This window comes from Patiria miniata, unplaced genomic scaffold, assembly GCF_015706575.1.
Source record: "Patiria miniata isolate m_02_andy unplaced genomic scaffold, ASM1570657v1 HiC_scaffold_18, whole genome shotgun sequence".
NCBI lineage: Eukaryota > Metazoa > Echinodermata > Asteroidea > Valvatida > Asterinidae > Patiria > Patiria miniata.
The window spans coordinates 7,328,207-7,400,295 of record NW_024037056.1 but is presented as its reverse complement, the minus strand read 5'-3'; the positions used below and the strand labels follow the sequence as shown (position 1 = coordinate 7,400,295).

The window sequence follows — 72,089 nt, the reverse complement described above, 5'->3', positions numbered from 1 at the left end:
AAAATTGTTAACTATACAGCGTTGCTGATTTCGTCTTAACGTGGGGGGGGGGGGACCAACAGCATAGAAACAAGTACCAAGTGGTAGAACGCCACGGCGGTCGGGTCATGAAGACGGCTTACGGCACGGGCTGGTCTCGGGCTGGCCGTACCGGTACTTGGAGAGTACAGAAAACAAAAACGAGTGGGGCGTGATCTAATATGCAAACATATGCAAATGAGATGCATTCGCATCAGTGCGCAACCGGTCTTCGAATGCAAAGCTGTAATACTCGACTTACCCTGACATTAGTCAGGCAGCTTAGGCCAGCATTTGGAATGGATGTGGACATTCCGGACAAAAGCGCCTAATTTTTCATACATGCTCCTTATTGCCTTAGCTTTCAATTTTGGATAGGAACCAACTTATCCAATAACAATATGGAGGCCATCTTGGCTTTTAAAGATGGTTTCCATTGAAAACCTATTTTACCCATATCTCATCTTTTAAGCCAATAGGAGTACAGTTTTGGTGTATAAACATACATGTTTAGGGTCAAGGAATGCAACTGTACCATTTGGGATGGTATCAAATGGTTGTCCAGATACAGTATTGTTGCCATCTTATTTTTGTAGATGGCCGCTGGCATTGAAAACTACATGTGTTGCATCTTTAAGCCACTTAACATTGAAATCTTAGTGTCTTAACATTTATTTTCAGGGTCAAAGAACGCAACTGAACCATTCGGGTTAGTGCTAAATGGTTAATTTGTCCACATACATTTCGGTGACCATCTTGGATTTTAAATATGGCCGCCATTGAAAACCTATATCTACCAATATCGTTCTTCTGAGCCACTTAGGATTACAATCTTGGCGTCCAAACATCCATTTTCAGGGTCAAGGAATGCTACTCCACCAATTATGACAGTGTCAAATGGTCAGTTTGTACACTATTGTGGCCATCTTTGATTTTGAAGATGGCCGCCAGATAATAATTGCATTTACTGATATCTCAGCTACTACCCCATATCAAATCACAGTCTAGGTGTCAAAACATACATTTTCAGGGTCAACTCTTTTACAATTCTTTTATTTAGGAGAGACAAAGATGATTTTAGTTATACACACAAAATAGTCAAACTGAAGATAACATTTCTAACAGAATACCGTTGATATATACCGCAGTCACCGAAAATACTGTATGAATTATAAGTAAAACAACATTATGTGAGAATAAATGTCATCACTCACAAAAGTTTACAGTTTAAAATTGCGCGCCCTAATTCCATATTAACTAGTTCACCTCAGGCTTTGGAGGCCACAGGTAACATGGTCCAGACAGGAACCCATTACTGTTTTTGTTCATGTTCGAGTGCCTGATCCTAAAAATGATTTTCCCTATTGCTGAAACATCCCTTATCCGTCAGCAACCTGGATGTTACATCTCAAAGATTCCGTTCGAAGCCTTAGAAGCAAAACATAGCTCAGCACTTAGCCGTCCGGAACACCACTGGCCCCTTGGTCCCTTGTAGCCTTCCTGTCTACTTTAGGGTGACCCTCCATCGTATCCTGTCATTCCCCGTAACAAAATTATAAAGACATTGAACAGCCTCCGATATGGGAGCCAAACCACACACCCAAAATGAATCGTTTTGGCTCCGTGCCATTCTTCAGCAGAGTATGCGTGCCCCGTCTGGGAGAGATCAGCCCATACCATGAAACCTGACCCAGCTTTAAGCAACATGCAGGTTGACCACTGGATGCTTGAAACCCACCAACACAAGTAATTTGCACCTCCTTACTTGCATTTCCTCTTCGGATTTTATTGATAAATGACGAGTGTCGCCTCCTCCAGGGACGGCAAGCTTCGGCACAAAAGGCTGAAGTCAAGAAAAGCTTCCTCAGCCATGTCCACTCCTTCACAACATCCAGGGAAGTGGCAAGACTCCAACACTGGAAGCAACGACAGAGAGCAAACGCCCACCGATTGTCATGGTTAGACTATAACAACGGCGGAAAACCTCCCAAAAGGTGCTACATCGACATGGGTTAAATGGAAAACTATAGGCCACTTAAGAACCAGGACTAGCCGATCACAGACCCGCCTTAATCAAATGGAGCTACAAAAGTGGTTCAGCTGCATGTAGTTGTGGAGAGGCAGAGCTGTATCACATCCTGTAGTGCCAGAGATTTCTACCTGCCTAGGTTCAAAGATGGCATTGACCCACTAAACAGGACGGTATTGGGCCGATACCATCTAATTATGGGTTTGTTGTGGCAGTACCATACAGCCTAAACGGTACAAGACCAGAAGCGGGCTAATGCTTGCTCGATTGCGCCAAAACGGTTCCGTGTTGACGGTACAGACACCACAGAGACGGAATGGTCAAGTGCTTGCCCTATTAAATGGCAAACAGTAATGGTAACACCGTTCAGAGCCTGCTTCGGACAAGTGCTGGTCTTTTTAGGGCAGCAAGACGGCGCGCAGCCTGAACCGGCCATTGCAGGTCCTTACGATAAACCATGATGAAAAGACGGGAAAAGTCCTGAATCGGTCCCTTTATGGGAAACCATAATGGCAAGACGGTACACAACCTGAATGGGACCGGTTCCGGCCCTTTCAAGTCAAACCATAATGGTAAAAAGGTACATAGCCTGAATCGGGCCAGTGTTGGTCCTTTTACGGCAAACCATACGGCCGCCGTATTAAGTATCTGGACAAACTGACCATTTGGCACGATCCCAAATACATGAAGTACTAATCCAAATTGTTTTGTTTCGTTCCAGGACCCTGAAAATATATGGTAAGAATCCAAGATTTAGATCCTAAGTGGCTTAAAAATGCAATACACGTATTCTGAGATTTAGGTTTTAAAAGGCGGTCATGTTTCAAATACAAGATGGCCACAATACTGTATTTGGATAAACTAACCATTTGACACTATCCCATATGGTACAGTTGCATTCCCTGACCCTGAAAATGTATGTTTAGACACCAAAACTTTAATCCTAAGTGGCTTAGAAGATGAGATATTGGTAGATATAGGTTTTTAATGGCCGTCGTCTTTAAAATCCAAGATGGTCGCCATAATGTCATTGGATAAGTTGGTTCCTATCAACAATTGAAAGCTAAGACATTGAGGAACATGTCTGGAAAATTTGGCGCTTTTGTCCGGGATGTCCACATCCATTCATTAAGCTGCCTGACCTTACATGGCCGGGTAAAGTGTCCATCAACCAACAAACCAAGGGCGGATCCATAACACAATTTTGGAGGGGGCCAAACAAAATTTTGGTCCCCAAAAAGTGGGTCAAAAAATGACGGTGTGAGGTTCAGGGCCCGCTTAAGGGCCCCGAATTTGTGTTGGATTCTATATGCTCTGTGGTGTGATATTATGGAATTTCTTACCATTTTAACCATTTTTTTTTTAAAAGATGGTTGCTTGCCTTTATTGTGACGTCCCTTCAAAAAAAAACAAGAACAGGGGTTTTTTCGGGGGCGAGGGGCATGTCCCTCTTTGCCCCCCCCCCCCCCGTATCCGCCCTTGCAACAAACCAACCCACCAGCCACCCACCAACCAACATAAGCAGCTCAAGCCAACGGCGTGTTTCACACCGCCGTGAGCAAAATTGAAAAGCGGATGTTAGTGTTCGCTCGTACTACCCCGCCCTGCAAACATCAGACGCTGGGATACTCTGATGAATTCACGCTCTGATTGGTTGGTTTTGCGTGACCTGTGACCTGCGCGTCATCACAGTAATGACTCTGCAAGGTTTTAAACGGTCGTTAAGACCGAGTCACTACTCTTTTATTCCAGTTTAGAGATTTTTTTTTTTTTTTAAGCGTAATAATGTAGTAAATTCTGTAAAACTTATCTGTGTAGTAAATTTACAATTTCCGTCACTTGATCAGGCTCCGTTTCGAATCACGAACAGTCGGGTTCCATTATACGACGCGGACGCTCATAATTTTGTCTACATGGTCCGCTATGAAACAGTAAATCACATCTGGTATGGAATGCACGTATTTCTATGAGAAGGTTTCGGATAGCATTTGCACACATTGTCTAACTGCGGTCTTGGACAGCTGCAGCCAGATTCTTTATACATAGGTCTTAGGTCACTTCATTCACAGGATTCTGTGAAGCTCATCGATTAGCGTATCCCAGCGTCATGTTTGCAGGGCGGGGGGTACTAACGAAATGTTAGTGGTGGCCCAACGTGACTCATGGGGGCGCAATTACCAAACAAGTAAGTTTACAGTCAATTAACAAGCTGACAGGTATATAGTCCGGTTAATTTAGAATAAAACAGGAGCTGACCTAGAAGAAATTGCAATAAAAAGTATTTTAATGCTATATCACGCTAAGGAATGTCGTCATGGAGTGGAGAAGTGTTCACGTTTTCTCTACAACTTTTTCATCATACGTATACAGTCGTATGGAGAGCGTCATGTTTTCTTTTGAGTCCGTTACTCGTCAGAATATCCGTTCACATCACGTTTGAGACTTTGCGAGACACGACTGATCACAGCACACGACTTTTCTATGCCAACCAATTATTACAATATTTGGTAATTTACTCTTTCGCACAATACTATAGGATATTTTCTTGAAAAAAATATCAGGAAATTTGAGATATTTTTTACTGCCCGAATTATTTATTAGTTAAAATATATCACTTTGTGCTCAACCATTTGTTTCATGGAAAAACTTTACATAAACAGGTCTACTTGATACAAGGGCGGGAAACCAATAAAGTTAAATTTCAGGTGTCTACCGCACTAGGGCCGGAGTCTAATTTTAAAATATTAGGGAAAATATCCGAAATCTGATATTTGTGTAATCCTTTTTTTGATGCGTTAGGGTCATTGGCATAACTTATAAATAAGATATAAATCGTCCAAAAAATGAATGTATACTCGAAAAACTTTTTGAAGGCAAATTAACGGGACTAACATCTTGAAGTGAAATTTTAGCTGAATTCTGAGATGAAGAGAAAAGAAATTAGGCAGCGTGACATGTATTATCTATATAGGTAATAAACGTGCCGCAGATCAAAGTCTTGGGCCGGGGGCAGGGGTGGACCATGCCAATTATGTTTCAATAGTAATAACAAACCGAGGTCTGTTCCATCCTGAAAGAATCATTTCGTCGGGACTCAAGTATGCTTTTTTTGGAGTAATGTATTTCACTCTTGACCAGCGGCGGCGGAACACTTTTCAAACTGCACAAACCTCAGTGTTGAATTTAACACTGATATTATCTTTATCAGACCATGGGTATAACAAGTTTACACCCCTGGTCCTATATAGATACCACCATTGTTGAATTTACACCACAGTTTTTGCAGTGTAGTGCCCTGTATAAAATGAAGACTTGAATCAGTCGTCTGCTGCACTCGCATGAGGTCATGCATCCTAAGCATTAGCATATACAGACATGTAAATCAAAGTAAGTCACTAGACGAATTGTTCGAGGTCCCAAATTTTTATCTTAAAAAAATGATTAAAAAAACACCCTTCCATTCCACAGAAACAATTCGATTTTTCACATTGCTTGAATGGTTTCTATTTCAATTTGTTCAAGGTCTTAACTTAAATTGACCGGACTATTATTAAACATGCGTGGAAAGGCCTTATTTAAAGCTTCAAGCTAAAGAGGTGTACGTACAGTTCACATGCCGACCGGCCTTTTTGAGACGGACAGAACGGTAATAGAGGTGTATTGCCTTGGCTTTTGTCTTTCAGGACTACAAGTCATCACTGTTCATGTGGAACCTATCAGTTCAAGAAACGCAGAAAGTCTTCAAAGCGTGTGGCTGGGCCGAGGCTAAGTGTGAAGTGCGGAGACACGACGACGTCCTGTCTGAAATTCAGTTAAAATGTAAGCCTTTGCAATCAAAATGGATAGCTTTCGAACCACACGTATCCCTTCGAGCTTCAAGCCCAAAAACTTTACGTGGAGTGTCCACGAGAAGAATTTTATCATCACACATGTTTCTAGGTCAATAACCCCCGCATGCCTGGACATGCACAAGATATAGGTCATTCACGTCGTCCGGGATTGTTTACAATCTCTCTGAGCTCTGAGCGGCACAAGGGGTTGACACAAAGAGATCGGTGGCACTTGGGTTGGCCACTAAGATCTCCAATTACTACACAAACTGGTATTAGGCGCCATCTTGGCTTCTGTCTTTCAACACTCCTTACTCTTGAGTGGCTAGGGTCTGGCCAATGGTAGTCTACAGGCTTGTGGTGTTTTTGTGGTGTATAGTAGGGGTGAGGATTACATGGAAGCTTGGCCTAATTGGCTCACTGAAAAAAAAATATGACCATATTTGGAAAATGTGGAGAATTTTATCTGCGGCTCGATGCTCGAAGTGCAATCAACAATTTCCTTTTAATACCAGTACCAGAGAAGTGGACGAAGCCGAAGAGGCTTTAGCAGTATCAACGATATCAAACAAGGACGTTTTAGCCCAGACCTTATCACTCAAAAGGACCTTATTTTTGTCTCGCCTGAACTGTGTTCAGGAGAGAGACTATGCAATCACTTTGTCTATCTGTGTGCGTGTGTATGTGCGTCGTATATATATATGTGTATGTGGTATTTTGGTTAAAATTTCGTAAAATTGGTCTCATTTCTAAACTTGACAACCTTCATACCTTCATAAACGTAATAAACTAGCAAATGTTTCTATAAATCACTTGCTTCGTATACAGTTATGATTATACAGATAACATTTACTAATGTTGATCTGGAATCTTCAAATTTAGGCCCCCCAAATAGCACTGTTAGCAGTTGGAGCCGAATGAAGACCAAGTTTTATTGAAAATCTCGGTAACGGTCGTCAAATTCAAAATAGTACATGACGCAGCAAAAGGTTCGCCCATATGATCCGAGTATACTTGATGCTCAAAATCGTCGTTGAATTCATTTTAAAAACTTTTTAATTAGCAATTAGCAGTTAATTAAACATACATTTAAGTCGGAAAAACTCGGGCGCTATCCGATTGTCTACGCAATAAATTCGGCAAACTTGGGACATTTTCGGAAAAAGGAGAAATTCCTCCCGCTTTGGTGTCACGTGACGTATATTTGTAATACAATGTATTACCGGAGGCTACCTGACCCAAGATTCATCAGGAATAGTCAGAATATTTTGGTCTGGGAACCAGACTAGGCCAAGGTTCGCTCGTACCCCCGCCCTGCAAACAGGACGCTGGGATACTCTGATGAATTCGAGCTCTGATTGGCTGGATTTTGCGTGACTTGTGACCTGCGCGTCAATACGGTCATGACTCTGCAAGGTTTGAAACGGCTGTTAAGACTGATTCATTATACTTTTATTCCAGTTTAGAGATTTGTTTCCGTTGGAAAAGCGTAATAATATAGGAAATTCTGTAAAACTTATCGGAGTTGTAAATTCACAATTCCCGTCACTTTCTCGGGTTCCGTTTCGAATCACGTACGGTCGGATTGCATTATGCGACGCTCCAATTTTTGTCCACATGGTCCACAATGAAACAGCCTCACATCCGGATTTGCCACACACAGCGTGCGGATTTGCCACTTCGTGAAAACGCAAAACGCAGAGGTCAGTGGATTCGCCAAACTTGAAAACGATGCCAAAAGCTCTTCGCGCGATTCTACGCTCATACGCGCACAGTGAATATGTTCAATCGGCGTGGCCGCCTCGGTTTCGATCGACTAATGGTGTTACTTGCTATTACATGTACTTATTTTGTACAAATTGAACACGTTTGAGGATTGTAGTATGATGTGTACAAGTTTAAATGTCAGGATAACAGTTTATTTTAACTGGTATTGAATTTCCTTCAATGTGACCCTGGACAATATAGCTTATTTCTTATATCATTCTCATTGTAAGGGAAGTTTATATAGTAATGGTAAAGGGGTGGATCCGGGATCCAAGTTATGTAACTGTTCACATATCGGTGGCTGTAACTGTATGTATTTAACCCTAAATAAAAAAAAAATGATACAGAAAAGCTACTCTTTAATTTACCAGCACTTCTTCATTGATAAATGCAGGTACTTCTGGAGTTTACAATTAAGGAACATTTAAAAGAGATTTAAGTAAAAGCAGTTACTGCTTGATGTTATGTAGATATTTTTTTTTACATTTTGATAATTGTTATTCTTGAGATTGGCCGCCCTCACACTATCTCCACTATTAAAGCTACAAAATTAATCACGATGAATCGATTACATCTGAGACTTTTAATGCTTCAGAGATTTTAAGAGTCTAAACTCCATCGTTACTTAAAAAAAAAAATCTTCGTTCATACGATATTAAAGAGAAAGTATCTGTTTTGCCTAAATAAAACTAAGTAATAAAACTATTTCCATGTTACTTCCATACAATTTTTAGTCACATGTTTGGTTTCTGGTTTTCAGTTGTCAGCTTGTTAGACATCCACAAATAGATTATGAGTCCATAATTGCACGCTTCAAAATCTTCAGTTTCATTGTAAGGATTTAAAGAAAATCTTACCCCATTGGGCAATCTTTAAGCTGTAAGATAGCAGTCTGAAGATAGTTGCTTTTAAATATATTTGCAATGGACATTATTAAGAAATCACAGAACAGATTAATTTCACACATAAGGGACTCAAGCATTTCAACTTAAAGGGGTTTTTGTGCAAGCAATGAGCCTAAATTAGGACACAAAGAAGGTTTTGTTGGAATCGTGTCTATCGTGCACAGCATCGCCTGCAAAGACAGAGAGATAATGAGAAAGGGAAAAAGAATGGCAATTTGACTGTTTGTTATTATTCACAACATATACATTCATATTTGCTGCAAGCTATGGTTGGTAACAGGTGCTGAAGAGCTTTAGTCACTGTTTATACTCAGACTTGAAATGAAGGACAAGGGAAACAAATCATTGTGTTTATGCCACAGCCACAGAGGAGTGTTTTGTTTCGGATACCAGTGATAGGGCAAACCGGTTAAATTGTCAATTGTAATTGTTTTGTAATATTAATGGGCAACACTAGGCCCGACCAGAAAGGGCAACACCAAAGCCCCAAAGCCACAGCGGCATACATTAACAACGAACATTTTACAGACATTACAAAATGGAGTTCACATGTGACAACGGACATGATGTTATCAAACACATAACACGTGGGCAAAACCAGGCCCGACCAGAAGTGGGCAACACCAGAGGCCCTAAGCCACAGCGGCATATACACGATATACTTGGCAATAAATGAAATACATGTATGAAAATGAGATATAATGCCATTAATGAAAAATCAAACTTGAATAATACAAATTAGCTTCCCACTGATGTCACATTCAGTCAGGAAAACGCAGCCTCGGAAAAATTGAGAGCGCTACGGCAAGTATCACATTTGCCTAACAAAATAGAAAAACAAGGGATTTAACTGGTTTCATTTGCCCCATAATCTGAGGAGTTAAGTTAATGGCTGGCTGTATCCTAAAATTGTCAACATTTAATACTGTAATTAATATACATGTAGTCTCAAGACAATTGCAAGCACTATATTGGAATGAAAAATAATAAGCAAAATGCCACTTTGGAGCCCTTATAACTGGCGGGTATTAAGGGGTGGTGGTGGGAAAAATTTTGCAAGGAAACTTCCTCTGTGTACTGTCTTGGTGACTGGCTGTGACCAAGTGACGATGTGCTTGCGTCAAGCATGCTTAAGCGACCAGAGGCCCCACATACCAAGATTGGCTATAAAATAGATTTATGACGATGATGATGTGATGGCATTCCTGTGCCCCCTGGATGCCTGGTCAGACCCCCCAATAACCAGACATGCTGTCTCCGATGACCCACCCATCAATCATCATATGCAACAGACTCAGATCAAATATCCCCTTCCAGGCCGAGTATAACACCTTTTTATCATGAATTGGTAAAAGGAGTTATCATTTTCAATATAAGTTCCTTCTGAATTTCAAAACTAAATCACATCCAGAGCGATTCAAAACCCAACTGTAAGCAAGCATATTGTGTTATTATAAAGACAAACTTTAGCACAAATCCAAATGTCTAAGGCACAATGAACAAGGCAACTCCTTGTTAAGTGCATGATTTTATGTTGGTGAAAAACAACAACTTTGGCAAAAGTGCTACATGTTAAATTACATTCATAACAAAGGATGAAGGGACATTCAAATATAATAAACCTGTTGTTTTTTTTCTGGACAGAGTGTACTTTTATCAGTCACAATCTGAATCAACACTTTTCCCTGGTTTCTAAAAATGTGCCTTCCTCAGAAACACATGTACCCAGTTTTACAGTTCTGTTCCTGAAGAGATGCAGCATTTTCCACTCCTGCTGAACCAGAACAGCTCTGTAAATAAAACAAACAAATAAACACACCGACAATTAAGAAGTAGGCTACCACAGTAACTTAAACAACTATCATATAGTATTCATTCACTCGAAAGTTAAAATTAAGAAGTAGTGATGGGGACATTGTATCCAATGACATCATGTTCTACGGATCTGTGATGTACATGTACAATTTTTAATATTGTGAAACTTCATTTTTGTATATTTCTATTTGCTATTTAATATGTCTGGTTTTAACCATGATGCTGAAATGACACAACATGTTTTTCTCAAGGACTTACGTTTCACAACAAGGTACGCCAATCAGTCTGATGTTGACACTTCTGAAACTGTAGATGTCAAGCTTACATATCCTATAGCTGCTGTTGGATAAAAAAATGTGGAAACATTTTTATATTAAAATGAACTTATCATGCAGTTATCCAAAAGGGCTAATGCATTAATTGTGGACATTTCCTTTTGCAGGTTTTGGCATCCTATTTTAGCTCTAAGCTAAAAATCCATGGGTGACATAATTGTTCAACTCGTTTCTGGCTGATTATTTCAAGAATTATTTTTTTTCACTCGACGATTCTCTAATTTACACTGTTCAAACGATTAGAAAGGTTAACTTTACTACAAAATCCATTTATGTCTGGAGCATGTTTATGAAGGGCCTTGGCCACGTTGTACTTGTGTCCCCCTAAATAAGCTAAGTACTAATCTTGCCCTGGCCTAGGCTAGGCTAGCCCTGTCAGCAAGGTCAGTACTTGGACAATAATTAGCATTTGTACTTCTTCAAAAGCACTATATAACCATAACTACGGTAGTTCTGGCGCAAGATGATCAAGGGGTGGACTATTTTCCCCACATAAGTAAAGTAGCTTAACCATGGACAAGGGAATGTTGTGTAAACATGACCCATTCATGTCAGCATGCAATTAATCACTATTCATAATATATGCGGAATTCGTGTATTTCCGACATGCGTATTTTTCGTTCATCTGGTCTAGGCAAAGAACGATGGAATGACCAAAACTTGCAAAAAATGATAAGAACCACGTATCAGAATGTCTTTAAAAAAGTCGAATACAACCATAAATATGATTTAGCTCAAACAATATAGCTCGTCTAAACGGTCAAAACTTACCGACTTACCAGGACAGCCCGTCGCATGATGATGAGCCGTGAGAACGAAATAGTTTTGTATACGTGACGACGTGACAACAACAACTCAGCCCTGAGATAAAGGTTATTCGTCACTTACATGTGTGTGCGTCGCGTTTTCACAAAGTGGCGAATCAGGGATTTGCCACTTCGTGAAAACGTATATTCCAGAGAGCAACGGATTCGCCAATTATGTAATTAGCGTAACTAATAAATAAACATTGTCCGGTCTTAAAACTTTGCAGAAATGTTTAGGACACGAATTAAGTCAAAATAGCCAAAAAAAAACGAAATTGAAAAAAAAATGATTTTCGATGGATTCGCCACTTCGTGAAAACGCCGACAAATTTTACACCACTATGACTTTGCGCCTCTTTGTTTTTTTTCTCCTAGTAGGGGGGCCAATGTACAGAATTGGGTTCCCGTGGAAATTTCATGTAAATTTATGGCAACCATTATAAATGTAAACTTATGAGTCCTGAGAACAAGAACATTGATGTTGCCATTTTTTCCATTGACCTTTAGTGACCTTGACCTGAGGTCAAAGTTCATGGGTCATGGTCACCTAAAATGATGTGTGAAGGGTGTGTGAAGATTTTCCAGGCAAGTGAGCACATTTTGTATTTGGTTGAGAGTTTCTCCATCATAAAACATGTTATTATTAATGTATTTATGAGTTTTGCTGAAGAAAACATTAGCAAATGTCACTTTTACCCGAAAAGGACCGGGTTGATTTGACCAGTTGTGGTAAGATCCCACTCGACAAGTAGTAGGTACAGTTGTTCTATGACAGGGATACCTCTGATGGTGGTGTTGAGTTCCTCGTAGAACTGGTCGTTAGCATTTTATTGGAAAGGGATAATGTTGAGAAGCCGTGCTATTGGAAGAGGATAATGTTGAGACGCCGTGCTATGCAATAGAGTGCTTCAGTGGAGATTGAGCCGCTCATTTCTCCATTTCACCCCAGCACATCCTAACCCATTTGACCCCAAATGGATAAGGCTTACTCCTAACCTATTCTGATTGTTTATGGGCAATTCCACGACAACCTTGGTTTACATTTTCAGGCACTTTGATACGAAAAAAGGAGTCTCAAAACTTAATGTATTGTTTTCGTTGAACACTATCACATAGTCAATTTACGAAGTTGTAAGCTTTTATTCGTGGGGTGTTGCGCAACAGTTTAAACCTTTTTACTTTCGTTATATAAAAGAACATATGCATAATTTATTGGAGGTCTTAATTCAAAATCTCCTCAAACTGGACATGCATTGATACAAGTAATGCAAACCGTTTGGACTCCTATGAAATCCAGTGCCTTTTACTGTTTTTAGGCTAAACGTTCACAATCCTCACGCAGCCATGCGCTGCACTACTAGTGAGTTAGTATTTCATATCTATACTACAATTCAAGGAATCTCTGTCTGTCTGTCCGTCTGTCTGTCTGTCTGTCTGTCCGCTGATTATCTCCAGAACCGGGCACCGTATGAAGTTGAAAATCGGCGGGTGCATTGCTCCGGATAGCAGAATGTGCAGTGCCAAGTTTGAAGTAGTTTGGACCAGCGGTTCTCGAAAAAGCTGCAAAATAGCAGTATTTTCTGAGGCAAACGCGCCAGAATATAGCCTAGAACTCCGCGCACTGATGTTCTTTTCAATTGTTATCGTCATGTTAAAGCAAGAGCGCGCGTGCTCAATATGACGCAAACAATGCAAAAAGGACGGGAACGCGCACGTGCATTGTAGGGCGATACCATTGTCCAGTATGGGTGAATAGCACTGCTACCATATGTTTCCGTAAGTGATGACTGCACGGGCACATGCATTCTGCAGTCGATTGAACCACTATTGTAGGCGGTGGATTGAGCAACCTTACTCACGTAGGTGAGTAGCTGCACGGGCGCATTGGTGAATATCAGTGCCGGGGATGGCCTGGCGACACTGTACAAAGTGCGCTCAACCTATGAGTGTGAGTTTAACCTGTGAAAACAACACAATTGAATCGTGTGCGTTGTTTGCATGACATGAGCATTTCGAAATTGCCCCTAAACGAACAGGTGCATTTTTTTGACGGGCCCTGCAAAAATGACGGGCACATTGTAGGGCTATAGCGCTGCACACCATGTCTTCGTACGTACATATACGTGAGTGGCATGCACGGGCACATGCATTTTGTACTCAACTGAGCAACCATCACTGCACTGTATGTGCCGGGGGGGGGGACGAAATTTTGTGAGTTTAACTTGCGAGTGTGCGTTCACACCATTGAATAATGTGCGTTGTTTGCACGAGCTGCAGTTCTCAACTGCCCCTTCCGAACACGCACATTTTCGACTGGCCCTGCACTCTGTCTGTCTGTCTGTCTGTCTGTCCGTCGATTATCTCCAGAACCGGGCACCGTATGGAGTTGAAAATCGGCGGGTGTATTGCTCGGGACAACAGAAAGTGCAGTGTCAAGTTTGAAGTGGTTTGGACCAACGGTTTTAGAAAAAGCTGCAAAAAAGCAGTATTTTCTGAGGCAAACGCGCCAGAATATAGCCTAGAACACCACGCACTGCCGTTCTTTTCAATTGTTTACGTCATGTTTGAGCAAGAGCGCGCCTGCTCAATATGACGCAACAATGCAAAAAGGAGGGGAACATTGTAGGGCGATAGCACTGCACACCATGTATTCGTACGTGAGTGGCATGCACGGGCACGGGCACATGCATTTTGTAGGCAACTGAGCAACCATCCGCACTGCACTGTATGTAGGCGGTCGACTGAGCAACTCTAATACAATATGGTATCGCCCTACAACTACGCCCTACAGTTGTAGGGCGATACCATATTGTCCAGTAGGGGTAAATATCAGTGCCGGGGGTTGACGACATCTTGTGCGTTTAACTTGCGAGTGTGCGTTCACACCATTGAATAATGTGCGTTGTTTGCACGAGCTGCAGTTCTCAACTGCCCCTTCCGAACACGCACATTTTCGACTGGCCCTGCACTAGTCTATATTCTACAATTCCAGGAATCTCTGTCTGTCTGTCTGTCTGTCCGTCTGTCTGTCTGTCTGTCCGCCGATTATCTCCAGAACCGGGCACCGTATGAAGTTGAAAATCGGCGGGTGCATTGCTCGGGACAGCAGAATGTGCAGTGCCGAGTTTGAAGTTGTTTGGACGAGCGGTTGTCTAAAAAGCTGCAAAAAAGCAGTATTTTCTGAGGCAAACGTGGCAGCTTAGAACATAACACCACGCGTACGCACTGCCGTTCTTTTCAATTGTTTACGTCATGTTTGAGCAAGAGCGTGCGTGCTTAATATGACGCAACAATGGAAAATGAACGGGCACGCGCACGTGCATTGTAGGGAATACCATTTTCCAGTATGGGTGAAAAGCACTGCATACCATGTTTCCGTATGTACACGTACGTGGTGGCTGCATGGGCACATTATTTTTGTAGTCGATTGAGCGACCATTGTAGGCGGTCGAAATTCAAACTTGGCACAAACTTTGACGTGAGTGTGCGTTCAACCTGTGAAAACAACACCATTGAATCGCGTGCGTTGTTTGCACGAGCAGTTTTCAAAAACTCTGCAAGAATGCAACCTATACCAACGGTCAAGCAATTTGTCCCTCCCAATCAGGCACATTTTCAACTTGCCCTCCCGAACAAGCACATTTTCGACTGGCCCTGCACTAGTCTACTTTAATTCCGGAAATCTATGTCTGTCTGTCTGACGGGCTATCTGTCTGTCTGTCTGTCCGCCGTTTATCTCCAGAACCGGGCACCGTATGAAGTTTAAAATCGGCGGGTGTATTGCTCGGGACACCAGAATGTGCAGTGCGAAGTTTGAAGTTGTTTGGACTAGCGGTTCTCGAAAAGCTGCAAAAAAGCAGTAGTTTCTGAAGCATAGCGTAGCAGTATATATCTTAGAACATAACACCATGCACTGCCGTTCTTTTCAAATGTTTACGTCATTTAAAGCTAAAGCGCGCAAGCTCAATATGACGCAACAATGGAAAAAAGGACGGGCACATTGTTGGGCGATACCATTGTGCAGTATAGGTGAATAGCACTGCACACTATGTCTCCATACGTACATGTACGTGAGTGGGCATGCACAGGCACATGCATTTTGCTGTCAACTGAGCAACCATCACTGCACTGTATGTAGGCGGTCAACTGAGCAACTGTTACTGTAGGGCGATATCATATTGTCCAGTAGGGGTAAATATCAGTGCCAGGGGATGACAACATGTGTGCATTTAACCTGCGAGTGTGCGTTCAACCTGTGGAAGCACCATTGAATAATGTGCGTTGTTTGCACAAGCTGCAGTTCTCAACTGCCCCTTCCGAACAGGCGCATTTTTGACTGGCCCTACACTAGTCCTTAATATAATTCCAGGAATCTCTGTCTGTCTGTCTGTCCGTCAATTTTCTCCAGAACCGGGCACCATATGAAGTTGAATATCGGCGGGTATATTGCTCGGGACCACAGAATGTGCAGTGCCAAGTTGGAAGTGGTTTGGACCAGGTGTTCTCGAAAAAGCTGCCAAAAAAGAGCATTTTTTGAGCCTCAACGTGGCAGATTATATACCTATAGAACATGCGCAGTCCTTTTTCACTTGTTTACGTCATGTTTGGTGAGCAAAAGCGCGCGTGCTTAATATGACGCAGCAACGGAAAAAAGGACGGGCACATCATGGGAATGTTTTTAATTGTTTACGTCATGTTCGAGCTTTAGCCAGCGTGCTCAATATGACGCAAACAGTGCAAAAAGGACGGGCACATTGTAGGGCGATAGCACTGCACACCATGTCTTCGTACGTACATATACGTGAGTGGCATTCACGGGCACATGCATTTTGTAGTCAACTGAGCAACCATCACTCAACCTCGTGCCCCTTTGGGTACGACCTTGCAGCGCCGTGTTGCTTCCCAACATGCCTTGCGCGATCGTAACCCCTGGAATTGTGTAACTTAAATGTGCCAAAATATGGCACATTATAATTAGGGCTGCAGTTTATCCGTTTTACGAGCCGACGCCATCTTTAAAATGTTAACAGTTGTGATTTTGAAGAATCCATCCTTTCAAACACAACGTTTGGACGTTGTGTTAATTAGCAAAGATTTGTTTTAAATGTACGTACTCCTTTCGTACCTTTACAACCACAGATACAAGGTTTTCTAAGCGAAAAACGCGGCTGACATAATCCATATCGTACAGGCATCGCGACTTTTGAATCATATTTTTTTTCCTACGTGACGTTACGTGCAAAGCTAAGCACGCGAGGGCGAGCGCATTATGGGCGCGCCCGGCGTGCAATCTACGAAATGCCCGCGCTGTACGCTGTGAATAGCCATTCAGCGTCATTTACGTCATCATCACAGCCAGGGGCTAGTGTAAGGAACGAGAACGCGACCCCTGGAGTCGAGGCTGACCATCACTGCACTGTATGTAGGCGGTCGACTGAGGAAGTCTAATACAATATGGTATCGCCCTACAACTACGCCCTACCAAATTTTCTAGTAGGGGTAAATATCAGTGCCAGGGGGTGACGACATTTTGGGCGTTTAACTTGCGAGTGTGCGTTCACACCATTGAATAATGTGCATTGTTTGCGAGAGCTGCAGTTCTCAACTGCCCCTTCCGAACACGCACATTTTCGACTGGCCCTGCACTAGTCTATATTATAATTCCAAGAATTTCTGCCTGTCTGTCGGTATTTCGATTATCTCCAGAACTGGGCGCCGTATGAAGTTGAAAATCGGCGGGTATATTGTTCGGGACAACAGAATGTGCAGTGCCAAGTTTGAAGTGGTTTGGATGAGCGGTTCTCAAAAAAGCTGCAAAAAAAACCAGTATTTTCTGAGGCAAACATGGCAGTATATAGCTTAGAACATGACACCACGCGCTGCCGTTCTTTTCAATTGTTTACGTCATGTAAAGCTAAAGCGCGCGTGCTCAATATGACGCAAACAATGCAAAAGGGACGGGCACGCGATACCATTGTCCAGTAGGGGTGAATATCTGCGCTGTTATTTGCTTTTTCGAGAACCATGCACTCGCCCAAACAACTTCAAATTTGGCACAAACTTTGACGTGAGTATACGTTCAACTTGTGAAAACAACACCATTGGATCGCGTGCGTTGTTTGCAAGAGCAGTTCTCAAAACCTCAGCAAGCATACAACCAATACCAGCGGCAAAGCAATTTGCGCTTCCCCAACATGCACATTTTAGACGGGCACTGCACTAGTAGTCCTAAATTCACAATACACGTACACCGTTCTGAGCCACATCGCCCAGTACGCACGACGCGCGCGCCAATCTCCATATAAGGAGTTGTTAACCACTTGCGAGACTGGAAATAACATAATATACCTGGAGGGGTGTCCCGAAAAACATTAAGTTAAATTGCTGAACAAAATCGTTGAACATTTATAATATTTGACTTGTTTTGACTTTTGGACCGTCGGCTCGGGTAATTATCAGCACTCAAACAATCATGATGTATAAAAAGACCAACCTTATACAGCACACAAAAAATGCAACCCAAAAAGACCCCAAAAAAAAGCCACAAAAAAAAAACACACCTTAAACAAAAAGAATTTCAAAACTACAATATTCATCAACGTTATATTTTGCGTAATAGCGATATGTTTTGGAGTGTTAGTTTATTACGTTTACATGACAAAAAACACAGTCAGCAGCCACCTATGTGGCATGAAGAGACCAGGTACAATTAATAAATACTTAAGGCAGTTTACCCATTCCTGTTGGTCGCCGGTCGTAAAAGTTGATAAAACAACCGGCTGGCTGGTGTACTTTGCCAGTGTCACATGACATTTGGACTCCTATGAAATCCAGTCCCTTTCACCCTTGTATTTGTTGACCGGCATAGTGTTTAAAACAAAGTGTTTAAAACCGGCCAAGCACATACTTATTCCCTTATTAATAAAATTTTCATGTACTTACACAAAATGTCGAGAACATAAAAATATCATTTTTGAAACCATTAAACAATTTAATAGGCATAATTTGTTCATGTTTTTTTTCTTCTACAACCACGAGGAAAGACTCTACTGAACCTAAAAAAAAACAATATCAAAATAACGCCAAAAAAAAAGACTTGAAAGCGAAAAACGCCACAGGGTTTCAAATCTTATTTCCAAGCGTGTACGACCATAAATTCCAAAGTGATGAGGACATGTCCGGGCTGAGTCTTATCCCCATAGCGATCCAACGCCCACTGCCACAGGTCTTGCAGATAATCCTCCAGCGCTGCCGCTGGTATCAACGGTGTTTCTCCAAGACATGTATCCAAAAACACTGTTGAAAAGAGAGAACAAATCCAGGTGATTTACGTATGCGCACGTGTGTGCACAACCTGATTGAATAATCTTTAAATAATGTTTCAACAACTGAAAATCCCCTTGTGTTATATAAGGCATTTCTCTAAAGCTCCAGCTTCTTAAACGCCTCCATACTTTCTCATTTCCGAATTATTTTCCGAATAACATGAGTTTATTCTGTTTCTGTATTATGAAAAAGTTGGTACTGTGTTCATCACGATTTGAAAGCGTGGATAGAAAATGTATATTTCAATTGAATTGAATTGAAGTGAATTGAATAGCCCGTCGCAGAGCTGACATATCGACGAATAAGCGAAAAGCATGTTTCGAGTTATTCGCGTATGAAGTTGAACATTTTTCTGAGCGTTGTATTTTACCATTTATGTTTCGATAATAACCCTTTTGGTGTATATTCGGAATAAAAAAATCTCTAATAGCCGGCTGTTCTTCACACTGTTTCGCTATTCGCCAGTTTGACGGATCGCACGCGCGCGCAATTCGACAAACTGACGAATTATTCGTTGGTACTTTGAACGCATACCTTAAATTAGCTGGTGAATTGCACTCCTTTAATTACATATGTGGTTCGGAAAAGGTACATTTCGATTGTTAAAGCTTACATTTTAACTGAATTTCGGACAGGACCTGTTCGTGCCTCCATACTTCACACTTAGCCTCGGCCCAGCCACGTGCTTTGAAGACTTTCTGCGTTTCTGGGACCGATAGGTCCCAAAAGTGCAGTGATGACTTGTAGTCCTGTATTACAAAAAAGACCATCTCTGTTATGTGAAAAGGGAAGGTAGACATTCTTCGATTAAGCATTTAAAACCCTCATATGGGAACATGCCTTCTGAGCCATGCTATAACTTGGGTCAATTATATTGGTCAAGTGACCCATTTGTTTTTTAAATGTAAACATGGGGAAGTGGAAGGAAACTTTGACCGTTTGTGACCTTTTAAACAGCAGGAAGGTTTTAAGAAAGACCTTCCTACCCCCCCCCCCCCCACCATCCACTTTTCAAAGTTTTCCAAGCTATGCCGGTCCTCTGTGTTAACTAGAAATCGGCACCGCTGTAGTAAGCAGTTGGACTGAGATTTTAGTCTGGTTTTGTGAAAGGATCTCGATCTACGCAAACCAAACAACAAAACGCCCCCTCCCGCCCCGCCAAAAGATCCAATTTTGAAGGACGATGGTTTCATACCTCGACAAAAGCACCCCACTTCTCATGGCTTTTCAAGAAGGAAGTCGCACGGGGTAAAAAGAAGGAGTCGTCGCGGTTCTCGAAACGGATGATGAACAGTGCCTGCCCTCCCGGCTTCAGACACGCCGAGATGCTACGGAGCGCTTGGGTCTCCTCGGGAATCCAGTGGAGAACGAAGAAACGGACAGCTTTGTCGAATCTCTTTCGCCAGTCCGGGATGTCCCCCACGGCTCGGGCGTCCCATTGACTGTATGTTACGTGTGGTGCCGAGTTGGTCTTAACGGCTACTGTTACCATTTTCTCTGAAGCGTCAATACCTAAAGGGAAGGGGAACAGAGTTAAAGGCACCCTAATTGATATGATAGTATAAAGCGGGTGTTTTTTGGCGTAATTTCAAATTGCTGTTAATGCCCAAATGCGAGCTCCTGTGGAACGGTCGTGTTTTTTTTTTGTGCGAAGTTAATCTGGAGGACAGTGTGTTTAAAAGACCGGTAGAATGGTGAGACAGGACACGCCGTATCTAAAACTACAAACTCTATGACTTTGAAACATTGTGAAAAGATAAAGCGCCCTCATTTATAATCTAATCACAAGTGGCCGCGCCACCGGGAGACGGAGGATTTGCCCCTCCCCCCCCAAAAAAAAAAAAAAAAAAACTAACCTGCCCCCCCCTCCCCCCGCCGTGTGTCCACTTGCCAAAAAACTCAAACAACAGAGAAAAAGGAAACAAGTTAAGGTAAAAAAGGAAACAAAACGGGGAGACCTAAAGTCAGTTTAAATACCGAAAACAGATCGGAACTGGCCCTAAAATAGGGTTATTATGAACATAGAAACGTATTATAGTTTTGAACTTTTCCTTGCTCTATGGAGTGGCGTAGCCACCGGGGGGGGGGGCGTGGGCGTGGGGGGCCGGCCGCCCCCATGAAACCTTGTCGCCCCCCCCCCGCACAACATTTTTCCTCCATTCATATAAGCTAAATAATAATAATAATAGACCAATTAAAATTCCTTGAAATCAGTGGCGTAGCCACGGGGGGGGGGGGGGGGGCGTGGGAGGGAGGGGGGGGCGACAAAACTGAGATTTTGAGTTTCTAAACAAAATATCATTGATCTACATGACGCCATGGGCGTCAATCCCGGGGGGACAGGGGGACTAGTCCCCCCCCCCCCCACCCCCACCTTTTTGAAGGGTGGGGAACACAATATCAAATGTCCCACCCCCCCCCCCCCCCAGATTTTTGAACTCGTGTCTCATTTACAAGGCCCTATTATGTACTACAATGTATCTTTTGCTTAGAAAATATTGGTTAAAGTGGTCAGAAATTGCCTCATATAGCACCACAGAGCATTTAAAATCCACAATTTTTCGGGGCCCTTAAGCGGGTCCCGAACCCCACGCCTATAGCTCAGAATTCTGGTAGCTGATTCAATGACTCCAACCTCGAAAACAATGCTCTAAATTGTTTCTTATGCCTTTAGCTGAGAAAACCTCGAAAATTATTTTTAAATTATTATCTTTTGTGCTAAGATAATTATTGGTTAAAGTGGTAAGAAATTGCCTCAGATCACACCACAGAGCATCGAGAATCAATTTTTTTCGGGGCCCTTAAGCGGGCCCCGTACCCCACGCCTATAGCTCAGAATACCGATAGCTGATTCAATGACTCAAACCTCGAAAACGATGTTCAAATAATTATCTTTTGCTAAGAAAATATTAGTTAAGGAAGAAAGTGGTAAGAAATTTGCTTCAGATCATACAACAGAACATCTAGAATCCATTTTTTTTGCGGGGCACTTCAGCGGGCCACGAACCAACACGCCGTAAGGGCTTCGCGCTTCGCGCTCGCATCGAGCCAATATAGTTCATCGCACTATCCACTAAGTAACAACAATGGTGTGACGTTGTTCTTTTCTCATGAAAAAAAAAAAAAATTGAAACTGCACTGAATAATCATGATCCATTGACGATGTTAATAAATAAAAGACTCTTTCATATCTCAATTATCCAGCTGGTGTAACGCATTCGTAAAGCTTTGTGATGTACATGTACATGAACTATACATGTACATGAAGAGTGCATAATACTGTGCATGAACATCCATACCGAAAACACACAGTGTATGTACAGGACATCTATGATTATTATTATTATTATTATTATATTGCTATAGTCTAATCTTCATACTGCAAACTTTTAAAGAGTAATGATAACCCCTCCATGATTTCCATGTAATGTGTCGATAGTCAAGGCAAGTCTTTGTAGCGAGAATAAGCTTTGAAGAGAACGTGTTTCATCCATGGCGGCAGAGTGAGTTCTGATAAGACCAGTCTCGAACACAAGCAGTACATTTACTATATACCGCCACACTGACGACTGTAATACTGAGAGAGGAGAAAATACAATAGCGGCAGCCAAGGCTATTGGAAGGAAATTGCATCCTTAGGGGAAATAAACTGCGGTCGGCATCTTTCACAATTAAAACAAGGCACGCGATTGCTTTCGTTATCTGATCAATAAAAGTGGCTCTGCAATCTACGACGGAATTTCACCGACACATAAAAAAAAATGCTAAATGCCCAATGTCTCGTTCATAGGAAGGCAATAGATTCATCACGCGGGTAATATGGAACCACTGTTATTAATGACTGCAGGCCCCATTGCTGCGATATTTTGGCTCTCCGTAACAGGATGTTGACAAGTAGGCAAGCTGCAATTCTCATAAACAAGTTCAAGTTAATTGGGCAGCGTTCTTTTTGGTCAACGAGTACGCAACAGTGTAATTGCTCTTACTCAAATGAAAATAGATGTTAAAATTTGCCAAGGACACTCGATGTACCATTTAGTATTTGGCAAACGATGAATGTACAGTTTTCTTTCCTTATTGTGGGGAAGCATATACGTCAGTGCTAAAACGAAATATATATCAATTTATCATTTCAAATGTAATTTCTTAACGATTCCAAACAGATTCCGACATATTACGGTAATACAAATCCTTCAGTGCAGCACTTCTTCACAGGTACAATCTTGCCAACCTAACTTTAAAATCATTGAAAGCTTTGGGGCTATGAAAAATCATAGAAAGGTTTGACTGCTATTTTAGTTCTTGTAAACTCGGGAGGAGTGGCAATACTTTTCAATAATATAGGTTTCCCGGCCAATTTCACCAAGTTTCTATTCAATTTCACGCCTGGCTCATTTAATTGAGATTGACATTGAAAGATCACGCAGATTGGGTTTCGGGTTTTTTTTTTACTCACGCTGTATTTCACATTGTATCAAACATGCTTTAAGACTTCCTGCATGTAAAATTCTGAATTATCTCGGCGTAAATCACATCTCACGTCTTCAATCCGTAAATGCACACCTTTCGATCTTAATTAAAGGGTCCGGCAATGACTTTTTCTCAGGAATACATTAAGTGCAGTGTTCTACTACTCTGAAGTGTAATAAAACTGACATCCTCTTTGGTTAATCTTATTGCGATGTGCACTTCTTTAAACCAAAAGGGGCCGGGGGGGAGCGGAATCCGCCCCCCCCTCAACATTTTCTGCGATAGCTTCTAAAAAAATTTTTTTCGCGACCCGAGCTGTTATGACTTTTTAGCCTCGAGCTTTGCGCATCTTTTGATACCAAAAACATAAAAATCGGACCACGGGTTGGCCCGTAGCGAAAAATTTTCCGGCGCTACGCGCCGTGAAAACTGAATTTTCGCATATACGTCGTGTACACCGAGCAGAATTGCCATTCATACATATGAATAATTAATTAGCCATAATTCCAAAACCCTTTGACCTATAGTCATGAAATTTCTTGGGCATGTTTAGGAAGAGTTGCTCTATGCATGTGCTGAGTTTCAAAATTTTACGTCACTCGATGGCTGAGATCTTAGGGGGGGGGCGGAATCCGCCCCCCCCCCGGCTGAGAGATGGTCAAAATAACCCGGCCCCTTTAGGGTTAAACGTTTATTATTTTCCTGCCCAGACTTCTGAGCGCGCATTTGCTGTGATGTGATTTCAGAAAGACACTGTTCAGTTTAGGGTTTTCTTTCAAATTATTCACCGTACGGTACCCAACATTTGCTAATTGAAAACATTATTATTTTGTGAGACAGATTTGCTCATTGGCTCACTGCTATGTACTGACACAGCAAAGAATGGCCAAGGAAAAAAAATGTTTGATAACAAAATGTCCCAAATTGTAGGAACATTTTGTTTTGAAACAACCAAGTCGTATCTGCCAGGAATGACATCTAAGTTTTGCTTATGAATATGGAACTTTGCGTGAACATAACAACGGAACAGGCATCAAAAATACCCTTCATAAAAGAAAAACAAATAATAAACAATAAAAGAAAGTTAAATGTGACACAAAGATGTATTGTTAAGGTGTGTATTGAACAATTTCTTTGCATGGGCCCTTTTAAATATGTGTTCGGTCAGACGTACGCAAGAAAACATTTAAGAAAATATCAAAGACAGGCATGCCCGATGGTACAACCATTGCCGAACATAAATGCCCCGATGTCTTGCACGACGTCAAGAAATCTTCATTTAGAATGACAAACGATGAAAGTTTTTGCCCACAAACGAATAATGAACGACAAGCATTGCAACATTTTTTTAAGCGCACTGACGTTCGCTAATTTGAATGTCTAAACTGTCAAAAAGTTGCAAAGACTTAATTTAAGAATGCTAAAAATTAAGTCTTGAATGCACTAAACGAAAATGAATGCCCCGAAACGAAAACAAACATTCGGAAAAAAAAATCTTAGCTGCCTACAAATGAAATTGAATGCCCCCAAAATTTTAAGGAAACCCCAAGTTAAGCACATCTGTACAAACCACGCGAAATTGAATGGCTGATAATGAAAATGATTATAACAATTCGAAAATTGGCCGGGAAAACCTTTACTTACGAAGTTTAAAACTCTGGCGTGCAAAACTGATGCAAATGTATTTTTTTTGGCGAGGCGGGGGGGGGGGGTAAGTGACGCCACCAGCGTCGAAATAGTCCCTCCGGAAAAAAAAATGTGGCAAAATTGTTTGAAAATGTTTTTAACTTTTTACAAATTTGGAACAAAATAAATCGTGAGCACCCTCCCACCCCGAGCCAAATCCTGAGTGCACCACTGACCTCAGATGCCAGATGTGAGTTGGCAGATTAAGAACACCATAGTTACGTTCATGGCACATTAATAGTGTTCCTAGGCTCGTATGATATCGTCACCGACACCACGAAGTAACACCCATCTACATACCAGTAAAAACTAGCAATCGGAGAAAACGGCATCTAAAGTTGAACGCCTTCTAAAACAACACTTTGCGTCAAAACGACAGAGTATTTTCAGTTGGGTTTCTCGTTGTGGACACTTGATGAATTGAATTTATTAAATCTGCTGTTTTTCACTCGTTTGTGTATTAAATAAACAAGAAATAAGAGAAAAAAAGATGAGTGTTAGTTCGTGAAACCGCAAAAGGTGCGAAACTGTAAATTTTCGTTTTCACGAAGTAACACTCTTCAATGTATTTAACACGAGGAAAGTGCAACTTCAGGTCAGCGCGCGCGCGCTCATACAACTTGTTACAAGAAGAGTGTTACTTCGTGAAAACGTTTTTGCTCACTTATGAGCAGAGTGCGCGCCATGCATTGCAATGGAAAATGGAACTTGAGTGTTACTTCGTGAAAACGAAAATTGTCACTTTTGCGCAAAAGTTGCCATGGATACTTAGCGTAATTATTAAAGTAAAGCTCTTGAAGCTTTGAAACTTCGTGCTATGGTAGGCCTTGATGAATAATGTTTAAAAATCCAAAAAAATGAAAATTGAAAAAATAATATGCCTTAACACGGTAGAGTGTTACATCGTGGTGTCGGTGACGATATGATCGAGAGATAAATCATTTAAACAAAATAAATTGGTCATTTGAATTAAATAAATAGGTCTTTTAAACAAGAAAATACTTTCCCCTGCGCAGAGTGACCTGCTGCCCTTTCGGCCCCAGGTAACCTTTTTTTTTTTTTTTTTTAGGGCAAAAAACGTTCACCTTCTATCTAATCCTCAATCAACCCTTGCCAAATCAGCTGGTTCAATGAACTTTGCAGCCAGGGCTACACCCAGGCCGTGTCAACAAACTTTCGACCAGGCCTCCTGCCAAGTCTCATTGAAACATCAACAAAGACCTGTAACTTGACACAGTCATCTCCCTTCATAACTGCATACCGCAGCCGCCAGTCAATTATCTTTCCAGAGCACTGTCTGGCAACTGTCTGGACACTGTCTGGCACGTGGCTTTTTGTTGTATTGCTATGAATAGGGTCTTGCGTAGTGCGGGAAAGTACCTGCTGCCAAAAGGGCAGCAGTTGACGAGTTGTTGCAAAGTTTTTTTGTAAACGCTACGCAGGGTTACGAGACACTGGTACTAAATCATTTAAATGAGATAATGTTATTAAGTCGTTTCTCCAATGGTTTTTTTTTTTTGTTTGGCTGGTAGCAGTACGCTGCCGTAGATTTGGCATTATTCACAAAAACAATCAACAAGGGAAATCATCAATTAGGCGAACAAGATAATAGGTACATTACTTGTTACGTTGGGATTGAATCAGCGTAAAGGATGGTTCTACGGTCTACTATTGTCTTGAGGTTGAAAGTTGATGATAGGTATGAGGTTTGTGTAGTGTAAGAAATGTTTGAATAGAGAAAAAAAAGAAAGACTAAACCTCGATCCACGGGTCTAATTAAGATCCCAATGAAAACTGTAATGAGAGAGAGAGAGCCAGGCGCGGATCCGGGGGGGGGGACAAACGCCTCAAGGCCTGTCAAAAATGTTATAGTGTTAATAATCGTGGGATTTGAGCAGCGTCCCCATTAAAAGTATGGGTGCAAGCTCCCCCCCCCCCCCTCTCCTCCTATTGATTTTCGGAGGCTTCGTGTCCGGAGAAAAACACATGTCTATATTTCAGAAATTGTTTTCCTTATCCGGAGAAAAACAAATGTCTATATTTCAGAATTGTTTTCCTGATGAACCCCCCCCCCCAAGTGCACACATTCCAGGATCGTGCCGCCCCCGAGAGCACAAAATGTAGCGCACTACTCGGGTATAAAATGAGTCGGTCTTCCCATAGACTGATATCGGTCCCGCAATTTCCTTCGGACTTCGAATGTAGAGACCGGTAGCGGGTAATGGATTATGAATTCTAATGTATGCATACAAACATATGCAGGACTATACTAGGTTTGATTTACGTCACCTGAATACTCAATCGCAACGATATTGTCAGCGCGGAAGCAGCCTATTTCAAAATGGCAATAGGCCGGGAATATGCCATTTCCTAGATGAGATATTTCGATTTTCGCTGAATTCGAAAGTGTCTCGGGCATCTATCAATACAGAGAGGGGCACCATTCTCAGTATTTGAAACCTATGCAGTTGAAATGCTTGAAAGTTGTATACGTGAAACATACTGGCGAATTTGCCTTCTGTTTATGGTAAGAGTCAGTTTGTTGATAAGCCATGAGTTCAACTGTAGTCCATGCGCAAAGATGTATACATTAGTTAAAACAAAATAATAATAATCAACTGCGCACGCGCAGAGTTGATCCAATCAATGACTTTCAATGGGAGCCAGCTACCGGTGTCACGGTCTCACTTCTCCGGTGTGCTAGCTTCTACAGGTGGATTCGGCGGATAATTGAGCACGTTACAGTGCACGTTACATGAGCACGATACATGCTCATGTGTCCAATGTGCTTACTTTTCCTCGGGCTGTGTTCTGAAGTCTACCAAGTTCATAAATAACAAAGTGAGGAACACCCAAGAATGTGTTATTTACTTCCCGTGGGTCAATGTATAAGTCATGCCATGGTCTTGCAAGCATTAATTCTGATTTGTTTTACCAGCGTCACGTGTGTGTGTTCATTGAGGAATAATCAAGAACGAACTCCTTGGTCTGTGTTCCTCGCTCGTTTGCAGTCCATCACATGTCCAATTAGTCTTTATCTGTGCATCCTTCAATCTTTTTTAGTTATTGGGAGTTGTGCGCGCCACGAACATTCTGGATTCGACTGGTACCCTTAACGTATACATACACATATTCTAAGATCTTACGTGCACCAGTACAACCACAAAGAACTCAGCACACAAATAAAATTGACGAAAATTTTCAGTACTGCGCAATTTTGCGCATGCATGTTGAAGCGAAATTTCCCTCTCGGAGAAGCTAGCACGTCGGATAAGCGAGACCGTGACACCGGTCCCCGTAATGCGAGCGGGAACCAGCCTAGTCTTCCCTTGGCCTCCCTCACCGCATGGTTCGTGTGACGTGAAAGTGCATTAGCATTAATATTAATCGTAGTATAAAATGATCATGCATCAATGAGCCTGCCGGAGCTTTGGCCGGGGCATAATGCTGAATCGCACCCGACAGACCTATAATTAGTTTGGAGAATGTAACCAGGCAAAACGTGTGTTCTCCTTGTAAAGTATCTACATTTTGTCACGCGAAACATTTGTCACGTCGGATTTTGAACCCAGTAAGAAACCAAACCGGAATAAATTCAATCGGAATGTAGTAACCAAGCCTGTCATCAGTATGTGGCGTCTTGACTTGGCATCAATTGTTGCTTGCGTATTTGGTAAGTCACAGTTTTCTCACTTCAATCTTTTCCTTCTACATTTGATTAGTTAATTGTCCTTTAATATCCAGATGACGACGTTCACCCTAACCTTAGCTAAATCGCTTAGCGTGTTGTGTTTCGTGATGGCAATTAACGTCGGAACCAAGCAAATTATTTGCATATATAGGAAAGGAAGGCAAGAAGTTATTAGGGCCGGGAAACGAAGTGAGCATACATCCAAAATCAAAAAATTAACAGACCGGCATCTACATGACCCCCGTTTTTTTATTGGTTGTTGTTGTTGTTGTTGTTGTAAGGCTTGCATTTCAATTCGTTTATTACGGGCCGTTAAATCAAAATTAGATTAACCATAATGCCAGTAATAATCACTTCCTGAAGATGGTCAGGGCTACTGACCGGAACGTCGTGTTCATACGTCTGGTTGTTGTCAGAACCATTCTCTTAATTTGAGAAATTACTCCCACATGGTGTTTCCGCAAACCTTTCATTCATTAGTATCTTCAACGTGCAAAGCCTCAAATCTTACTCATAATGCCAGTAAAAAGACTATAACTATGCAAAGTGCAGCCCCAAGACGCTATTTAGTCCAACTTCAATGGTTGTCATTCATTGCAAATGGTTTCAAACGGGTCAAGAGACATAGTTAAAAATTTGTGATTTTTTTACAACTCCCATGGGAGTGAAACTAAATCCTTCCATACTTCATTTGTTCCGTTACGTACTTTACTTTTCAAAATGTACTAATGCTTCAGTATATTTCATGTTATGATTCTTGAGTGGCACGCCAAATTATGTAATGCTAATAATGACTGATTTTGAATGGTGTCATGTTCAGTTGGATAATGTTCAACAGTTGTAAAGGCATTTCACTTACCCTTTTCCCACACAACACAAAATGAGGCGGCGAACCTGATTGATTAAAGTGAACGCACATAGGGCAGAGAAAATTGAACCAAATAATATAAAACAAGTGGGATAGACAAACATCATGAACTTGTTTGAAGAAGCCGAAATACCTGTAAAGCTGGCGCGGTTCTAGAGCCTATATTTTAGGGGGTGGGCTAGCAGGGGTGGATCCAGAAATGTGTGCAATGAGGCGAGCTGAAATGCAGACCTTTTTTTATTTCTCCGGATACTTAGGCCTCCGAAAATCAATAAGGGGGGGGGGGGGGTGGGCTCGTATCATATTTTCAATGGGGAGCGATGATAAAAACAAATTAAGGGGGACACCTTTCGCATGAGACGTCATCTTCTAACTTTTGCTACTGCCACTTTTGTATGGATTTTTTTTTTTGGGGGGGGGGGTTACAAATGAAGGCTCTTATTGCAATTATTACTCAGTGAAGAACAGCCCCTTTAAGTATTTGTTTTATCTTTGAAATATTTGGGGGATTGCTCACTTCGATGATAAAAGCAGGGCATTTGGCACACAGAGTATAATTGGTTTAAGAAGGATATTTGGCTATAGGGCCATCGCAGATTTGTCGTTTAAATGGGCAAATTGAGATTAAACTTCGCAAACTGAGTTGATATATCTGAATTATTTAATAGCACTGCTGAACACTAATATCCGACACCGCGACTGAAAATGACGTTTAATCATAATGCGGCGAGCAGAGGCAATTAATGGTTGTGTCTCTTTTGTAGTGGACAGCGGCACAAAGAAGGACGAATAATGATATTTGAGTTGTTTTCAATGAAAATGTACTGTTGGTGTGATCATTCGTATTATACGGCAATCATAATCAACGGAGAAGCAGATAGAAAGTCTAGGGAATCGGTATCGGCTGAACAGCGTAGAGTGGTAAACAGAGCAGTAACCTCTATTCCGAACCCGTATCTCGCATGGTGGTTAACATAATGTCACTGCGGCCATTAATGTTCGTCTTTTGAAACAGAAAGACTGACAACAAAATGCTAAAACGAAAACGTTTGTTTCGCGCATCAGACGTAACAAACACATATCATCTGGTATAGCTTGCCGTGGAGTGTTGTGAAATATGACCACTGTTTGCACACGCATGGTGCTAAAATGAAGCATAGTTAAATAAAATAATGATAAATTTAAAAAGTGAGGAAATAAAAGTGGCCGACATTATACTTAAATTTTGTTTTTAAAGCTTTCTAAACTGCTAGTCTATTTTTTTTAAAGGAAGGTATCACAGACTGTTAAAACAAACTAAACAAATAAACTTTCTTTGAAGGTGTTATTTTTTCCGGTTAATAATGGGTAAATTGAGTAAATAGTAGAAGCCTTTTTGGGACTTGAGTTTACAGAGTTCGTATCAGGAGCTTGCGACACCATCACGATGGCTTTATCAACTGGCGTTGCTGAGGCCCTGGGTAAATTGTTTAGGTACTTGGGAATTTGCATTACATGGTTGCACTGCCTGCCTGGCTCGATCACTATGCAGTGACAGTCAGTGAGACTTTCAAGTTCAAAGGTTTAGACTGGCCCTCTCTGGGACTAACAAAAATAAAATATGGTTCGGTTGTTGAGTTATTTCTTTGTACTTGACCAGCTTCGACCAGGAGCCATTTTTTGGCAGAGTAAACAAATACTAAGAAATATGGATCCTAATGAAACGTTCTTGCCTCTTAAAAAAGTAGGCCTAGACGTTAACATGTCTATTGAATGTTTTACGTTTGTGGTACCTTTTGAAAGGAGTAAATTAAAATTAAACTGCGCATACTGACTGGATTATATCTGAATTATAACATTGCTAGAAACTAATATCCGACACCGAGACTGAAAATGAAATTCTATGAAAATTCGGCAGGTGGAGGCAATTAATGGTTGTGTCTCTTCTGTTGATGCTCATAAAATATGCAAAACCTGAGCTCGTTTATTTTCATGTCTACATTCAGCGGTACAGAGAAGGATGAATAATGAATCCATTAGCGTTGTTTTCAATGAAAAGGTATTGTTGCTGTGACGCAGAGCGTGCGGCAATGATCATCCACTGAGAAGATGATAGAAAGCCTGACGAATCGGTATCGGCTGAACATCCAGCGCGTGACTGTATACTTTGTGGGAATTGAAATTTTAAGCAGGGTAGCCTCATTGCTAATAAAACTTGAATTCTTAAAAATCAAAAAACAAAAAACAGGCTGATCCATTACTGATAAAAAGAGGCAAATATCTAAACCGTCGACCGACTCCAAACCGATCACTCCCATGGCGATTTGCATCATGTCCCTAACTCGGCTACAATTATCGTCGAGGAGAAAAGTAATTTTAACTTAATAATGGGTAAATTGAGTAAATATAAGACTTTTTGGGGACTTGAGTTACAGAGCTCGTATCAGAGGCTTGCGAAACCATCACGGTGTCTTCATCAACTGGCGTTATTGAGGCCCTGGGTGAATTGTTTAGGTACTTGGGAATTTGCATTACATGTTTGCACTGCCTGCCTGGCTCGATCACCTTGCAGTGGCATCAGTGAGAATTTAAGGTGCAGGGGTTTAGACTGGCCCTCTCTGGGACCCCCCCAAAAAGAAGAAATTATGGTTTGTTTTTTTAGTTAATTTCTTTGTACTTAACCAGCTTCGACCAGTAGACAATGTTGGCATAGTAACCAAAAACAAAGAAATATGGATCCTAATGAAACTTTCTTGCCTCTTAACCCTTCGAGCAGCTTGCCGAAAAAAATTACGCGGTGGAACCACCATGAGAATTGTATCACATCGTGTGTTTCTAGGTTAAAAACCCTGGCATGCCTGTACATGCACAAGATATAGGCCATTCACATGGCTAGGGACTGTTTACAACCTGTCTGGGCTCTGGGTGGCACAAGGGGTTGACACAGAGGGATCGGCGGCACTTCGGGGTTGGCCACTAAGATTTCAAATTGCTGCACAAAGGCAATAGCCGCTATCTTGGCTTCTGTCTTTCAACACTCCTTACTCAGGAGTGGCTTGGGCCTGGACAATGGTAGTCTACAGGCTTCTGGTGTATAGTAGGGGTGAGGATTACATGGAAGCTTGGCCTTATTGGCCCATTGAAGAAATAAAATGACCATATTTGGAAAACACTGAGAGTTTTTTTCAACTGCCGCTGCTCGAAGGGTTAAAAAGGGAGGACTACATGTTAACATGTCTATTAAAGCTTTTACGTTTGTGGTACCTTTTAAAAGGAGTAAAATAAAATTAAACTGCGCATACTGACTTTATTATATCTAAATTATAACATTGCTAAAAACTATTACCCCACACTGAGACTGAAAATGACATCTTATAAAAATGTGGCAGGCGGAGGCAATTGTAATGGTTGTGTCTGTTGTATTGATGCTCGTAAAATATGCAACACTTTAGCTCGTTTATTTCCATTTCTACATTCAGCGGTACAGAGAGGGATGAATAATGATACCATTAGAGTTATTTTCAATGAAAAGGTATTGTTGCTGTGACGCAGAGCGTGCGGCAATGATCATCCACGGAAAAGCTGATAGAAAGCTTGACGAATCCGTATCGACTGAACATTCAGCGCGTGACTGTATACTTTTTGGGGGAATTGAAATGTTAAGCAGAGTAGCCTTCTCGGTAATAAAACTGAAAAAAAAATGGTTAGTCTATTACTGATAACAAAGGCAAATACCTAAACAGTCCACCGACTACAAACTCCGATCGACTTTAGACTTGAAACAATCTTAGACCACCACCCACAGATGGTCCTAGAAAAAAATCGTGATAATGACATTATCAGGTGTCAGGTTACGTCACAATAAAGATGCATTTTGTCCCACAGGCTTTGTACACGTTTTATAGCACAATACTTTGGTACTTGTGTAAATCTGATCAATGTTAGACAATTGGTACACACTTAGACTACCACCCACAGATGGTCTTAGAAGAAATTCGTGATCGTGACGTCATGAGGTGTCAGGCTACGTCACATTAAAGATGCATTTTTCCCCATTGGTTTTGTACACGTTTTTCTTCAAACCATACACTTTTGCACTTCTATATGTCTGATTGACTTTACATTTGTCAGACATTAGTAAGACCAGTAGCTTTTGATGCCCCTTAAAGGTGCATTTTATTCTCTTTAGGCCTATATCTACAGAACTATAATGTTTGATTAGGTTGTAATATGTACATGTACGTATTATAATGTGATGTTATAGATAACATTTATAGTGACGTCACTGATTGTTCATCACGTGCACAGAGTATTTCAAATATCCGAAACAGCTTGTGTTTGTCCACAAACACATTTCTATTTTTTGTCTCCTTTTTCAGACTTTTTCTCCATAGGTTTAACACACGTTTCTTCTACCAGTCCACTTTGCCACTTTTTTTTAAAAATCCGATTGATTTCAGACTTGGTACATACTTAGACCACCACCCACAGATGGTCCTAGACGAAATTTTTGATCCTGACGTCATCAGGTGTCAGGTTACATCACATTAAATATGCATTTTCCCCATATGTTTTGTACACGTTTTAAAACAGCCCAGTTTGGCATCTTCGTAAATCCGATCGACGTTACACTTGGTACACACTGAGACCAACACCCACCGATGGTCCTTGAAGAAATTCGTGATCGTGACGTCATCAGGTGTTACGTTACTTTACATAAATGCGATCGACCTCAGACTTAATACATACTTAGACCACCACCAACAGATGGTCCAAGAATAATTTTGTGATCGTGACGTCATCAGGTGTTGGGTTACGTCACATTAAAGATGTGTTTTTCCCCATATGTTTTGTACACGTTTTAAAACACTCCACTTTGTCACCTTCGTAAATCCGATCGACCTCAGACTTGATACATACTTAGACCACCACCCACAGATGGTCCTAGAAAAAAATTCGTGATCGTGACGTCATCAGGAGTTTGGTTGCATCACATTAAAGATGCATTTTTCCCCTTAGGGTTTGTACACGTTTTAAAACAATCTACTTTGGCACTTATGCGATCGACGTTAGACCTGGTACACGCTTAGACTACCACCCACAGATGGTGCTAGAAGAAATTCGTGATCGTACCAATGCCGAGATGGGTTATAGATGAACATTCATGTGAAGTCATCATCAAATGTCATGTGACGTCCCTTAAAGGGGTATTTTGTTCTTTATAGGCCTATATTTACAGACCTATATGTTCCATTTGGTTATAACTTGACATGTACGTATAATGTGCTGTTATAGATGACATTTTTAGTGACGTCACTGATTGTTCATCACGTGCACAGGGTGTTTCGAATATCCGAAACAGCTTGTGTTTGTCCACAAACACATTTCTAGTTTCTTTTTTTAGCTGTTTCGGTGTACACACCGAAACAGCTCTTGTTTTCGTTAAGATTTTTTTTTCTTTTTAGCTGTTTCGGTGTACACACCGAAACAGCTCTTGTTTTCGTTAAATTTTGTTGGCTTTTCCGCCAAAAAGCGGAAAAGCCTTTCTTTTTGTTCTCATTTTTAGCTGTTCCCAATTTCAATTGGGAACAGCTATTGTTTTCGTTAAAGTTTTTTTTTTTCCTTTTTTTTTTTTTTTTTTTTTTTTTTTGGCTTTTCCGCAAAGTTGCGGAAAAGACTTTGTTTCTCTACGAATGTTCTTTTTTTTTTTTTTTTCTTTTTTTTTCCTCTTGGGACTTCCAACCAAAAGGCCATAGACTTTGTGCACGTTTTTTCTAGCAAACACTTTTGGCATAAAACAAAGTCATATGACATCAAAACTTAACATAGTCACAGAACATATAGCAAAGGTCGTTCGCGAAGATAGACGCAATGATGACGTCATCATGGGTCATGTGACGTCACCTTACAGGTGCATACTTTAGGGCCCTATATCGCAAGAATGGTAAGTCCCATTTGGTTCATACTTGGCATGTCGGTAGACCGGGATGTGTTATAGGTCAAAATTGAGGTGACGTCACTATGACGTCATCGTGTGATTTTATAATAATTTTTGAAGTTTTGGACCTTCAAGCCATATCTTATCAACGGAACATGGTAAATTCAAAATTCTTTTTGCAATGAGTTTGTTAGGTAATATATACTTGGACAAAAAAGTGAAAAGTGCATGACGTCATGATGGCGTCATAAAAAATGCGATTCTTTATTTCACATATAACAGTAAGTCTGATCGTCTTGAAACTTGGTGGGTAGGTAGATACTGTTACTAGTATGCAAAATCTGAAGTGACGTCATGATGACGTCATCACCTGATTTGTTATTAATTTTTAATTCTTTTACTGTTTCTTCTACTTGCAAAATTGTACATGAAATGGGATCATATTAACTTTAAACTAGGCGTATTACAAGGCCCTTAGGTAAAGTTGGTCCTAAACAAGTGATATCATAATGACGTCGTCATTAGTCATGTTACGTCGTATTAAAGATTATAATTAAAATAATTGATATCTGTAGTTTTAGCATGCCAATTCGGTTGAAACTTGGCAAATATACAGTTAAGTGCATATATGTAAATCAAAACTTCATGAACAGTGTACAGGGTTCGTGTACGTACATGTATGTACATGCATTCACTGAAAGGGCCACGTAGCAGTGCAAAACCAGTGGGTGCGTAGTCTTTGGCCAAAGTCGCTAGAAAGCATGGAATTAAAAAGTAATGAGCTTTTCTTTTCTTTTTCCGCTTTTCCCCATAGGTTTTGTACACGTTTTTATTCTACAAGCCACTTTGGCAATTATTTTAAATCCGATCAACTTTAAACTCAGCATAGTTATTAACCATCATATGAGGATGTGTGCCGAAAGTTTTCGTCATGCTGACGTCATCACGTGATTTATTATAGATTTTTGAATATTTAATTTTTCCCATAGACTTTTTAAAAAATGTCAATTTTCAGAGGGCATTTTCTACTCTTTGCCAGTAATTCATTTACACCAATCTTTGTCCAAGCAAAAACCCTTATTCAAACAACATTGTGTAATTTATTTATTTATTTCTGATCTTTTACCAGGGTAGCCCGTTCACAAAATAATGTGGTCTTCCACGGGGCCCTGAGCATATAATTTAAAATTAATAAAACAAAACTAACAATTTAAAGGATTAAAAGTGTATAAAATTATCAAAACAAATAGGAAATAAGATCATATAAAACTATAACCGTTAAATAATAATCATTAAATAAAAGAAACATGAACGGGTTTAACATAAACAATATAAATGTGTATATGAAAACGACGATAGACAAAAGTGCAGATTAAGAAGTTTAATTTAAGAATAAGATCACAAAATAAGTCTACTTGCAAATACAAACGAAAAACAAGTTAAAAAAAAACTATTGTAAATAATAAAAACAGTAAAAATGAGTACATGCATCCCTAACATGCTAAAAACAAAAACAAAACACGCAAGCAAGCCAACAAACAAATAAACAAGCACCCAACCAACCAAACAAACAAACAAACAAACAAACACCCCTAACAACCCAACGTATTAATGATGACGTCATGATGACGTCATCCGGTGCTTATTTATAGGCAATTAAATTGTGACACTTTTAATATTTAAAAATGCATAAGAAATCAACCGTACGCGTCCGCAGCATTCTGTTGCCGGCAAGTGGTAGAGTAGGTTGAGGTCTTTATTTCATTCAGTGTGCGTGAAATCACGTGACCCTTGCTTCCGGTCGAAAAAGGCCAAAACCGGACGTGTCTTATTATTTAAAAGTGGTAATAGATATGAACTTGCTTTTAACGGTGTTAGTCTGTTGGCTGATAGTATTCTTCAAATCATCTATCGATGACGTCATGCAATCTTCGAGCGCCCTCTAGCGACAGGTTGAACATTTTCAAAAATGTATTTTGAATAGATGTCTGTGGGGAAGTTTGTCGGAATCACCTAAATATTGATGTAAATGATGACCTTGACCCACTTAATAGGTGTGCGAAGTTTTAGGTGTATGACGTCATCAGACCGGAAGTTATATTGAAAAGACCTTTTTTCCTTTGAAAATTCCTGAAAAATCAACCATGGCAGTTTTTATATTAGTTTTTACTTTAATTGTCGATTTAAGGGTAGGTCTAAATCATTTCAAAGCTTCGAGGCAATAAGCAAACTCGGACATGCCCTGCACAAGCTTCAAACTTCAGGTTGACAATACTTCTGCTTTAAAACATGCACAGGACGTCCACAATGTACATGTACATGCACGTACGTTGTACATATCGTATGTCAGTCAGCCCGCAGCGCACGTGTTGCTGAGGTCGAATCCTGTCCACAGTGACCGTTTTAGCCGATTTTCGGCTAACTTTGACAGATTTTATGTTCATGCATAGTCAGGGACGTATTATTGATAAAAACAAATCATAATGCGGAAAAGCCCTATGTTCTGTTGCAAACAGACAAAGATCTCTACTTATATGTCTATTGGTTCAACAGACATTCAATATTGGGAACAGCTCTGTGGTTGTTCACAACCACAATTTCTAGTTTTTGTTTCTTCTTCTTTTTGTCGCCTAAATCCCATAGACTTTGTACACGTTTTTTCTCAGTGCCACTTTTGGTATTAATTTTTGTCATACATCATTCAAATTAAGCAAAGTCATTGTCCTTATAGCAGAGAAGAGCCCCGAAGAGTGACGTCATGGTGACGTCATCGACTAATTTATTATAGATTTTTTTTAATAATTAATATTTAAAAATACATACGAAATCAACCGTACGCGTCCGCAGCATTCTGTTACCGGCAAGTGGTAGAGTAGGTTGAGGTCTTTAATTCATTCAGTGTATGTGAAATCACGTGACCCTTGCTTCCGGTCGAAAAAGGCCAAAACCTGAAGTGGCTTATTTTTTAAAAGTGGTAATAGATATGAACTTGCTTTCAACGGTGTTAGCCTCTTGGCTAATAGTATTCTTTAAATCATCTACCATTGACGTCATTTAACTTTCGAGCGCCCTCTAGCAAAAGGTTGAACATTTTCAAAAATGTATTTTGAATAGATGTTTGTTGCGAAGTTTGTCGGAATCGCCTAAATATTGGTGTGTATGATGACCTTGACCCACTTAAGATGTGTGCGAAGTTTTAGGCGAATGACGTCATCAGACTGGAAGTTCCGTTGAAAAGACCTTTTCCTTTTTCAAAAATTGCTGAAAAATCAATCCGTACAAATATAATCTTGAATTTCCCATTTAATGATAGCGTAAACATTTGCCTCAACATTACCAAGTTCCCAGCTTGTCAAATTGTTCACACAGTTGACGCGGCGTCGGCAAAAAACCCTTGCGCAAGTTGCGGCAGAGAGCTTTAAAACATGCACAGGACTTCGATCCACATGTATAGCACGTACACGTGGCTTTGAAACGTCGTACAATGTACATTACGTCCCTTCATTCTCGCCAGAAGAGGGCAGTACATAACTTTAACGGTTGTACGCGTGCACAGGCTAGGCTGTGCAAGGCAGCGTAAAACGAGCGGCACAGCATCTTATTAACACTTTTATGGGATCAAAAGGATAGCGCTTTACAAAACAAAATAACGGCACACCGTATTAAGTGAATGGCCCACCATTCGCCAATCAGTAACTTTAACGATTGTACGGGCGCACAGGCTAAGCTATGCAAGGCCTCGTTATCCTGATCTGAACACTTTTACGGGATCAAAATAAGGACAGCGCGTCACCAAAAAAATATAGCGGCACACCGTAAAAAATGAATGGCGCCCCCATTCGCCAATCAGTAGACTTGTCTCAGTGATTTTTGTTCTGCTTTAGGGGAAGGGCAAACAGACAGATGTCGTTCCTTTCTTAGTATACATGTAGATACCAAATCAGAAGCCATGATGATGTCATTATGGGTCCCAGTGCATCATCTTAAAGGTGTACAGTCTGGAAGTCCTAAATCTATATATGTATAACAAAAACAACAACAGCACATAAAATAATAATGCATTCAAAACAGAAAAACATCACCTCAATTAAAAAAAAAACATAATGCAGAAAAACAAATGTCAAAGCCGTTGCACAAAAAGTTTTTGTTATTTAAACTTCACACAATCCTATTATTTATTCAAATGAGTACGTGCTCAGATGATTAGTCTCATTACACTCCAACCCGCCCCCCCCCCCGAAAAAAAACCCAATCAGTTCAAAAAAAATAGAAGACAAATATGACTTATTTTTTATAAAGTATTTTATTGAAGAACAGGCTTCTACATTGGAAAAGGCAAATATGTAACAATTGCAATTGACCAAAATACCAATAATTCAAATGTCTACATGAAAGATGTCACCTTTTTTAGTACATGTACTATCAAAATGTTTGAGAATGACAATATAGCTAATTTCTTAACACTTCAGAAACGGAGGAAAAGACAAATTTCATCTAAAAGTAAGATAAGTTACCATATCTGATATCCTTTGTAATTGTTGAATCTTTTGGAAATGTAAAGGATTACTCACAGTATAAGTAAAGGTTGTGTATATTTACTTGCTTAACATTCAGCCCGTCTCTACCAGCATGCATAATGCTCACAACACTCCCCCCCCAAAAAAAAAAAAAAAAAAAAAAAAGTCAAATTAAACTTATTCTTTGTAAAGTATTTTAATTTTGAACATGCTTGGCTGATGACTTGTTGGTTGCTACATTGGAAAGGGCATATATGTGACAATAGCTTTAAATATAATTGACCAACATTAAAATGTCGTCACTGTGATAGATGTCGTCACTGTGCATGCACTATCAAAATCCTTAACAGTTGACAATATAGCTAATTTCTTAACACAATTAAAAAACAGTGGAAAAGACAATTTCATCTAAAAGTAAGATAAGTGCATACATGTACAAACTGTCCCTGATAAATGTTACTGAGCATTTATGAAGTGTTTTGATTGATAACGTGAAGACTACACATTTACAGCTAAAATATTGAACAGGGAAAACTGTTCCCCAAAACATACTTTAGAATGCAGAAAAACCTTCAGATTTGTAAAGCATGTCTCCACACCTATCTGTAGCATGCCATAAGAAATTATCTCAGTACACAAACACAGCTTAATAAGCCCCCCCCCCATTTTAACAATCAAACTAAAACTGAATGTGTTCATACAAACATAAAGATGAACAGTTATACACTGCCAGTTGTATCACGTAGCATGAACTTGTATCATCATAAATACAAATTGAACATGATAATGTTCCACAACACTGATACATTCAACTTCAGACAGCCCCCCCCCCAAAAAAAAAAATATATATATAGCGTAATACGTTTACCTTCACAATGAAAAACAATTTCAATTACTTGCCGCTTATTTTCAAAATTGTCCAAATCAATCACAAAAAAAGTATTAATTTTGAGATCTTCTCCCTGATTCTTGTGACCTCAGATGAGCTATAAAGTAATACCTTTAGTCCAAATTCACAAACACTATCGATAAGATTTCTGTTCGTTGTGACACCAACTTCTATGTGGAAGTCAATATCGTGTCACCGTAACATAATTTATTGTAATTAAACACAAAGAAAAGTCATGATGACGCCATCATCAAATTCTACATGGATTTGTGACATTTTAAAGGTCATTGCCACAAACGGAATCAACACGCTAAATTCAAAATTCTTGCTGTAAAGGGTTTGTCAGGTCAGACATTTGCACAAATGGGAATTTAATTTTAAAAACACACATTTTTAAGAAAGGTCCCATCTTTATGAAACACGGTGAAGGTAGATAATATTATTAATATGAAACTCCCAATCAAATGGCGTCACAATCACGTCATCAGTTCATGTTTTATTATTTGTTTCATTGTTTATATTTCACTCCCACCCAGCATGGTACTTTCAAGTGCAGTTCCAAATGTGTTGTCTGCCAGATTCATATTCAGGAGTCTGACTCCTTTTCTGGCCACTCTTCTGTCACCACCCACAGAACCATTGGTAACATCACTTGTAACACCTCTAATGTCATATATCTCATTTCTTGCAGGGTCTGTAGAGTGCAGTGTGTAGGTGAGACTAAGAATACGCTCAAGAAGCGTTTCTATGCCCACCGGTCAACGGTCAACACCAAGAAACTAGACACCCCTGTTGGTCATCACTTCAACCTGCCTAACCACTCCATTTCTGATATGATTTTGCAGGGCATTGAATCTCTTGGCCATCGCAAGGACTCAGTTCGCCTCAGCAGAGAGTAAGTGTGGATGAATCGTCTTCGAACTATTCAACCACATGGTCTCAACATCCAACTTGGAAATGATTAATCCTTTTTTTCATCCATTGTCTTCTGTTACAGATAATCCATCTGGTCTTCCTTGTTTGTGTTTACCCATCTTCCCCCATCTTTCATCCCTTTCCACCTCCATACTGTCCCCCCCCCCCCGCATCATCCCTTCACTCTCACACTCTTTTGTCCGTTCCCACTCCCTGTGACCTTTGATCCTTCCCCTTTCTGGTCCCTCCCCTGTTCACACCAGACCCCTTGTGGTTTGCCATCTCCCTTTGTTTCTTTGTTCTCTCATCCACCCTCCCCTGCATCTTTCTACACCTTTCCCACTTAATCCTCCTTTTGTGTTTCTTCTTTCAGCCCTGCATATTTGTGTGCACCCCCATGTTAATGTATGTACCTCTGTCATTTCTGTTTTAGCCTCTGAAGAAGAACTTGCTAAGTTCGCAACGTCAGGCCACATTAATTTTAAGATTTATATATTTCAGGTCCATCCAGTCAGTAAGCAGTTTGCAGCAGTTTTACTTTTTTTACATGTTTCAACTTCTCTGTTGCAGTATCCCTTCGTGGTGATCCTCCTTGCTGACATGTAAGTTTCATTGTGTTTTGTTTTGTTCCTTCTTTTGATCGTTTTATACCATGTACTAATCAAACTGTTCTCTCCACACTACAGGTACCTACAATTTTGTTTTGCTCTGCCCCCAATTGTATTAACCATTTATTCTCTCCCTTTCTACAGATATGAGTGACACCATTTGCACTTTCCAACAGCTCAGAAAGGCAAAGGAAAAGGCCTTACGCTTTTCCTACCATCAGGATAACTACAGTTTTTACTCCCTCTCTCGATTTATCCCCAAAGGTTTGCAACTGTCTCACACTCCCTGCTTAGGAAACCTCCCACCACACCTTCAAAGGAGATGGAATCAAGTTATACATAGTGCCTCTATTAAACTCATCAATATTCTCTCTCAGCAGTGTCAATTTACACGTGAGGACCTCCATCAGAATATTTCCCACCTGAACTCCCAACTCAATCCAGTTGTTCTGACTCCACGTACAGGAATTTTCATGATGAGATTGAAAGGGGTTTGTCTAACCTTGACTCTGTCCTACTCAACAGGAGAAACAAGAAGATTGGTGGCTTGCTTGCCAAGCAACAGCAACGCAGGTCCCCATCTACCACGCCTACGCCAGAACCCCCTGTCAACACTGTAGTTAATCTTTCTTCCTCATCAATATCTGACGCAGAGCACAAACTTCTCTCTAAGGGTCTCAATTTTTGTCCCGCTCCCCGTTCTGTGAACCAGGTTCAGCTCAGCCAAGATCTCACGGAATACTACCGTAGAATCCGTCTGCGTGAGTTTTTCCTGGACAGTGAACCGTGTGAGCCAGAGCCTTTTCGAGTCAAGAGTTCATGGGTACCCCCCAAGAATCGTGTGCCAGCCATAGAGACATACGTTCAAGTTATCAATTCCCAAGTCACTAACCCGGACAACTTCCCCCACAGGACTCATGATAATCTCCCCAGAGAGGAACGCCTGGCTCTCAACTCCTTGCGCTCTCGCACCGACATCATCATCAAGCCAGCAGATAAAGGTTCAGCTGTGGTCATCATGGATCGTCAGCAGTACATTGATGAGGCCCACCGCCAGTTGGATAATCGCACTAACTATACCCGCCTTGACTCTGACCCCACAGGTACTTTCTGTCGAGATATACAACAGGTACTTGACGATATGCGATCACGTGACCAGTTGTCCAAGAAAGCTCACAAATTTCTTTCTCCCTGTGATTGTAGGACTGCCAGATTTTACCTTCTACCCAAGATTCACAAGGCTGGCAACCCCGGTAGACCCATCATCTCTGGTAATGGCTCACCCACGGAACGCATCTCCCTGTTCATTGACAGTTTTCTCAAACCCCTTGTCCCACAGATTTCGTCATACATTCACGACACCCCAGACTTCCTACGCAAGCTTGAAGGAATCAAGGACCAGATTCCCAGCACAGCCATCATTGGGACTTTCGACGTCTCATCTCTGTACACCAACATCCCACATGAGGAGGGTGTTCGTGCTTGCTCCTTGGCTCTGGCCAAGGCAGGACACACGACTCCTCCCATCAGTGATGTTGGCACCCTCATGAGACTTATACTAACGAAGAACAATTTTTCCTTCCTTGGTGAACACTATCTACAGGTACACGGCACTGCAATGGGCACTCGGATGGCTCCGTCGATGGCTTGCCTCTTCATGGGTGACCTCGAAGAACGCATTCTTGCCTCGGCCCCATGTCGCCCTTGGATCTGGTGGAGATATATTGATGATGTTTTTTTCATCTGGACCAGTGATAAGGACAGTCTCTTGACCTTCACTAACCACATCAATTCCTTCCACAGAACCATCAAATTCACATCGGAGTTCTCGGCTCACCAAACCCACTTTCTGGATGTCACCGTCCGCAAGCAAGGCAACTCACTAACCACTGACCTGTATTCCAAACCCACAGACACCCACCAGTACCTCCACTCCTCCAGATGTCACCCCAGGCACTGCAAAACTGGCAAAGCGTTTAGCCAGGCACTCAGACTCAGAAGAATTTGTTCTAATGATTCCGATTTCCCCCGCCATACACAGATACTGAGGAACAACTTGGTGGCCAGGGGTCACAGCTCTCGCCAAGTTCATCGTGCCATTGCCAGAGCTAAAGCTATCCCCAGAAATCTAGCTCTCACGGGAAAGGCCCCTGATGCCATGGCCAAACCCATGATTCCCTTGGTTACCACCTTTCACCCCAATCTCCCTCCCCTTCACAAAATCACTAATGACAATCATCATATCCTCCATACTTCAGATCGCCTTGCCCGCGCCATCCCCAACGGCCCCACATTGGCTTACAGGCGTCCTCGAAATCTACGGGACTTGATTGTTCGAGCTGAAGTCCCATCCTTAGATGCATCCCCTCCCACCCAGCATGGTACTTTCAAGTGCAGTTCCAAATGTGTTGTCTGCCAGATTCATATCCAGGAGTCTGACTCCTTTTCTGGCCACTCTAATTCTGTCACTACCCACAGAACCATTGGTAACATCACTTGTAACACCTCTATTGTCATATATCTCATTTCTTGCAGGGTCTATGGAGTGCAGTATGTAGGTGAGACTAAGAATACGCTCAAGAAGCGTTTCTATGCCCACCGGTCAACGGTCAACACCAAGAAACTAGACAACCCTGTTGGTCATCACTTCAACCTGCCTAACCACTCCATTTCTGATATGATTTTGCAGGGCATTGAATCTCTTGGCCATCGCAAGGACTCAGTTCGTCTCAGCAGAGAGAAAGTGTGGATGAATCGTCTTCGAACTATTCAACCACATGGTCTCAACATCCAACTTGGAAATGATTAATCCTTTTTTTCATCCATTGTCTTCTGTTACAGATAATCCATCTGGTCTTCCTTGTTTGTGTTTACCCATCTTCCCCCATCTTTCATCCCTTTCCACCTCCATACTGTTCCCCCCCCCCGCATCATCCCTTCACTCTCACACTCTTTTGTCCGTTCCCACTCCCTGTGACCTTTGATCCTTCCCCTTTCTGGTCCCTCCCCTGTTCACACCAGACCCCTTGTGGTTTGCCATCTCCCTTTGTTTCTTTGTTCTCTCATCCACCCTCCCCTGCATCTTTCTACACCTTTCCCACTTAATCCTCCTTTTGTGTTTCTTCTTTCAGCCCTGCATGTTTGTGTGCACCCCCATGTTAATGTATGTACCTCTGTCATTTCTGTTTTAGCCTCTGAAGAAGAACTTGCTAAGTTCGCAACGTCAGGCCACATTAATTTTAAGAAAATGTAAGTGATGTTACGATGACGTCATCACGTGATGTGACGTCGTCACGTGACATGTGACGTCATATTAAAAATTGCATATTTTTGAAGGCCAATATCTACAGAACTACAGGTCTGATTGGGTTGAAACTTGGTATGCACCTAAACTGGGATGTGTTTTAGATGAAAATTTAAGTGACGTCATGATTTAGTCATCACGTGACATGTGACGTCATATCAAATGTGCATTTTTTCAAGGCCAATATCTACAGAACTACAGGTCTGATTGGGTTGAAACTTGGTATGTACTTAAACCGGAATGTGTTATAGATGAAAATTGAATTGACGTCACGATGACATCATCACGTGACATGTGACGTTATACTAAACGTGCATATTTCGAAGGCCAAAATATACAGAACCACTGGTCCGATTGGATTGAAAGTTGGTATGTACCTAGACCGGGATGTGTTATAGATGAAAATAGATTTAATCTTTAAAAATCAATATAAAATCAACCGTGAGAGACCTAAACTTGATTTTTGCGGGAATTGATAGAATCATCGAGGGTCCTCATTTTTTAAATATGTGCAAATAAATCACGTGACCCTTTCTTCTGGTTGAAACCGGAAGTGCCTTGTAATTTAAAATTGGTGAAAGATGTGAACTTGCTTTCAACGATGTTTGCTCTGGCTAAGTTGTTCTTCACCATAATATTATAGTAATAGATGAAACTTTATGTGACGTCATCATGACGTCATTACGTCACATGTGACGTCATAATTCAAAGCCCTATGAGAATGGAATCACATATTGTATGCCACCATTTATTATAAACAGAACTACATATCCTTGGTTGATGGAACACATGTCACATGTCACAAAAAGCATCGAAACAGCCCTGTGTTTGTCCACAAACATAAGTCTAGTTGGGGTGTTTGTTTGTTTGTTTGTTTTTAAGTAGTTTTAGTAATTACATTTCGTAATATGCATTCAAGACCACATTTTCACTGACCTCGAGTCTTAATTTCTGCAGTCTTTTTTTTGTCCAATTAGTGCAATCAAACTAAAAGGCTTCGAAGCTTACAGGATCTTCTTATCAGCGTGTGCATTCATTTTGGTTTAGAGTCAGTCAGTCGATCTATTTCAAATTCTTGAGTGTTTATATCAAGAGAGGTTAATGCCGGGGGGCGGAGGGTGTGCCGGGAGGGGGGATGGCTGAAATGCTCTCTGACATTCCTTTGTATTATTATTATGTTGTGCTCATGATTGTGTGTACAGGTGCTGTTCGTTTCTGTACATTTATTTGTACCTATTTATATAGAATTCATAAATACCTTAGACAGTGTACGCAATCATATTGGTCGACAGCCCGTCACGTGGCCGGTCTGAAACGGATGATACAGACATGGCTAGCTGGTCTTAAACACTTTTCCAGTGTTACATGAAATTTAGACTCCCGTGAAATCTGATGCCCTTTAACGTTCCATTGGTTTTAACGTTCCATCTTTCAGGCTGCTTTCAGCTCAATTACTCCACGAATTCAAGTGACATTGATTAAAAAGTTTACCTGAGTGATGGAGAGACCACGTAATAATTTTCAAAATTTAACCTCTTTTTTTTTATTTTACGACGTCAAAAGTACCGATGTCACTTTTCCTAGTTCCGGATTGGTTCAATCAGTTCCGAATCGATCACTGCTTCACGCAAAAAAAAAATCATGCGAGATTTTTTTTTTTTTTTTTTGAGCCAGAACCAACCGAATCAAGCATATTTTCTGATAAAAGTATTATTTCATTTTCCAAAAAAATAGTTCATTGAAGAGAATTCCAGCAAATTTAAAAAGAGAGAAAAACAAGTAAATGATTTTGAAACTTTTGTTTGCAGAGCAACGGCTCGAACTCACGCACGGACCAACAATCTTTGACCCAGCACAGAATACGTCACACAAAATCGATTAACGCGCGTGTAGTTGGGTCGTAAGTGCACGTGCTATCCGGAACTAGGCAAAAGCATACTGTCATTCATTGGCGAACGTCTAGTTTTTGACATGTTTTGATTTTTGAACCGAAACAAAGTTGGACCAAAAAGGTAGTTATGAATGGGAATAAAATATATATGGGAGTCTGGATGGGTGATAATTACCCTCGGTATGTGCCATCGGCGTCATATTTTGGGCGTCGCGTTTGTAAGCTCTGACGGGGATCATTTTGATAGATTTCATGCAAGACTTTCATACAAGATAGCCAGAGATTTTTTTGTGCACTCACACTTGTTTGGTACGTGTAGGGTTGTTTATGGATTTGTTTATTATTATTAATGCGGGGGGGGGGGCGGTGTTTTGTTTTGCTTTGCCTTTCTTTTGTTTATGAAGTCACCCCCTTTGCGGATACATTCGAAAAAGAAATAAATACCGGCGATCCTTTTTTTTATTGCGTGACATTTTCTTCATTATAGGGACCCTTATGGGCGTGGTTTGGGCTGAGAGGGTCTGCTACTTCGGTCAGGAGCCTGATGCAAATCAGTCAGGCCGTCTTCGCTGGTTTATGCCGGGGAGTAAGGCTGATCGTTGCGCCTGCACCAGTACCAGACCGGGACCTGTCTACATGCAGCCAGTCCATTGGTCTCATCCACCGTTTTACACCGACACTCCAATGTTCACCAACGACCAGGAGGACATTCATGATTACTTCAACTGTCATGGTGAGTATGGGCCTATTGTAATATACCTACTACCTAATGACGTAACGCTTTGTTTATATGTGCGCTTTCCTTTGAGATAGGTGGGATGCATTCCACCCATCCTGTAAACAAAGTATGACGTCGTCTGAGGCCTATTGTAAATGTCAATTTTGAACGTTAATGTCCATTCTGAAACCGAAGCAGCGGCAATACAGTACAGACAATTCCGAGCACGCTAACAATTCTATCACGAAGGCCCCTTTCAATGGAAAAAGCCTTGTGCAAGGTTTGGCTCAGCTATTCCGTCAAGTGGCAGTTGCTTTGTACAAACGCGTGCAATTTTTTTTTTTATTTTTCCCCCCATTAAAGAGGGCCTAGTGAGATTGCAGTGTATACCAAATCAGGTGCGTGCAGTTCGCGTGAAAGGAAGGGCCCAATGGAATTGTGTGTGCCAATCGCTTAATTTGGTAGCATTACACAAATTATTGACTTTCCAATGATATATAGTCAGTGAGCCCCTATGCATTATTAGGTACACTGTTCAAAACTCCCAGGATCACAATAAGGATACCTCAAGAAGCTCAAAACCACCTGATGCCACTTTTTCTGACCCTTTCATGGGCGGGACATGACATTGAAAAGTAGGGTCTTCCCGAATTTTATTTGAAAACAACAAACTAGCTCAAATTTTAATTGTCGAAAACATTAGATGAGCAAACCTATAAATAGCTAGTAAATGGTTAATGTTAATATGAAAGCAGTATATAATCCTTCAAGACCGTCATATTCTTTGAAATTCGTTGTCAAACCTCTGTATTACATCACTAACATCTTTCCAGAGAGTACAAGCGCCACTACACGCGTGCCACTTCAGTATCGTATAACAATGCGCGAACGTTGATGTACGCGTGTGGGTGTACATGTACATGATCCTGATTACGTCACGTCGACGTCACAAAAATTGACACATTTCAGGACAAGGGTTGATGTTCAAACCAGGTTTCCTTTTACGTCCATTCACCCGTTCCGAAGAAATAAGTTTTCTTATGATTTGAAAGATTCTGTCTGTATTTTGCAATAAGAGTAACCAAAAATGCATGTCAAATAGTTTTCATACTTTTAAGTGGAGTCGAAAGTTGCACAAAATGTGTTCCTCAGATAAATTTATTGCATAGCTCTTTAAGAAAAAGAGGTGTTCATCTACGGATTGAAGACGTCTGATATACTTTTAATACGCTGAGATAATTTAGAGTTTGAAAGGAATACGGACGTGCAGGAAGTCTTAAAATATGCTTGACAAAATGCAAAATATGTTTGCCCAATAATGGCTGAATGTTCGATCAACCCTAACTGCTGGTTCAGACGAAATTGAATGAACAAGACTATACTTTAGTTGGAGTGAAGCGAAAAGACGATAGAAAAGTTTTATGTTTTCCCGGACAATGTCCTAAAATTTTCATTCAGTTCTGAAAATCGGTCAATACCATTTCTGTTTAATTAATTAAGTTATTGAGCAGCAACTTCCGATTTTGTCCATTCGAATCGCTTACAAGACTTCTTCTCCGCTGTTGGAAGGCGAAAATATAGTTAGGGTCTTTTTTCATTAACCGTCAATGAAATTAGCTGTACCTGCGACCAATTTAGACAAGGTATGCATTTGTAAATAAATGCACAGGTAACGTTATTGGCCGTTTGTTTCTCAAAACTGAATGCACGAAAATATGAAAACGATTGAACCTTTGTTGAATTGAAATGGGATTAAAGACGTGCATTCAAATTCTGACGAAAACGAATGACCGATTTTCAGAAGTGAATGAACATTTAAGGACATTGGCTGGTTAAACCTACTTTAGGATAGTGAAATTGAATGGTTCTTTTAGATAGTCGAATGACAATATGCGTGATCTTTCAACTTTAATCTGAATTCAATGAGCCAGGAAATGAAATGAATGAAAACTTGGTTGAAATTGGCCGGGAAAACGTATATTAACATGAATGTTTAGTTTGTCCATTGGTTGAAAATGCCGATTTGGTAATTTTATACCAGATGACGTCATCGTGATGTGACCTCCGTATCAGGGTTGAATTTCATTCCAAGTTTCAAGTTCCTGCTGTGAACAGGTTGAAGAAAAGTCGCACATAATTACCGTCTGGAAAAAGAAAGAAGAGCTCGTACGATTCTAAAACGGTGATCGGGTGGTGCCCGGTCCCCCAAATATTGGTTGCAGTACTAAAGCACAATTATTTCCACAAAAAGCGTGATCACTGAAGCCTTTCTGTATTTTATGTTGTCATTTATAATATAGGTTATCCCGGCCAATTTCCTGAAATGATCATGCACTTCTGAAAATCGGTTATTCATTTTCGTCTGAATTGGAAGGTTGGGAAGTATGAAGAGGTCAACCTCGACAAGGCATTCCATTTTAATAATAATACAAACATTGGTGTCTTTTCCAATTAAAATTTCAACATTGGGCCACGGTTGGCACTACTTTGAATGTTTCTTTTAACGCAACATTACCAAGGCCTGGTGATAGTATTTTCATTCTATAAATTGGATCTGAAAGTGAGCTTCGTTCATGTATAATGCAGTATCTCCGGCAAATTCCACAAAAGAAGCACGGCCGTTAATTACTAGCTTTCTGCCTCGTCTTCTCGCTCAAATGTAAATTGGGCCTCGATACAAATAAATAAATTAAGTCAAATTATCCAGAGCAGAGCCAACATAAACAATTCAAAGCGGTGTTCTCCCTGTACCTTTTATTTCATCACAGTAGTGCAGGGTAACCCGTCGGATACGCACCACTGGCGGTGATTCAAGGACGCAATTTCCTTTAAAAAAGGCCAGCCTTAAACAAAAAACGATAATCTCATGCTGAGAAGCAGTCGGCTTGTTTCATGTCGTTGCGCCGCCGAACTTGCGCCGAAATCGCTAGCGTATGACTTAAAGGAAGAACATGACATGGCTTTGCGTTTTGTATAGAAGCTTCCAACCAATACAAAAATCAAACATGAACAAGGACATAGTATATCTCAACTTAGGTGTCGCCCTGTACCGATATATAAAATACTGTTCACAGTGTGTTACCTCACGTTTAAAAGTTAAAAACTCGGGTAGCACTCGAACCCACGACCTCCTGCTTTCTTTCTAGTGCAGATGTCTGACCACTCGACCATCGAGCTAACGGGATCGGTTGGCTGGTTCGATTCTTATGTACCCAGCAGCGGGTATGGCGTTATCTATTCACAAGATGGATTAATTAATTAATTAATTAATTAATGTATTTATTTCATTTGTTTTGTGGCGTGGTGTTGAAATCAAATTATGGTTAATTTCCCCCTTTACCGACATAAAGGTCGGTGGTCAATCGGAAAAACATCTGCACTAGAAAGCTGGAAGTCGTCGGTTCAAGTACCCACCCAAACGATTTTTCCCAACTTTCACTCTGGAGGTAACACACCGACTATAGAGTGTGTATATAAGTCGGTGAAGGACGAAATCTTGATTTACATCAACCCAACGCAAAAAAAGGAAAAAAAAAATCCATCTGGTGAATATACATAGTATATGAAGTATTAGTCTAAACGACTTATTGTCTCGTTTAACCGACTTATTTATCACATTACAACGACTTGTTTAGCTCGTTTAAACGTCAAACGTACATGGATACACTATTAAAGTTAAATGCGAGCTAGAAAGGTGTTCCAAATCTGCCATCTCGCATCTCGCATTTGGTGTGGATGACCTGACCTTGGTGTCGCGTGTTGTAGTATGTAAATTAAAGGTCAACCTATTACATACAGAGATTTCCATTCTATCACGGAAGCACGAGTGAAACATGATAATCACTACTTGAAACACTTCGTCTGATTGAGCTTCAGCGTCAATGTACCAATCAAAATATATAAACATACCAAGCTTCAAAACACATATTCCAGATCAAGATTCCACGCCCGGCCGTGATGTCCATTAAAACAAAAGATTGTGATTGCTTTAATGAACCCGGCTCCACCCTGATCGATACTTTCCACTATCTCCGACAGACGTTTTGGAGTGCTCTGAACAGGGACCCTTCGGAATGGAAGATGGACGCATCCCTGATGCAAGCATAACGGCGTCGTCAGTGCATCCCAACCCGGCCGATTTCGGACCAACCAGGGCTCGGCTGAACCTTCAAGGTAGTGTTATTTTCGTTCAACAATTACATTTGATGAACATTAAGACAATTCAAACAAAAATAATTCCACAAAGGTGACCAAAAAATGTCAATAGTTTAAGACTCTCCTTTGTGAGATTTTGGTTCAAAGTTAAGTCTGTTTTGCTAAATATTGAAACTACACCTTTGTGCTCAAAAACTTTCACAGGTTGCACAAGTCTCTCACTCATTCATAGCCAAGTTCCTCAATTGCTGAATGTCATATGGTGCTAAGCACAACACATAAAGCACATACATTGGGAAATATTAACAGCAAAACGTCTGTGTATAGCTCGCGACTGCCTTTTTTTAATAACACATAAAATTGGCCATGCGATACTTCCTCCTTATTATCCGCTTGCTTTGCAAGTGTGGCCGTTGCCTGGTGCAGCGCTTGTGCTAAGTTACCAGTTTTACTTACAACATGTATTTGCTAAGTATAGTATTTTGTGCTCAGTAGGTTTGAATATCTGCTTTCTCTGCAGTCACGAGCGGGGCCGCAGCCTGGTGTAGTGCTCCTAGAGCTAGTGATTCGAATCCATGGGTCCAAGTCGACCTCGGTTGCAATGCGACCATCACTGGCGTTATCACGCAGGGGCGCGGGGAACACCAACAGTGGGTGACAGAGTTCAAAGTGGCCTACAGCGACGATGGGCAAGAATGGACTGACGTCACCGATGATGGATCAAGAACAACGATGAAGGTAGTCTTATCGCATTGTTTAATTTGCCCTTTCATGGATGTAATTTCATAAACAATGTATACCAGAACTCAGTGTATGTTGTTGGAGGGTTTGTGAAATAAAAGGCTCACGCTCACTCAGTCGGTTCGGACTCGAACCCACGACATCATGTTGATGTGTGCAAAGGGTTGATGAAAATTAAGCTAGATCAGAGTCCGAGGCAAGCTTGGTGGTCGAGTGGTGGTAGGACATTCCTTAATTATTTTTTTTAACTGATCCTACAAAGCCCTGGATATCAAGAAGAAAACTCAACAAAGAAACCAAGAGACCAATAAATCAACTGAAATCTAACCATTTCTCTCACAAATGCGATCGAAAACCAAACGAGCCAACTCCAATCTTTTGCGCTCATTAGCAGAACAAAATATCAATCCTTCATAACCAACCTATCCAAAGCAAAACCATCGCAAACCGAAATATTTGCTCTTTGGACAAGGCCTCGACATCTTACCTACTTCTGCTAAACCAAACCGCAATCACTCGTAAGCAGCATCAATAATTATTTCGAATGAAGACTACAATTTACATCAATAATGCGTAACATACGCTCTAAAAACCATCCTTTCAACCACCAATTGGCATCCGAAATCATATTCTAGTGAAACGCTAGAAAATACCCGGAAGCCACGAATTTTAAACTTGCCCACAGGTTTAACATATACAATCTCAGGATGAAGAAAAATCAAAACAAACTCCACCCGTCTTCACCACGACATACAACCCAACCATAACGCACCGTCACTTAAATCGAGCAATAAACAACCACTGGAACATAATCCAAGGCAACAAACTACTATGCGGAAACATTTCCCGAATCATAATTCGTTGCTTTCAGAAAAGCCGTAAATCATATCCGGAAGTAACTACCTAAACAAAATCAAGAGTTAAACCTACTCCCGACTTACTCCGGCTCTTCCAAAAAACTAACCAAACCCAATTGCTCTCCTCACTAGAGGAACAAGTTGAAACCAACTAAAGTCACATGGTTGTAACCACAACACTTCAAACTTACGATACATGATTGGAACATAACCAATCACAACTTTTCCGCGAGTCAGCCTCGATTCTTTTTTTGAATCACCCATTTGCAACTGAAGAGTGCCCAACAGCAAGGCACGAAAGCATGCTATTGCTAACAAGAGGATTTGCGAACAAAATCCTCTGCTCGCACCCTTAATCACATTTGATTACCCAACCTATCATAGTCACTTAATCTCTTATGTCCGCCCACTCTACATTTCACTCGGACATAACCGGCAAAGACTCAGTCATGCTTACAACCCATACTAAGCCATACAAATCACCAGAGAAGAAGTGTCACTGAATGGGATAGTGCCATCCCTTTTCCAAACTTCTATGTTATACTCCTTGCCCCACCCCGGGGTACTGTGGGTCGATGGCCATCAAAAACTGCCCGAGAATACCGTCTTGATTAACAAGCGAGGTATCTTCAGGTTGCTTCTATCTCTGTTTCTCAGTACTTCAAGTACACCCACAGATTTGTAACAATCAGTCTGCCACACACGAGACAAAAGATCTCACGTTCCACCACATGTACACTTCAATTCGGAAAACCAACAACCATATTTCCGCATACGGAAAACATCATCTTGATTTGCTATAACAACATAAAAATGCTATGCTAGCAGAAGCACAAGCACTTGATAAATGGACATACAAATTATCCGCAGTCGGATAAACTATACCCATTCTACACCAAACAACACAAAACAAGACAGAAACCCACAAAATTTAACTCCAAAACAAAGGGTTCAAAACAGTACTGGCCTCCCCAAAAAATCGTAAATCAATCTCAACATTGAATGGTACAAACAAAATAAACAACCCACATTTGGGAAAGAAAAAGTACCATCTCCACATAAATATGCATTCATATTAACAAAATCAAGAAAAAAACAACGAAACACAACGTGTTTTTCCGATACCGCACACGGTAGGAAGATAGTTTCTTACTCAAACAACTACCAATTGAAAGAGATTAACAATATCTAAAAGCCTACACAAGTTTCAATTATTTTCTGACACAGAAAATAATCAAAATACGGCTTTTAAAACTAAAAACAAACACACTACTGGCTAGAAATTCCACTACGAATCCAAAACCCACGCAAGGTTTTCCGCGCCACTGCACCCGCACGCTCATTGGACAATACAGTGACCAATCACAACACACATATGGTACCATTCACTACCGCCACGGCTCAATGCGCCATCTCACGCACGCAAACCGTGCATATAAACCCTGAGAGAAAACCAACGAACCATCACTTCGCAAAATGTCGAAACTCAGCAAATCTAAAAGCAGCAAGAAGAACAAGTCCAGCCAGCCGCCTCCATCGCCATCCAGCTCCATGTCATCGAATATTCCCTGCGGACAACGGTCCCCTACTAGCATCCCAAGCGACGACGATTCACTACTCCTGTCCTGTGAGTTAGACTCCGGCCCCTCCACATCACAATTCACACCAACTACAGTCTCACACAGACTCCCCGAGGAAAGATTCAAACAGGTGAAACTCTTAGCAGAAAAAGTCAACAAATTGACATCTGCCAAGAGTCACATCACCCGCCAAATACGGCTCCTTTCCCGGGCTATTGAGACTAGCACACCACCACCTTACATCGAGGTAAATCTACGGCCACCACGTCCTCACAGATCTCTGAAGTTTCAGGGTGCATTCCAGGACCGCTGGAGCAATCTCCAGAAAAGAACATCGCTGCTTTTCACAAGAATAACATTGGAGGAGTATCAACACCAACTTCACTACACTGAGGCCGAGCTGACCAACGCCCGACGTTCTGCACAAGAACAGCTTGCTACTTTCGAGGGTCAAGATCACACCACCGCTCAGCAGTTACTGAGTTTCTTCACAAGACCCCATCAACCATCGAAAGGCATCAAAAGAAAACGACAATATTAGTCGGTCTCCTACTACTAAACCAAACGGTCCTTTTCAGGACCAACACAACCTCTCAAAAGAGAAATATCCATTAGCTTGCTTTTATTATTATTGTTATAATAAATAAACTGGAATATAACCCACCCCATCTTACCTTATTCGTTATATTCAACCACAAACCCTTCAACTACCATGGCAAGAAGAAAACTCAACAAAGAAACCAAGAGACCAATAAATCAACTGAAATCTAACCATTTCTCTCACAAATGCGATCGAAAACCAAACGAGCCAACTCCAATCTTTTGCGCTCATTAGCAGAACAAAATATCAATCCTTCATAACCAACCTATCCAAAGCAAAACCATCGCAAACCGAAATATTTGCTCTTTGGACAAGGCCTCGACATCTTACCTACTTCTGCTAAACCAAACCGCAATCACTCGTAAGCAGCATCAATAATTATTTCGAATGAAGACTACAATTTACATCAATAATGCGTAACATACGCTCTAAAAACCATCCTTTCAACCACCAATTGGCATCCGAAATCATATTCTAGTGAAACGCTAGAAAATACCCGGAAGCCACGAATTTTAAACTTGCCCACAGGTTTAACATATACAATCTCAGGATGAAGAAAAATCAAAACAAACTCCACCCGTCTTCACCACGACATACAACCCAACCATAACGCACCGTCACTTAAATCGAGCAATAAACAACCACTGGAACATAATCCAAGGCAACAAACTACTATGCGGAAACATTTCCCGAATCATAATTCGTTGCTTTCAGAAAAGCCGTAAATCATATCCGGAAGTAACTACCTAAACAAAATCAAGAGTTAAACCTACTCCCGACTTACTCCGGCTCTTCCAAAAAACTAACCAAACCCAATTGCTCTCCTCACTAGAGGAACAAGTTGAAACCAACTAAAGTCACATGGTTGTAACCACAACACTTCAAACTTACGATACATGATTGGAACATAACCAATCACAACTTTTCCGCGAGTCAGCCTCGATTCTTTTTTTGAATCACCCATTTGCAACTGAAGAGTGCCCAACAGCAAGGCACGAAAGCATGCTATTGCTAACAAGAGGATTTGCGAACAAAATCCTCTGCTCGCACCCTTAATCACATTTGATTACCCAACCTATCATAGTCACTTAATCTCTTATGTCCGCCCACTCTACATTTCACTCGGACATAACCGGCAAAGACTCAGTCATGCTTACAACCCATACTAAGCCATACAAATCACCAGAGAAGAAGTGTCACTGAATGGGATAGTACCATCCCTTTTCCAAACTTCTATGTTATACTCCTTGCCCCACCCCGGGGTACTGTGGGTCGATGGCCATCAAAAACTGCCCGAGAATACCGTCTTGATTAACAAGCGAGGTATCTTCAGGTTGCTTCTATCTCTGTTTCTCAGTACTTCAAGTACACCCACAGATTTGTAACAATCAGTCTGCCACACACGAGACAAAAGATCTCACGTTCCACCACATGTACACTTCAATTCGGAAAACCAACAACCATATTTCCGCATACGGAAAACATCATCTTGATTTGCTATAACAACATAAAAATGCTATGCTAGCAGAAGCACAAGCACTTGATAAATGGACATACAAATTATCCGCAGTCGGATAAACTATACCCATTCTACACCAAACAACACAAAACAAGACAAAAACCCACAAAATTTAACCCCAAAACAAAGGGTTCAAAACAGTACTGGCCTCCCCAAAAAATCGTAAATCAATCTCAACATTGAATGGTACAAACAAAATAAACAACCCACATTTGGGAAAGAAAAAGTACCATCTCCACATAAATATGCATTCATATTAACAAAATCAAGAAAAAAACAACGAAACACAACGTGTTTTTCCGATACCGCACACGGTAGGAAGATAGTTTCTTACTCAAACAACTACCAATTGAAAGAGATTAACAATATCTAAAAGCCTACACAAGTTTCAATTATTTTCTGACACAGAAAATAATCAAAATACGGCTTTTAAAACTAAAAACAAACACACTACTGGCTAGAAATTCCACTACGAATCCAAAACCCACGCAAGGTTTTCCGCGCCACTGCACCCGCACGCTCATTGGACAATACAGTGACCAATCACAACACACATATGGTACCATTCACTACCGCCACGGCTCAATGCGCCATCTCACGCACGCAAACCGTGCATATAAACCCTGAGAGAAAACCAACGAACCATCACTTCGCAAAATGTCGAAACTCAGCAAATCTAAAAGCAGCAAGAAGAACAAGTCCAGCCAGCCGCCTCCATCGCCATCCAGCTCCATGTCATCGAATATTCCCTGCGGACAACGGTCCCCTACTAGCATCCCAAGCGACGACGATTCACTACTCCTGTCCTGTGAGTTAGACTCCGGCCCCTCCACATCACAATTCACACCAACTACAGTCTCACACAGACTCCCCGAGGAAAGATTCAAACAGGTGAAACTCTTAGCAGAAAAAGTCAACAAATTGACATCTGCCAAGAGTCACATCACCCGCCAAATACGGCTCCTTTCCCGGGCTATTGAGACTAGCACACCACCACCTTACATCGAGGTAAATCTACGGCCACCACGTCCTCACAGATCTCTGAAGTTTCAGGGTGCATTCCAGGACCGCTGGAGCAATCTCCAGAAAAGAACATCGCTGCTTTTCACAAGAATAACATTGGAGGAGTATCAACACCAACTTCACTACACTGAGGCCGAGCTGACCAACGCCCGACGTTCTGCACAAGGTACTTTCGAGGGTCAAGATCACACCACCGCTCAGCAGTTACTGAGTTTCTTCACAAGACCCCATCAACCATCGAAAGGCATCAAAAGAAAACGACAATATTAGTCGGTCTCCTACTACTAAACCAAACGGTCCTTTTCAGGACCAACACAACCTCTCAAAAGAGAAATATCCATTAGCTTGCTTTTATTATTATTGTTATAATAAATAAACTGGAATATAACCCACCCCATCTTACCTTATTCGTTATATTCAACCACAAACCCTTCAACTACCATGGCAAGAAGAAAACTCAACAAAGAAACCAAGAGACCAATAAATCAACTGAAATCTAACCATTTCTCTCACAAATGCGATCGAAAACCAAACGAGCCAACTCCAATCTTTTGCGCTCATTAGCAGAACAAAATATCAATCCTTCATAACCAACCTATCCAAAGCAAAACCATCGCAAACCGAAATATTTGCTCTTTGGACAAGGCCTCGACATCTTACCTACTTCTGCTAAACCAAACCGCAATCACTCGTAAGCAGCATCAATAATTATTTCGAATGAAGACTACAATTTACATCAATAATGCGTAACATACGCTCTAAAAACCATCCTTTCAACCACCAATTGGCATCCGAAATCATATTCTAGTGAAACGCTAGAAAATACCCGGAAGCCACGAATTTTAAACTTGCCCACAGGTTTAACATATACAATCTCAGGATGAAGAAAAATCAAAACAAACTCCACCCGTCTTCACCACGACATACAACCCAACCATAACGCACCGTCACTTAAATCGAGCAATAAACAACCACTGGAACATAATCCAAGGCAACAAACTACTATGCGGAAACATTTCCCGAATCATAATTCGTTGCTTTCAGAAAAGCCGTAAATCATATCCGGAAGTAACTACCTAAACAAAATCAAGAGTTAAACCTACTCCCGACTTACTCCGGCTCTTCCAAAAAACTAACCAAACCCAATTGCTCTCCTCACTAGAGGAACAAGTTGAAACCAACTAAAGTCACATGGTTGTAACCACAACACTTCAAACTTACGATACATGATTGGAACATAACCAATCACAACTTTTCCGCGAGTCAGCCTCGATTCTTTTTTTGAATCACCCATTTGCAACTGAAGAGTGCCCAACAGCAAGGCACGAAAGCATGCTATTGCTAACAAGAGGATTTGCGAACAAAATCCTCTGCTCGCACCCTTAATCACATTTGATTACCCAACCTATCATAGTCACTTAATCTCTTATGTCCGCCCACTCTACATTTCACTCGGACATAACCGGCAAAGACTCAGTCATGCTTACAACCCATACTAAGCCATACAAATCACCAGAGAAGAAGTGTCACTGAATGGGATAGTGCCATCCCTTTTCCAAACTTCTATGTTATACTCCTTGCCCCACCCCGGGGTACTGTGGGTCGATGGCCATCAAAAACTGCCCGAGAATACCGTCTTGATTAACAAGCGAGGTATCTTCAGGTTGCTTCTATCTCTGTTTCTCAGTACTTCAAGTACACCCACAGATTTGTAACAATCAGTCTGCCACACACGAGACAAAAGATCTCACGTTCCACCACATGTACACTTCAATTCGGAAAACCAACAACCATATTTCCGCATACGGAAAACATCATCTTGATTTGCTATAACAACATAAAAATGCTATGCTAGCAGAAGCACAAGCACTTGATAAATGGACATACAAATTATCCGCAGTCGGATAAACTATACCCATTCTACACCAAACAACACAAAACAAGACAAAAACCCACAAAATTTAACCCCAAAACAAAGGGTTCAAAACAGTACTGGCCTCCCCAAAAAATCGTAAATCAATCTCAACATTGAATGGTACAAACAAAATAAACAACCCACATTTGGGAAAGAAAAAGTACCATCTCCACATAAATATGCATTCATATTAACAAAATCAAGAAAAAAACAACGAAACACAACGTGTTTTTCCGATACCGCACACGGTAGGAAGATAGTTTCTTACTCAAACAACTACCAATTGAAAGAGATTAACAATATCTAAAAGCCTACACAAGTTTCAATTATTTTCTGACACAGAAAATAATCAAAATACGGCTTTTAAAACTAAAAACAAACACACTACTGGCTAGAAATTCCACTACGAATCCAAAACCCACGCAAGGTTTTCCGCGCCACTGCACCCGCACGCTCATTGGACAATACAGTGACCAATCACAACACACATATGGTACCATTCACTACCGCCACGGCTCAATGCGCCATCTCACGCACGCAAACCGTGCATATAAACCCTGAGAGAAAACCAACGAACCATCACTTCGCAAAATGTCGAAACTCAGCAAATCTAAAAGCAGCAAGAAGAACAAGTCCAGCCAGCCGCCTCCATCGCCATCCAGCTCCATGTCATCGAATATTCCCTGCGGACAACGGTCCCCTACTAGCATCCCAAGCGACGACGATTCACTACTCCTGTCCTGTGAGTTAGACTCCGGCCCCTCCACATCACAATTCACACCAACTACAGTCTCACACAGACTCCCCGAGGAAAGATTCAAACAGGTGAAACTCTTAGCAGAAAAAGTCAACAAATTGACATCTGCCAAGAGTCACATCACCCGCCAAATACGGCTCCTTTCCCGGGCTATTGAGACTAGCACACCACCACCTTACATCGAGGTAAATCTACGGCCACCACGTCCTCACAGATCTCTGAAGTTTCAGGGTGCATTCCAGGACCGCTGGAGCAATCTCCAGAAAAGAACATCGCTGCTTTTCACAAGAATAACATTGGAGGAGTATCAACACCAACTTCACTACACTGAGGCCGAGCTGACCAACGCCCGACGTTCTGCACAAGGTACTTTCGAGGGTCAAGATCACACCACCGCTCAGCAGTTACTGAGTTTCTTCACAAGACCCCATCAACCATCGAAAGGCATCAAAAGAAAACGACAATATTAGTCGGTCTCCTACTACTAAACCAAACGGTCCTTTTCAGGACCAACACAACCTCTCAAAAGAGAAATATCCATTAGCTTGCTTTTATTATTATTGTTATAATAAATAAACTGGAATATAACCCACCCCATCTTACCTTATTCGTTATATTCAACCACAAACCCTTCAACTACCATGGCAAGAAGAAAACTCAACAAAGAAACCAAGAGACCAATAAATCAACTGAAATCTAACCATTTCTCTCACAAATGCGATCGAAAACCAAACGAGCCAACTCCAATCTTTTGCGCTCATTAGCAGAACAAAATATCAATCCTTCATAACCAACCTATCCAAAGCAAAACCATCGCAAACCGAAATATTTGCTCTTTGGACAAGGCCTCGACATCTTACCTACTTCTGCTAAACCAAACCGCAATCACTCGTAAGCAGCATCAATAATTATTTCGAATGAAGACTACAATTTACATCAATAATGCGTAACATACGCTCTAAAAACCATCCTTTCAACCACCAATTGGCATCCGAAATCATATTCTAGTGAAACGCTAGAAAATACCCGGAAGCCACGAATTTTAAACTTGCCCACAGGTTTAACATATACAATCTCAGGATGAAGAAAAATCAAAACAAACTCCACCCGTCTTCACCACGACATACAACCCAACCATAACGCACCGTCACTTAAATCGAGCAATAAACAACCACTGGAACATAATCCAAGGCAACAAACTACTATGCGGAAACATTTCCCGAATCATAATTCGTTGCTTTCAGAAAAGCCGTAAATCATATCCGGAAGTAACTACCTAAACAAAATCAAGAGTTAAACCTACTCCCGACTTACTCCGGCTCTTCCAAAAAACTAACCAAACCCAATTGCTCTCCTCACTAGAGGAACAAGTTGAAACCAACTAAAGTCACATGGTTGTAACCACAACACTTCAAACTTACGATACATGATTGGAACATAACCAATCACAACTTTTCCGCGAGTCAGCCTCGATTCTTTTTTTGAATCACCCATTTGCAACTGAAGAGTGCCCAACAGCAAGGCACGAAAGCATGCTATTGCTAACAAGAGGATTTGCGAACAAAATCCTCTGCTCGCACCCTTAATCACATTTGATTACCCAACCTATCATAGTCACTTAATCTCTTATGTCCGCCCACTCTACATTTCACTCGGACATAACCGGCAAAGACTCAGTCATGCTTACAACCCATACTAAGCCATACAAATCACCAGAGAAGAAGTGTCACTGAATGGGATAGTGCCATCCCTTTTCCAAACTTCTATGTTATACTCCTTGCCCCACCCCGGGGTACTGTGGGTCGATGGCCATCAAAAACTGCCCGAGAATACCGTCTTGATTAACAAGCGAGGTATCTTCAGGTTGCTTCTATCTCTGTTTCTCAGTACTTCAAGTACACCCACAGATTTGTAACAATCAGTCTGCCACACACGAGACAAAAGATCTCACGTTCCACCACATGTACACTTCAATTCGGAAAACCAACAACCATATTTCCGCATACGGAAAACATCATCTTGATTTGCTATAACAACATAAAAATGCTATGCTAGCAGAAGCACAAGCACTTGATAAATGGACATACAAATTATCCGCAGTCGGATAAACTATACCCATTCTACACCAAACAACACAAAACAAGACAAAAACCCACAAAATTTAACCCCAAAACAAAGGGTTCAAAACAGTACTGGCCTCCCCAAAAAATCGTAAATCAATCTCAACATTGAATGGTACAAACAAAATAAACAACCCACATTTGGGAAAGAAAAAGTACCATCTCCACATAAATATGCATTCATATTAACAAAATCAAGAAAAAAACAACGAAACACAACGTGTTTTTCCGATACCGCACACGGTAGGAAGATAGTTTCTTACTCAAACAACTACCAATTGAAAGAGATTAACAATATCTAAAAGCCTACACAAGTTTCAATTATTTTCTGACACAGAAAATAATCAAAATACGGCTTTTAAAACTAAAAACAAACACACTACTGGCTAGAAATTCCACTACGAATCCAAAACCCACGCAAGGTTTTCCGCGCCACTGCACCCGCACGCTCATTGGACAATACAGTGACCAATCACAACACACATATGGTACCATTCACTACCGCCACGGCTCAATGCGCCATCTCACGCACGCAAACCGTGCATATAAACCCTGAGAGAAAACCAACGAACCATCACTTCGCAAAATGTCGAAACTCAGCAAATCTAAAAGCAGCAAGAAGAACAAGTCCAGCCAGCCGCCTCCATCGCCATCCAGCTCCATGTCATCGAATATTCCCTGCGGACAACGGTCCCCTACTAGCATCCCAAGCGACGACGATTCACTACTCCTGTCCTGTGAGTTAGACTCCGGCCCCTCCACATCACAATTCACACCAACTACAGTCTCACACAGACTCCCCGAGGAAAGATTCAAACAGGTGAAACTCTTAGCAGAAAAAGTCAACAAATTGACATCTGCCAAGAGTCACATCACCCGCCAAATACGGCTCCTTTCCCGGGCTATTGAGACTAGCACACCACCACCTTACATCGAGGTAAATCTACGGCCACCACGTCCTCACAGATCTCTGAAGTTTCAGGGTGCATTCCAGGACCGCTGGAGCAATCTCCAGAAAAGAACATCGCTGCTTTTCACAAGAATAACATTGGAGGAGTATCAACACCAACTTCACTACACTGAGGCCGAGCTGACCAACGCCCGACGTTCTGCACAAGGTACTTTCGAGGGTCAAGATCACACCACCGCTCAGCAGTTACTGAGTTTCTTCACAAGACCCCATCAACCATCGAAAGGCATCAAAAGAAAACGACAATATTAGTCGGTCTCCTACTACTAAACCAAACGGTCCTTTTCAGGACCAACACAACCTCTCAAAAGAGAAATATCCATTAGCTTGCTTTTATTATTATTGTTATAATAAATAAACTGGAATATAACCCACCCCATCTTACCTTATTCGTTATATTCAACCACAAACCCTTCAACTACCATGGCAAGAAGAAAACTCAACAAAGAAACCAAGAGACCAATAAATCAACTGAAATCTAACCATTTCTCTCACAAATGCGATCGAAAACCAAACGAGCCAACTCCAATCTTTTGCGCTCATTAGCAGAACAAAATATCAATCCTTCATAACCAACCTATCCAAAGCAAAACCATCGCAAACCGAAATATTTGCTCTTTGGACAAGGCCTCGACATCTTACCTACTTCTGCTAAACCAAACCGCAATCACTCGTAAGCAGCATCAATAATTATTTCGAATGAAGACTACAATTTACATCAATAATGCGTAACATACGCTCTAAAAACCATCCTTTCAACCACCAATTGGCATCCGAAATCATATTCTAGTGAAACGCTAGAAAATACCCGGAAGCCACGAATTTTAAACTTGCCCACAGGTTTAACATATACAATCTCAGGATGAAGAAAAATCAAAACAAACTCCACCCGTCTTCACCACGACATACAACCCAACCATAACGCACCGTCACTTAAATCGAGCAATAAACAACCACTGGAACATAATCCAAGGCAACAAACTACTATGCGGAAACATTTCCCGAATCATAATTCGTTGCTTTCAGAAAAGCCGTAAATCATATCCGGAAGTAACTACCTAAACAAAATCAAGAGTTAAACCTACTCCCGACTTACTCCGGCTCTTCCAAAAAACTAACCAAACCCAATTGCTCTCCTCACTAGAGGAACAAGTTGAAACCAACTAAAGTCACATGGTTGTAACCACAACACTTCAAACTTACGATACATGATTGGAACATAACCAATCACAACTTTTCCGCGAGTCAGCCTCGATTCTTTTTTTGAATCACCCATTTGCAACTGAAGAGTGCCCAACAGCAAGGCACGAAAGCATGCTATTGCTAACAAGAGGATTTGCGAACAAAATCCTCTGCTCGCACCCTTAATCACATTTGATTACCCAACCTATCATAGTCACTTAATCTCTTATGTCCGCCCACTCTACATTTCACTCGGACATAACCGGCAAAGACTCAGTCATGCTTACAACCCATACTAAGCCATACAAATCACCAGAGAAGAAGTGTCACTGAATGGGATAGTGCCATCCCTTTTCCAAACTTCTATGTTATACTCCTTGCCCCACCCCGGGGTACTGTGGGTCGATGGCCATCAAAAACTGCCCGAGAATACCGTCTTGATTAACAAGCGAGGTATCTTCAGGTTGCTTCTATCTCTGTTTCTCAGTACTTCAAGTACACCCACAGATTTGTAACAATCAGTCTGCCACACACGAGACAAAAGATCTCACGTTCCACCACATGTACACTTCAATTCGGAAAACCAACAACCATATTTCCGCATACGGAAAACATCATCTTGATTTGCTATAACAACATAAAAATGCTATGCTAGCAGAAGCACAAGCACTTGATAAATGGACATACAAATTATCCGCAGTCGGATAAACTATACCCATTCTACACCAAACAACACAAAACAAGACAAAAACCCACAAAATTTAACCCCAAAACAAAGGGTTCAAAACAGTACTGGCCTCCCCAAAAAATCGTAAATCAATCTCAACATTGAATGGTACAAACAAAATAAACAACCCACATTTGGGAAAGAAAAAGTACCATCTCCACATAAATATGCATTCATATTAACAAAATCAAGAAAAAAACAACGAAACACAACGTGTTTTTCCGATACCGCACACGGTAGGAAGATAGTTTCTTACTCAAACAACTACCAATTGAAAGAGATTAACAATATCTAAAAGCCTACACAAGTTTCAATTATTTTCTGACACAGAAAATAATCAAAATACGGCTTTTAAAACTAAAAACAAACACACTACTGGCTAGAAATTCCACTACGAATCCAAAACCCACGCAAGGTTTTCCGCGCCACTGCACCCGCACGCTCATTGGACAATACAGTGACCAATCACAACACACATATGGTACCATTCACTACCGCCACGGCTCAATGCGCCATCTCACGCACGCAAACCGTGCATATAAACCCTGAGAGAAAACCAACGAACCATCACTTCGCAAAATGTCGAAACTCAGCAAATCTAAAAGCAGCAAGAAGAACAAGTCCAGCCAGCCGCCTCCATCGCCATCCAGCTCCATGTCATCGAATATTCCCTGCGGACAACGGTCCCCTACTAGCATCCCAAGCGACGACGATTCACTACTCCTGTCCTGTGAGTTAGACTCCGGCCCCTCCACATCACAATTCACACCAACTACAGTCTCACACAGACTCCCCGAGGAAAGATTCAAACAGGTGAAACTCTTAGCAGAAAAAGTCAACAAATTGACATCTGCCAAGAGTCACATCACCCGCCAAATACGGCTCCTTTCCCGGGCTATTGAGACTAGCACACCACCACCTTACATCGAGGTAAATCTACGGCCACCACGTCCTCACAGATCTCTGAAGTTTCAGGGTGCATTCCAGGACCGCTGGAGCAATCTCCAGAAAAGAACATCGCTGCTTTTCACAAGAATAACATTGGAGGAGTATCAACACCAACTTCACTACACTGAGGCCGAGCTGACCAACGCCCGACGTTCTGCACAAGGTACTTTCGAGGGTCAAGATCACACCACCGCTCAGCAGTTACTGAGTTTCTTCACAAGACCCCATCAACCATCGAAAGGCATCAAAAGAAAACGACAATATTAGTCGGTCTCCTACTACTAAACCAAACGGTCCTTTTCAGGACCAACACAACCTCTCAAAAGAGAAATATCCATTAGCTTGCTTTTATTATTATTGTTATAATAAATAAACTGGAATATAACCCACCCCATCTTACCTTATTCGTTATATTCAACCACAAACCCTTCAACTACCATGGCAAGAAGAAAACTCAACAAAGAAACCAAGAGACCAATAAATCAACTGAAATCTAACCATTTCTCTCACAAATGCGATCGAAAACCAAACGAGCCAACTCCAATCTTTTGCGCTCATTAGCAGAACAAAATATCAATCCTTCATAACCAACCTATCCAAAGCAAAACCATCGCAAACCGAAATATTTGCTCTTTGGACAAGGCCTCGACATCTTACCTACTTCTGCTAAACCAAACCGCAATCACTCGTAAGCAGCATCAATAATTATTTCGAATGAAGACTACAATTTACATCAATAATGCGTAACATACGCTCTAAAAACCATCCTTTCAACCACCAATTGGCATCCGAAATCATATTCTAGTGAAACGCTAGAAAATACCCGGAAGCCACGAATTTTAAACTTGCCCACAGGTTTAACATATACAATCTCAGGATGAAGAAAAATCAAAACAAACTCCACCCGTCTTCACCACGACATACAACCCAACCATAACGCACCGTCACTTAAATCGAGCAATAAACAACCACTGGAACATAATCCAAGGCAACAAACTACTATGCGGAAACATTTCCCGAATCATAATTCGTTGCTTTCAGAAAAGCCGTAAATCATATCCGGAAGTAACTACCTAAACAAAATCAAGAGTTAAACCTACTCCCGACTTACTCCGGCTCTTCCAAAAAACTAACCAAACCCAATTGCTCTCCTCACTAGAGGAACAAGTTGAAACCAACTAAAGTCACATGGTTGTAACCACAACACTTCAAACTTACGATACATGATTGGAACATAACCAATCACAACTTTTCCGCGAGTCAGCCTCGATTCTTTTTTTGAATCACCCATTTGCAACTGAAGAGTGCCCAACAGCAAGGCACGAAAGCATGCTATTGCTAACAAGAGGATTTGCGAACAAAATCCTCTGCTCGCACCCTTAATCACATTTGATTACCCAACCTATCATAGTCACTTAATCTCTTATGTCCGCCCACTCTACATTTCACTCGGACATAACCGGCAAAGACTCAGTCATGCTTACAACCCATACTAAGCCATACAAATCACCAGAGAAGAAGTGTCACTGAATGGGATAGTGCCATCCCTTTTCCAAACTTCTATGTTATACTCCTTGCCCCACCCCGGGGTACTGTGGGTCGATGGCCATCAAAAACTGCCCGAGAATACCGTCTTGATTAACAAGCGAGGTATCTTCAGGTTGCTTCTATCTCTGTTTCTCAGTACTTCAAGTACACCCACAGATTTGTAACAATCAGTCTGCCACACACGAGACAAAAGATCTCACGTTCCACCACATGTACACTTCAATTCGGAAAACCAACAACCATATTTCCGCATACGGAAAACATCATCTTGATTTGCTATAACAACATAAAAATGCTATGCTAGCAGAAGCACAAGCACTTGATAAATGGACATACAAATTATCCGCAGTCGGATAAACTATACCCATTCTACACCAAACAACACAAAACAAGACAAAAACCCACAAAATTTAACCCCAAAACAAAGGGTTCAAAACAGTACTGGCCTCCCCAAAAAATCGTAAATCAATCTCAACATTGAATGGTACAAACAAAATAAACAACCCACATTTGGGAAAGAAAAAGTACCATCTCCACATAAATATGCATTCATATTAACAAAATCAAGAAAAAAACAACGAAACACAACGTGTTTTTCCGATACCGCACACGGTAGGAAGATAGTTTCTTACTCAAACAACTACCAATTGAAAGAGATTAACAATATCTAAAAGCCTACACAAGTTTCAATTATTTTCTGACACAGAAAATAATCAAAATACGGCTTTTAAAACTAAAAACAAACACACTACTGGCTAGAAATTCCACTACGAATCCAAAACCCACGCAAGGTTTTCCGCGCCACTGCACCCGCACGCTCATTGGACAATACAGTGACCAATCACAACACACATATGGTACCATTCACTACCGCCACGGCTCAATGCGCCATCTCACGCACGCAAACCGTGCATATAAACCCTGAGAGAAAACCAACGAACCATCACTTCGCAAAATGTCGAAACTCAGCAAATCTAAAAGCAGCAAGAAGAACAAGTCCAGCCAGCCGCCTCCATCGCCATCCAGCTCCATGTCATCGAATATTCCCTGCGGACAACGGTCCCCTACTAGCATCCCAAGCGACGACGATTCACTACTCCTGTCCTGTGAGTTAGACTCCGGCCCCTCCACATCACAATTCACACCAACTACAGTCTCACACAGACTCCCCGAGGAAAGATTCAAACAGGTGAAACTCTTAGCAGAAAAAGTCAACAAATTGACATCTGCCAAGAGTCACATCACCCGCCAAATACGGCTCCTTTCCCGGGCTATTGAGACTAGCACACCACCACCTTACATCGAGGTAAATCTACGGCCACCACGTCCTCACAGATCTCTGAAGTTTCAGGGTGCATTCCAGGACCGCTGGAGCAATCTCCAGAAAAGAACATCGCTGCTTTTCACAAGAATAACATTGGAGGAGTATCAACACCAACTTCACTACACTGAGGCCGAGCTGACCAACGCCCGACGTTCTGCACAAGGTACTTTCGAGGGTCAAGATCACACCACCGCTCAGCAGTTACTGAGTTTCTTCACAAGACCCCATCAACCATCGAAAGGCATCAAAAGAAAACGACAATATTAGTCGGTCTCCTACTACTAAACCAAACGGTCCTTTTCAGGACCAACACAACCTCTCAAAAGAGAAATATCCATTAGCTTGCTTTTATTATTATTGTTATAATAAATAAACTGGAATATAACCCACCCCATCTTACCTTATTCGTTATATTCAACCACAAACCCTTCAACTACCATGGCAAGAAGAAAACTCAACAAAGAAACCAAGAGACCAATAAATCAACTGAAATCTAACCATTTCTCTCACAAATGCGATCGAAAACCAAACGAGCCAACTCCAATCTTTTGCGCTCATTAGCAGAACAAAATATCAATCCTTCATAACCAACCTATCCAAAGCAAAACCATCGCAAACCGAAATATTTGCTCTTTGGACAAGGCCTCGACATCTTACCTACTTCTGCTAAACCAAACCGCAATCACTCGTAAGCAGCATCAATAATTATTTCGAATGAAGACTACAATTTACATCAATAATGCGTAACATACGCTCTAAAAACCATCCTTTCAACCACCAATTGGCATCCGAAATCATATTCTAGTGAAACGCTAGAAAATACCCGGAAGCCACGAATTTTAAACTTGCCCACAGGTTTAACATATACAATCTCAGGATGAAGAAAAATCAAAACAAACTCCACCCGTCTTCACCACGACATACAACCCAACCATAACGCACCGTCACTTAAATCGAGCAATAAACAACCACTGGAACATAATCCAAGGCAACAAACTACTATGCGGAAACATTTCCCGAATCATAATTCGTTGCTTTCAGAAAAGCCGTAAATCATATCCGGAAGTAACTACCTAAACAAAATCAAGAGTTAAACCTACTCCCGACTTACTCCGGCTCTTCCAAAAAACTAACCAAACCCAATTGCTCTCCTCACTAGAGGAACAAGTTGAAACCAACTAAAGTCACATGGTTGTAACCACAACACTTCAAACTTACGATACATGATTGGAACATAACCAATCACAACTTTTCCGCGAGTCAGCCTCGATTCTTTTTTTGAATCACCCATTTGCAACTGAAGAGTGCCCAACAGCAAGGCACGAAAGCATGCTATTGCTAACAAGAGGATTTGCGAACAAAATCCTCTGCTCGCACCCTTAATCACATTTGATTACCCAACCTATCATAGTCACTTAATCTCTTATGTCCGCCCACTCTACATTTCACTCGGACATAACCGGCAAAGACTCAGTCATGCTTACAACCCATACTAAGCCATACAAATCACCAGAGAAGAAGTGTCACTGAATGGGATAGTGCCATCCCTTTTCCAAACTTCTATGTTATACTCCTTGCCCCACCCCGGGGTACTGTGGGTCGATGGCCATCAAAAACTGCCCGAGAATACCGTCTTGATTAACAAGCGAGGTATCTTCAGGTTGCTTCTATCTCTGTTTCTCAGTACTTCAAGTACACCCACAGATTTGTAACAATCAGTCTGCCACACACGAGACAAAAGATCTCACGTTCCACCACATGTACACTTCAATTCGGAAAACCAACAACCATATTTCCGCATACGGAAAACATCATCT

At 41.1% G+C, this 72,089-nt stretch overlaps 1 protein-coding gene and 1 pseudogene across 1 annotated transcript; one reads left to right on the top strand and one right to left on the bottom strand.

Annotated features, from left to right (window-relative positions):
* The window catches only part of LOC119725075, a 10,541-nt pseudogene extending 2,108 nt beyond the window's left edge, over nucleotides 1-8,433 (top strand).
* Nucleotides 8,434-18,634: 10,201 nt separating this feature from the next.
* Nucleotides 18,635-47,826, bottom strand: LOC119725074. The gene is made up of 4 exons (XM_038196436.1): nucleotides 47,763-47,826; nucleotides 20,027-20,343; nucleotides 19,445-19,580; nucleotides 18,635-18,801 (listed from the first exon to the last, which is right to left on the bottom strand). Exons 1-4 carry the CDS (start codon nucleotides 47,824-47,826, stop codon nucleotides 18,635-18,637), a joined length of 684 nt encoding a protein of 227 aa, XP_038052364.1.
* Between the last annotated feature and the right edge of the window lie 24,263 nt (nucleotides 47,827-72,089).

Bases quoted from the DNA above. Each gene is read 5' to 3' on its own strand.
- LOC119725074 (XM_038196436.1), bottom strand. From the start codon at position 47,826: ATGATCCCCGTCAGAGCTTACAAACGCGACGCCCAAAATATGACGCCG. The intron at 20,344-47,762 runs GTAATTATCACC...CCTTCCCTTTAG, and splicing joins GCCGATGGCACATACCGAGG to GTATTGACGCTTCAGAGAAA. The intron at 19,581-20,026 runs GTATGAAACCAT...TTTGTAATACAG, and splicing joins AGTGGGGTGCTTTTGTCGAG to GACTACAAGTCATCACTGCA.